Source organism: Helianthus annuus, chromosome 3 (assembly GCF_002127325.2).
Source record: "Helianthus annuus cultivar XRQ/B chromosome 3, HanXRQr2.0-SUNRISE, whole genome shotgun sequence".
Lineage (NCBI taxonomy): Eukaryota > Viridiplantae > Streptophyta > Magnoliopsida > Asterales > Asteraceae > Helianthus > Helianthus annuus.
This window is the reverse complement of record NC_035435.2, coordinates 161,424,796-161,496,502: the sequence shown is the minus strand read 5'-3', so window position 1 is coordinate 161,496,502 and position 71,707 is coordinate 161,424,796. Positions and strand designations below refer to the sequence as shown.

The 71,707-nt window shown below is 37.4% G+C and overlaps 5 protein-coding genes and 3 long non-coding RNA genes across 24 annotated transcripts in view; 4 read left to right on the top strand and 4 right to left on the bottom strand.

Annotated features, from left to right (window-relative positions):
- Positions 1–1,464, top strand: part of LOC110930371 (protein SEH1) — a 4,020-nt gene extending 2,556 nt beyond the window's left edge. The window contains exons 7-9 of one of the 2 annotated variants that reach the window (XR_004888754.1): positions 12–138; positions 944–1,145; positions 1,186–1,295. Coding sequence is in view for 1 of the 2 variants with exons in the window: in XM_022173673.2 (XP_022029365.1) it covers positions 12–138; positions 944–1,075 (259 nt within the window). In the remaining variant the exon portion in view is untranslated. Of the gene's footprint in view, positions 1–11; positions 139–943 lie in introns of both variants that reach the window. The other variant, XM_022173673.2, reaches the window with a different exon arrangement.
- On the bottom strand, positions 1,143–2,633 carry LOC110930372 (probable WRKY transcription factor 53). Its single transcript, XM_022173674.2, has 3 exons — positions 2,136–2,633; positions 1,904–2,032; positions 1,143–1,824 (listed from the first exon to the last, which is right to left on the bottom strand). Exons 1-3 carry the CDS (start codon positions 2,453–2,455, stop codon positions 1,296–1,298), a joined length of 978 nt encoding a protein of 325 aa, XP_022029366.1. The 5' UTR covers positions 2,456–2,633; the 3' UTR covers positions 1,143–1,295.
- A 4,354-nt stretch (positions 2,634–6,987) lies between these two features.
- On the bottom strand, positions 6,988–7,689 carry LOC110932403. The gene has a single exon (XM_022175740.1). The coding sequence runs from the start codon at positions 7,687–7,689 to the stop codon at positions 6,988–6,990; it is 702 nt and encodes a 233-aa protein (XP_022031432.1).
- A 3,482-nt stretch (positions 7,690–11,171) lies between these two features.
- LOC110928194 lies at positions 11,172–12,497 on the top strand. Its single transcript, XR_002586199.2, has 3 exons — positions 11,172–11,329; positions 11,865–11,918; positions 12,274–12,497. It is a non-coding gene; the product is annotated as an uncharacterized LOC110928194 (long non-coding RNA).
- Positions 12,498–18,073: 5,576 nt separating this feature from the next.
- On the top strand, positions 18,074–19,417 carry LOC110928195. The gene is made up of 3 exons (XR_002586200.2): positions 18,074–18,239; positions 18,775–18,828; positions 19,183–19,417. It is a non-coding gene; the product is annotated as an uncharacterized LOC110928195 (long non-coding RNA).
- Positions 19,418–19,973: 556 nt separating this feature from the next.
- LOC110930373 (probable WRKY transcription factor 53) lies at positions 19,974–22,016 on the bottom strand. Its single transcript, XM_022173675.2, has 3 exons — positions 21,748–22,016; positions 21,526–21,654; positions 19,974–20,760 (listed from the first exon to the last, which is right to left on the bottom strand). The coding sequence occupies exons 1-3, from the start codon at positions 22,014–22,016 to the stop codon at positions 20,232–20,234; spliced, it is 927 nt and encodes a 308-aa protein (XP_022029367.1). The 3' UTR covers positions 19,974–20,231.
- A 917-nt stretch (positions 22,017–22,933) lies between these two features.
- Positions 22,934–27,705, top strand: LOC110930374. Of its 12 annotated transcripts, XR_002587771.2 has the most exons (14): positions 22,934–23,093; positions 23,182–23,291; positions 23,387–23,442; positions 23,890–23,959; positions 24,323–24,463; positions 24,661–24,715; positions 24,795–24,874; positions 25,288–25,459; positions 25,598–25,668; positions 25,777–25,834; positions 25,945–26,227; positions 26,765–26,893; positions 26,977–27,033; positions 27,240–27,705. It is a non-coding gene; the product is annotated as an uncharacterized LOC110930374 (long non-coding RNA). The 12 variants fall into 12 exon arrangements; XR_002587773.2 differs by lacking the exon at positions 24,661–24,715; XR_004888752.1 differs by having other exon boundaries at positions 24,800–25,459; positions 26,037–26,227.
- A 16,266-nt stretch (positions 27,706–43,971) lies between these two features.
- On the bottom strand, positions 43,972–68,173 carry LOC110930375. 5 transcript variants are annotated; one of them, XM_022173676.2, is made up of 5 exons: positions 68,005–68,173; positions 67,417–67,470; positions 64,921–66,061; positions 46,439–46,492; positions 45,033–45,083 (listed from the first exon to the last, which is right to left on the bottom strand). In XM_022173676.2, the coding sequence occupies exons 3-5, from the start codon at positions 66,059–66,061 to the stop codon at positions 45,034–45,036; spliced, it is 1,245 nt and encodes a 414-aa protein (XP_022029368.1). In that variant the 5' UTR covers positions 67,417–67,470; positions 68,005–68,173; the 3' UTR covers position 45,033. The 5 variants fall into 5 exon arrangements, 3 of the variants coding, with proteins under 3 accessions (XP_035843558.1, XP_022029368.1, XP_022029369.1); XM_022173677.2 differs by lacking the exon at positions 45,033–45,083 and adding an exon at positions 45,885–46,174 and having other exon boundaries at positions 68,005–68,168; XM_035987665.1 differs by lacking the exons at positions 64,921–66,061; positions 67,417–67,470; positions 68,005–68,173 and adding an exon at positions 47,027–47,194 and having other exon boundaries at positions 43,972–45,083.
- Between the last annotated feature and the right edge of the window lie 3,534 nt (positions 68,174–71,707).

Here is a 71,707-nt window from a genome sequence, read left to right as displayed (position 1 = left end):
AACAAGTTTAGGCCATATGAGTTGACAGCCGTTGCAACGTCCAATGGATTATCAATATGGAAAATGGCATCAAACCCTGACCATAATGGAAGGCTTTCAGTTGAGAAAGTTGTCACGTTTCCTTGCCATGACAATGAGGTATATGTCCTCTTAGAATTTAATGTATAATATTTGTATGAGTTCTCCATCTTTAATGCAAATATCATAAACCTGCCCATGCTTACCGCCACCTACGGCCCAGTTTACTACTTCTACTGAATAAGTCAAGTAGTAGCTAATTTTTTTTTTTTTTTTTTTTTTTAAATAGGTTTCATTTATTATATAGTCACGAAAAAGGGCAATTACAAAGCAATAGCTAATTTTCTTTTCAAATAACTAGAGGTGAATTTCTGACACGACCCGAAATCACGACATGAACCTAACATGAAATTCGCGGGTTTGGGTTTAGTCTAAACGGGCTTAGGTCAGTTTCAGGTTGAACCCGTGATCCCGGTCGGGTTGGTGGGTTGACCCGTTTAACCCTTTTATATTACATTATATTTTTTTACAATATGTTTTATGTCATAAATTAAATTGGGTGTGTATTTTATGCCATAAATATAACTTAAAAAAAGAAATTGACATAAGATTTTATAATTTAAATGTACTTGTATTATATACATTTGTGTTTTTTTTGTAGTAAATTTTTGTTTCAGTATATTAATTTGCGGATTTCCGGGTTCATATGTTTGACACGATTTTCGGGTTCGGATTCGTCTAAAATTTTCGGGTTCGGGTCAGGTTGAACCCGCCAACCCACGAACACGACCCGTTTAGCACCCCTGCAATTAACCCACTAAACTTACTAATTTGTAGTGGACAAATCTCTGAATCAGTTTAGTCTGAAATTTCTGTAATTTGGTTTTAGATTTGGCATCGATTCAATTTTTTTTATGTCGAGTAGGTGTGGCAGATGGAGTGGGATATGAGCGGAATGACACTGGCAACTTCAGCGACTGACGGAAGGGTGAGATTGTGGCAGTCAAACCTTAACGGAATTTGGCATGAACAAGCGGTAATTGAACCTGCCACATAAGCATGCTTTAATGTATTCATCACTAATGTTATTAAAAAAATCTCATTATTTTTCAACATGGAAAAAATGGGTTTGGATGCTTCTGTTGTACGGAGACAATTTATTGACGCTAGTAAGCATCTCTATCTGCAACTATTGGCAGTTCAAAAATTAATGCTACATTATTCATGTCCGTTTTTTTTCTCGTTGGTGTTTCCCGTGACTATAATGTTCCTATAAATCAGATTAAAAAACCCGAATTGTTAAACGGGCTAAAATCCTGTGGATCAGCGGGAAAAGCCAATGGAGAATTTGTAGCTGAAGCAGTGGTTGAGATCCTTCCCGACAGATTTGGGTCGTCGTAATGCTGAAAGTCATTTCCCCATTCTGTGAAGTAGTTTGACCCCGAAGGCGATCCTTGCAAAAAATTAAAATCATGGTAGTTTTCGATGGTTTCAAATGATGCCGGAGGGAAGGAAAATGCACATGGCGATGTAGCATCCAAATCCGAGGTGTTAACTCTGAGGTTTTCTTTGAGGTTTGATAGCATCTCTCCGGATTTTGGTGGTAGCGGTCTTTGGTAGTTATGTTGTTTGACCTCGTGTTTTTCGGGTGACTCTGGCTGTTGTACCGAAGGTTTAGTGGTAGGGTTGCACGTGTGCTGCCCTTTGTATGAGATATCGAACACGGTGGGGTCCTCATCGGTTCTTTGCACTTGTTTTCTTGCCATGCAGTTTTGGGCATGTCGATAAGTGCATCTGTAATAGCTTCTGCAAGATTAAGCAAAACCGTTATGAATTTGAATTCCGTGACGAATAGGGCCAAAAATCAATCTTGTGGTCATCTTACCTTGGAAATTTAGCTCCCAATATGGTTTTCTGTCCGTACTTCCTCCAACCGTAACCGTCGTCAGTATTTCCCTCCAACCCGTTGTCAGTCGAGATTCGAATCTGGTCCTGCCACGTTGGCATTGTCTTCCTATAACAAACACCAATCAAGAAAAAAAAAGATTAGAGCTGTGTACTACACAATACACATATTGCATGAATTACACGTGCTAATTTAGAATAAAGATACACACCTCTTCTTAGATGAAACTTTCTCGTCTTGTTGATTATCGAATGGCTGATCGAAATCATGGCTTCGTGGGGTCTCGTTGATGGAAACCGATGACTCGGGTTGGCTGAGCGTTGATGGTGCTAGTGCTAGTGGTGCTGTTTGACCACCGGAGTCGCCCCAGTTGACCATCAAGATAGCTCTATCATATGATGATATGATTTCCTGTATCAAAATCTGTTTTGTCTCAGAGGAGGATTCTGAACTCAAAATGGACTTTAGATGCATGGCTAACTCCACCCCTTGTTTTAGCTCATTGATGATATAAACACAAGGAGGGTCCATATCTTTTATTGTGTACAAGTTGAGATGCAGAGTGTACAAGTTTGAGTGTGTTGGGTTTTGAATAGTGGAAAAGGTAGTTAGTTTTTCATGAGAAAGATGTTGGATGGTGAAGCTGAGGATTGAGAGATGATTTTAAGGTTGAGATGATGTTGAAGTTTGACTGAAGAAACCGCGTATGTGTGTGTTTTTTTCTTTCAGAAATGGACTCATTGTAGCCACTATTGCTGTTGCTGCTGCTGACCAATTCAAATGTATCCAATTTACTTGTTACCACCTTTTAGTTTGGAAACTTTATAAGACAACACCCTCAACTTGTTAATCTATAATTAAGTTATTTGTTTGCAACTTGCATTGCTTAAACACTAAGAGCATTCACAATGATGACCCTAAAAATATGTGAGTGAGTTTGGTTATATTATAAGGAATGATTGTTAGTGTTTTTGAGTGGTTGTGAGTTGAGAAGAGAGAGAACCTTATGAATTTTTTAATATCTTTAGATATGATTGTGAGTGGAGAAGAGACAAAATGTAATGATAAAGGTATAAAAATATTATCTATTTGAAAAGAAGAAAGAAAAAGTAGTTGTTTTTAGGGCAAATATATAGATATGGATAAGAGTAAATTACAAAAATCGTCTTTTACGTATGCCACTTATTGCAAACTATGTCCTTTGTCTTCATTAATTACACAAAACATACTCGATGTTTGCAAACCCTTGCAAGTTATGTCGTTTATCCCTAACTCAGTTAATTTTTGTGGTTAAAGCTGACCAAATGGACCCCACATGAAGGTATTTTTATGGTTAAATCTGAACAAATGGACCTCACATGTGAGTAAAATGACCAAAATACCCTTATGTTGGATCCACTTGGTCAGATTTAACTACAAAAAATTAACTGAGTTAGGCCTAAAGGATGGTTTGTAACCACTTTTTGGGGATGGTTTTCCCTGTTTTTCACATCACCCATTTTTCTATTGTGGAGTTTGGTTTTAGGGAGTGTTTTTGGATTATGGTTTTGTGGAGGAACACCCAAAACCGACTTTGAATGATATAGATTAGTGGTTAAAAATTGAAAATGTGGTGAACTGGTGATAATGTGAAAATGATTTTGGGCTTTCTTGTTGAGTACTTGAGTGGGCATTGAGTACTTTTGAAGAATGTGTTTTTTTATGTGACAGTTGATTAGACAAGATTTTGAATGTTTTCTGCATAGACGGATCTCTCTTATGCAGGTTGGGTTCATTGATTTTAAAATTTTTAGTAGAGATGGTACATAAAAATTTTGAGTGAACCCATACGAATTATTGAAGTGAGCCCATATAAACAAGTTCATTTATGTTATTGTAATCAAACACTTGTTCCCTAATTCTACCTTGCAACTCCATTTCTTGTTTCTTTACTTATTTTAATTGATTCTAAACAACCTTTGTGTTCTATGAATTTAGAATTTGTGACTTGGTTTTGTTAAAATTTGAATTAGAGGGCTAATGTTCCTTATAAAAAATTCTAACATTTAGATTTAACCATCAGAAAAAATTAAATCCATAAAAAATATTGGGTCGTCACTACTTTTACAACCAAATAATAATGAAAAAAAAGGGATCCCCCACTTTCTTCTTCATCACCTAATAATTTGGTGCTGACCATTTCAACTCTTACGTGGTACATGCACAGAAGATTGATTAAATAGGTTTAAGCTCTAACTCAGGTTTATTATTTCAACTTTCAACGCATCTTTTGGTTTTACATCTATCAATATTTAAATATTTAGTTCTTTATATTTATACTAGGTTAGTTCCCCGTGTGTTACACGGGTTAAATAATTTAAACTACATAATAAATATTTCTTGTAAATGCAAAACAAAGACGAAGACGTTTATATACTAGATTGACATGAATGAGTTAATATAAATGTAATGTTATATGATTAATAATAAAAAATAATGTTTTAAAAAATATATGCATTGCATGGTTGAATAATAATTGAATAAAGTATAATGTAATTTGTTAACATATAGAATTGTCATGATATGTATTTAAGAAAATGAAAGGCCACAAGAGGTCAAGACCCAATAACTAATTATTCGAATATTTTGAAGTCATTATCTTCCTCCTCTTTCAAATGCATAACCAGAAGCGAGATAAAGTCGTTGCAGCTTACCAGAAAATTCTCGTATCGGTTCTTTACTCAAAGATACAAACAAAAGTGGTTAAACATGAAAAAGTAATAATAGTTGTCATCGGGGGTGAGTTAAACGTACCCCTTGTCACTTATCATACCCTCTTTTAAAAAAAAATCATTTTAAAAGTTGTCAAATTCCCCCCTAAAAGATCTTAATATTTTAATAGGTTTTGTTAAAATGAAAATAAAAATCTTTGAAAACATGATACAACTTTGATTATAAAATTAGGATATTTCTATATCTAAATATAGAAAATAAATTGCATAACTTTGTCTATAAAATAAAGATTATCATAAATATAGAATTATAAATTACACAATTTCCGAAATAAAAAAGAGTCCATATCAACTCATACATGTTAATTATTATGAGTCCGGTAATAGTTTAATATATAACTAATAAAACAAAAGTGGTTAAACATGGAAAAGTAATTTGAACTAATAAAAAAATTATAAATTTCGAATCATATCAATATGTCATGTTTCATAACCAACTTAAAAGAAAAGAAAATTAAATATAGTTAAGAGAAAAAAAAATAAATCATCACAAATTTTCTCTCTATAACTACCCACGTTCTTTAGTTTTGGGTTTGAGCCAAATTTTAAATAAAACATATTATTAGTAGATAGTATTTTTATTAACTAATTCATATTTTATTTAATATGTTTCTTGATTTTTCTTATTAAAAAATTGTTTCGTTATCAATTAAGAAAAGGTAAAGAAGGCAAATAAATTAAATATACTTGAGATAAAATAATAAATCATCAAATCATGATTTTTTTCTCTATTTTTATCCTTATGGTAACTAACAAACTCACCAAATTAATAAATTGATTTAAGTGGGAAAACACAATTAGAGAGTGTATGAGAAAGTGACATGTGTCCCCAAAGAGGTTTCTTTTATTATATAGATTTGAGTTTGGGATAACGTACGTGCGGCTACTAATATATTTGATATAATATTAAAAAAATGTCTTTTAGTCATCATATAATATTCCATCACTAGGATTTGATATAAAATAAAGTCAGTTATTTCTTATAACAAATAAAGCCATTTTAATATAAAGCATCTTGATAAGAAAAAGTGATCTCATCATACATCATGATATGAGCTTTCTAGAATAATATTTTGGGAGTAAATGCCAAAATAGTCGTGGAATTTAGAGTACTCTTGCCACTTTAATTTAAAAATAAAACTTTTTTATCATGAGGGTGTACGGTGTGAAAAGTGGTAAACCCACTTTACCGATTGGCAAACCAATGCCAACTTGTTTGCCGAACACCATTTGCCGAAAAGGGGGGTAAAATCGGTGAGTGGATGCCGATTCGGGAAGAGGGAGGGATGTGAGAGAGAGGGTATTGTGGGGTGGGGTCCAATCCAATCTCAACCAATCACACCTTTTTCCTTTTTTTTTTTAAAATAGTTTACCACTTCACCAAGTGTCTAAACCATTGCCAACATTTTGAGCATAGTTTACCACTTTGACATGGCACAATCTCATTGGTTGATTTTTTAGTTTGCCACTCCTTACACCCTGAGGTTTCATTTTTGTTTTTCATTTTCATTCAGTTGGGTTTGATTTTTTTTTTGTTAATTTCTCCTTTTTTGTCTTTTCCTTGTTTAAATGAAACATACAATCGTCATTTTATGCCATAATATATTTTAATTAAATGAGGAAAACGACAAAAAAAGGAGAGGTTAATGGAAAATTCTAACCCAGTTTGCTAATTGAATGAAATTGACTACAAAAAAAACCCCCTTAGGGACCCAGATACAAAATGTTTATTTTTGCACTGAAGTGACAAAAGTGGCCTAAACTCATGGACCATTTTAGCATTTTACTCAATATACCGGCCTAAATTCATGTGATAAATCCTTACATTTAACTATCTAATGACATTATCTGTATAAAGATGTTAAAAAAATGTATTATGGGACTATTCAAGACCAAAAAAGAACAAGTCAACATGTACAAACAATATCGACTTATATACTTCTAGAATTCAAATATACCCATAAGTGGTCAAATTTGTTTATCTTTCGAAATTCCAACCTAGACAACCAAAATATTTATTAAAACAAATCAAGAGTCTAAAATAATAAGTTTTTATTATCTTTTCTCTATTTCAATTCTCTTGATAGAGAATCCAAGAGAATGAAAGATTTTAGGCCGTTGTTTAATTAATAAATGTTTAGAAATTAAAGAATGTGGATGATAGTGATATTTTTTTTTTTGAACGGCCGACAAAAATATTTATTCAATGTAGCAAGGAGCTACCACCAAACATACAAAGTATTCACCACCAAAAAACATAAAATCAAACAAACCAGATTACATGAATTCTTATCAACCAACCTTAAATCTACACCAATCTTCCCATGTTAAAGACGCCATTTTTGACCGATTTTTTACCCATAAAAACGCCATTGCTTTCACTTCGTCTAGAGTCTTTGCCAAACTCGGCCCTTTTTGTGTGAAAACCAGCTCGTTTCTTGACTTCCAAATACTCCAAAATGTTACCAAGATGACCGCATACAATGCTTTTAATTTCTTTCTTGGGCCGGCGCTAACCATATGTACCGTGAGAAGATCTTTAATGTCGAAGGCGACAATCGGTGGGATATTACACCAGCTCGCTATATATAGCCATATCGACTGTGCATAGTGGCATGAAGTAAACAAGTGCTCACAAGTCTCCTCATAATTACCACACATAACACACAGCCGGTTATTCACCGGGATGTTCCGGTTCGATAGAGCTACCTTCGTCGGCAACCGTTCCATCTCAGCCCTCCATGCCACGATACTAACCTTTTTCGGAACCCAGTTGATCCACTCGAAAACTCTAGCAGGTCTTGTGCGATTAGCCGAATTCAGCACCTTTTTAATACTTGCAACACTAAAACAACCTGAACCATCAATCTTCCATTGCCATTTGTCAGATCCAGCCGACATATTTAGCCCAGTAATGAGGCCCAAAAGCTGTTGTAGTTGTGAACTTTCATCATTGCCCAACACCGAACAAGCCCAATCCCATTGAAAAGCCATACCTGACCCGTCAGCTTTCATACGATCAAACACCAAACAATCCTTCCTGTTTTCAGCTTTGAACAACTCTGGAAACTTCAAGTAGAACGGTACCGGGTCGGATGTGTATAATATTCAAACTTTGACTTTAGATTCAATAAAGATAAGATTCTGTTTTTGTGCATCCCCTTTGTCTTGAGCGTCTTTTTCTAATTCTCTACACAAACTTTTAAAAAGGATGAATAATTAGTTTTAGGGTTTTAATCTATAAATAACAATTGAAGTCTAGGGACGTGTTTTTTTAGAACCAATATCATGCTGAGTAACTGTGAGAACCGTATAAAAACACGTACATTGTGTATTGATAATTCAACGAGAGATGTAAAGATAGTAGGACAAGCGGTTATACAAGTTCACTATATGATTCTCACCGTTCTCAGCATAACTAATGGTTTTAAAATGGAAGTTCCTCTTGTATTTTTTTTTTTTTTTTGTTGATTAAAGGCTAGTGTTTGATATCCTTATCCAATTTCGTACACACCATTTATTAAAACATAGTAGGTAGAGTTTCGTGATGAATCAGTTTCCAAGAAGCAAAATATGTTGAAATCTTTATCAACTATGCACCTCGTGTTAATAAGCCATTTAAACTATTAAGCTATTAAGGATTTCAAGGAACTAAAAATGCTCGAATTCTACCCTAATTATTTAAAATTCAGTATATAAGAGGAAAGAGTTTATGACTTTGGTTTTCTTATGACGTTTACAACAAGTAAGGATATTAGGGTTGAATGTTTCAAAATCATGATTGGCTAATATCATCAGCTTATGCATTGCATTAGGATATTAGCAAAAAGAAACTTCCATTGCCATCCCTATTTTGCGGGTAAAAATGGCTAAAAAAAAAAAAAACACCTTGAGCCAGACGGGTATAATCGAAACACCCAGGCCAGGTAAATACGAAACCCCATAGGCATGGGATTGGAAAATAATAATATTTTGCAGAGTAAACTGCTAAAATCGTCCCTATGGTTTGACTCAAATTGCTAGATCAGTCCAAAATCAACTTTTTTTTGCTAAAACAGTCCCTGAGCCTAGTTTCTATTGCTATTTCAGTCCAATAAATTAACACCGTTAGAACCTCCGTTAATGAATGGGTAAAACTGCTAAATTCGTCCCTGAGGTTTGATTCAAGTTGCTAGATCAGTCCAAAATCAAGTTTTTTGAATTTGTTAATTATAAACTTATTTAGGTATATAATTTTTCTAGACTTGCATTAATTTTTTGAATTTGTTAATTATAAACTTATGTAGATTATAAACTTATTTAGGTATATAATTTTTCTAGAGTTGCATTAATTTTTTGAATTTGTTAATTATAAACTTATTTAGATTATAAACTTATTTAGGTATATAAATCATTAATATCACAAGAGAAAAAAATCCTTTTGTTAGTTATTTTGAAAAATTAATTGTTAGTTATTTTAATTATTATTATCATTAAATGTTTACTAATTATATACTTAAGTATTTAAATAAGATAATACTTAATTTAATTTAAATAAAATTAGTTTTAAAAATATAAATGTAGCTTTTTTGAAGAGCGTAATTTAACCAGCCCAGCCTTAAATACTGATTTTATTTTGATGTTGTTGTTGTTGTTACCATGTAAATATCTAGTATTTATTTAAGGATTTAAATAAGACAACGGTTAATTTAAACAATATTTAGTTATGAAAAATACAAACATTATATGTAAATTTATATATTAAGAAATTAACATAATTTTTATTTATTTTTATTTAATTCGTAATATTTAATGTTTAATATTTATCAATTATTTTAATTTAATATTTGTATTATAAAGTTCTTTTACTCATTTTTTCTACTTAATTAAGTGGTTTCTTATTTAATAATACTTATCATTCAGGTGAGGTCGGACAACATGTCGTGCCAGAACAAGTCTCATAAAAAGGATTATTTTGGTTTGAGTCAAAACGGGTTCGGGTCAAACGATGTTTAAGACAGGTCAAATAAAATTGCGCTCTCCAAAAGAGCTACATTCTGTTTATATTTTTTATAACTAAACACAAATTTAAATTATATATTTAGAGTAGACTTGTAATTTATCTTAAATTTTAAGACATTTAAGAAAATATATAATGCATTTGGTACAAGTATTGATGCATTAAGAACCTGTCATTTACCATTTTTTTTCTCTTGTGATATTAATGATTTATTCAACGAACATAAATATAACTGGACCCGCCTTAAATAAGTTTATAATCTTGTGATATTAATGATTTATATACCTAAATAAGTTTATAATCTGCATAAGTTTATAATTAACAAATTCAAAAAATTAATGCAAGTCTAGAAAAATTATATAACTAAATAAGTTTATAATCTACATAAGTTTATAATTAACAAATTCAAAAAATTAATGCAAGTCTAGAAAAATTATATACCTAAATAAGTTTATAATTAACAAATTCAAAAAACTTGATTTTGGACTGATCTAGCAACTTGAATCAAACCTCAGGGACGAATTTAGTAGTTTTACCCATTCATTAACGGAGGTTCTAACGGTGTTAATTTATTGGACTGAAATAGCAATAGAAACTAGGCTCAGGGACTGTTTTAGCAAAAAAAGTTGATTTTGGACTGATCTAGCAATTTGAGTCAAACCTCAGGGATGATTTTAGCAGTTTACTCTATTTTGCAGGCATGTAATTAAATGATACCCGACCAAGTTATCCGAAACATATCCCAACAATGTATATATAATTTTATTTGTTTTTTTCTCATAGCCCTTGTTTACTAATGCTTCATTCTAATAGCTTAGTTACTTAGAGAATTTACTAATGCTTCATTCTAATAGCTTAGTTACTTAGAGAATAAACTTTTCTTTTGAGATATATTTCTGGATAATCCGTAATTTTTATACTTTTATAATTGTATCTTATGAATACGAAGTTATCTTTTGAAATTTATGTCATCATGATAATTGTATAACTTAGATATTCTAAAATTGTAGTGATAATAATATGCATATAATTAATCATGTTTTAACTTATTTTAGCTATTAAGAATATGAAGTTGTAAGAAATTAGAATGGTAAGAAAAAAAATGTATTTGGAAAAATCAACGGGTAATTTTTAAGAAACAAACGGATATACCCATTAGCCGCGAGTATACATGATACCTGATGTGTATTAGGCCGGGCATGGGACATTGTTTTACAACCGGGTATAGGACTGAGATCACTAATACCCGACCTCTTGTCATCCATATTTATGTAAAAGTGTAACATCCCATAATTTATAAAATAGAATGCCTCAACACTTAAAAGTATTATATATGATTAGTTATGGTAATTGTATTAAAAATCTAAAGAAAGTTTATAAAATATGGAATGGGTTATAAAGATCATTAAACCTAACTTGAGGGTTGATTGTGTAACATTAGAAATATGTAAGATAAGAAAAAAATTAAAACCCAGTATGTTCTGGATGGTGTGAGTCGCGACCAGGAGGGAGGAACAAGGGGAAACCCTAATTACATCAATCAACACCAAAATTCAGCAAGATTGTGAAGGATTAGAGTCATAAATCGCATGCTAGTGTCTAAATACTCTCTAATCCAAGTGTTTTGAACATAAGGTAAGAAAAAATCTCATAATTTGATGTTTGTTGATGAACTAGGGTTTATACCAATTCGTGAATTAGTATGAAATTAGATTGCATGTGAGTTAGAATCATCATGTAGAAGGTATATTGTGCATGAATTCGATTTACTAAAGATTTTGGGAAAAACCCACTTGTTCTAGCATGATAGTGAATAGATTGTTGATTAGTTGAGTAAATCTTCAAATAAAATTGTATGAATGATAGAGTATTGGTAGATTATATTGTGTAGAATGAATATTTGAACATGAGTGGTTGATTATGTGAAAGATGATGTATTCTAGTGAATTTATGCATAAGCTACATGTACATAAGGCTTGATTAGTAATACGCATGTTAGGTGTTTGATGAAATGCCTCAATGATAATCTAAGTAGCCTGAATAAATCATTGTGAATGGATTTGTATGATGAAATTAAAGTATTGTCAATTGTTATATGAGTAGCATTGATACTTGAAAGTATGATTAAGAATGTGAGGGCTATGATCTAAATAAGAATGATTATGTGTAGGAACGAAAGAAGAAGGAGCTAGTACCGGATCACAAACAAAGGCCCAAGACCGAGGTAAGTTCGTTACTTACATGTTTAGTTGTGAATTATTGATATTGTTTCCTTGATAAATGATATTCAATTAAGGTAAATGTTTCAAATGAGAACGTGAAAGTAGGAATCCGTATCGGTCCATAGTGATTGGGTCGGTTCGGGTTCGGACGAGAAGGAATTTAATGGAAGTTTTCTCCTTGATCCGTACTAAACGGGTTATTGGAAGTGAATGAAATAGTTGTGTTTATTTGACTAGAATGAATTGGGATGTAGTAAGAACGATCGGTAAGATATCTTGTAAATTCGGGAATATGTATTGTGGTAGGATGAGAACGTTATATGTACTACACTAATATATTTTGTTGAATGATTGTAGGTAAAGCACCCGTATGATTGTCATTGCGTCGCTCGGATACGAACACACCTTGATCACCCGTGATGCGCTTCCGCAAGCTTTTGTAGTAACCTTAATTGTTAAAGGCTTTCGTTAAAGTTAGTAGTGTTGAAGTTTTATGTCTTAACTAGATGTTTGTGAATACTTAAGTAACTTAGACTTGATGTTTGAAACGGTAGTTTAAATGTTATGGTCTTTCGTATGTTTTTCTGAAGGTGTCATTATTTGAGTACTTTGATATATTATAAACAGGGAGATTGTTCAAATTGCGAACGGGTCATGCCCAAATTTTTATTTTTTTTATTTTGGCGATTTGGTTAAGTGTCGTTTTGTGACGTTTCAAGCATGAATTTAGAAGGGGTGTTTCAAGTTGGTATCAGAGCCTAGGTTTGAGGGATTCGAACACAATGTAGTGCCCGAACTCAAACCGAAAGCTCGCAAGAATGGGTGTGTTCGCTCCGAGACGCAAATAGAGGTAAAACTTTTAAGAAAGCTTTATAGTAATTAATGTTACAAGTTATAAAGTGTTAGCAAGAGTTTCGCATATGGTAATAGTAACTAATGGTGCATTGGAATCCCTAGGGGTTAGTAGAATTGAAACCGTGCACGAAAACGGTTCGGAATGGTCGAAAATATGAAGTTTGGGGTGAATTTTGCTGGGCACTACCGTAGCTTACGGTGGCCACCGTAAGCTACGGTAGGTACTGGGCAAAATGTGGCTGCCGTAAGACAGAAGCAATACACCGTAAAGCATAAATCAGCACCGTAAGCTACGGTGGTCGCCGTAGCTTACGGTGACTATTAAAGTTGCTGAATTTTTTTTATGTTGTTTGTTTGAGTACGGAGTTTGTTTTAATTAGTTCCTAAGGCCCCGTAATCCTTTGCTAAGGTCATTATGCATCAAGAAGGTTGAAAGAAAATGTCTAATAAGAAAGAAGGTATGATTTAATATGAAATGGTCTAGCGATACAACATTATCATCAAGAATGATAACGTGTAAAGTATGAATAGTAAACAGAATGAAATATGTGATAGAATGAATATGTATGTGTCAAGAGGGATGTATAAAAAGAGAATTTTAATATATAGAATGAATGTTTTATGTAGATGACGGACACAAGTAATGTAGATGATGCTGAAATAGCCCGTCAAGAGGCATTCAATAATAAGATGATAGAAGCGGCAGAAAAAGTGATGAATGCCAACCTTCCCAAGTTAGCTCAAGAAGTCGAGAGCCGAGTCTTGGGGGTTGTTGATGAGATGATGACTAGCAAGATTGAGGAGTTAAAAGAAATGCTTGAAGGGTCCAGGACTAAAAGCAAGGAACGAAGGTGTACATATAAGGATTTTATGGCATGTAATCCCTTTTCATACAATGGGGAGGTGGATCCGGTAAAGTGTCAAAGATGGATAGCAAACATTGAAGCCGTATTTGTACGTAGTCGATGTGAGAAAGAAGATCAAGTAATGTTTGCTACGGGTCAACTTCAGCAACAAGCCAAAGATTGGTGGGATACCCAAAGTAAAGAGATAGGGGAAGTGAGACTCCAAACTTTAACATGGCAGGAATTCAAAGAGTTGTTCCTAAAATATCATTGCCCGCAATCGGCAATTGATAGAATACAAGATGAGTTCTTGCATCTTCGCCAACAGAATGAGTCCATTGATGAAATTACCAACATATTCTTCGATAAGTTAAAGTTCTGTGATGATTTCGTCAAGTCGGAAAGGATGAAGATAAATCGGTATTATGGAATGTTGAAGGCCGAGTATAGGGAGTTCATTACCCCTTCGAAGTGTGAAACTTTAAGCGAACTTATCAATTTAGCCCGGGATAGGGAGATAGAACTGAAGCGACAAGTGGAAAAAGGAGAGAAAAGAGTTGCTGAAAAGCCACCAACTACGAATCCATCCAAGAAGCCTAAGCAGCACGACACTAGAACTAAAGGAGGATCTAAAGGTAGTATTCCCCCATGCAAAACTTGTGGTAAGCTTCACACTGGAGAATGTTTGATGGGAAAGAAGGGGTGTTACAACTGTGGTCAGGAGGGACATCCTTATTTTAAGTGCCCTAGTCCTGTGAGGACGTGTTTCAATTGCTTCACTCCTGGTCATGTAAAAGCTGAATGTCCAAAGCTTAAACAACAAGGACAGAAAGATGAAAAGAAGAATGAAAATCAGAAGGCTCGGGGAAGAATGTTTCAGATTACTACCGAGGAAGCCAAGGTTTCACCGAATGTCGTGTCAGGTATTTTCTTAATCAACCAAATACCCGTGAATATGTTATTCGATTCTGGTGCTAGCAAGTCTTTCGTGTCAGACGAACTTATGTGTTATCCTTCCTTTAGAAGGGGACGAATGCCTGTACCCTTAGAAGTAGAAGTAGTGGATAGTAAAAGTTATTTGTTATGTGAAGTTTGTAAGAATTGTAAGATAACCATAGAAAACGAAGAATTTGAAATAGATCTCATTCCTATGACTTTGGGGGAATTTAAAGTAGTTGTAGGGATGGATTGGTTATCCCGCTATCACGCGGAAATTCGATGCGAGGCGAAAGTCATTCATGTATTCTCACCTAGTGGGGCTCGAATAAGTATTCGTGGAGAAAGAAAGCTAGAGACAAAACTATGCACGATTGTCGAAATGGTTAAGCACGCAAGAAATGAAGGAAGGGCCTACTTGGCTTATGTGGTGGATACAAGACAGAAGGTACCCGAAATTGGAGGAGTAGAAGTAGTGAACGAGTATGCGGATGTGTTTCCGGACGAATTACCGGGGTTACCACCTGAACGAGAGGTGGAATTCCGAATCGAATTAAATCCGGGCGCCAAGCCAGTGGCTAAAGCTCCCTATAGGTTAGCTCCCGCTGAGATGCGAGAGCTAATGACACAGATACAGGAATTACTCGATAAGGGTTTCGTACGCCCGAGTGTGTCGCCTTGGGGAGTCCCGGTACTCTTTGTGAAAAAGAAAGACGGCACAATGCGCATGTGTATAGATTATCGAGATTTGAACAAGTTGACCGTGAAGAATAAATACCCTTTACCTCAAATAGATGATCTTTTTGACCAACTGCAAGGAGCAAGTTGGTTTTCAAAAATCGATTTGCGTTCGGGGTATCATCAACTTCGGGTACGGGAAGAAGATGTTGCGAAAACTGCGTTCAGGACCCGATATGGGCATTACGAGTTTTTAGTAATGCCATTCGGACTGACTAACGCCCCGACCGCTTTCATGGATCTGATGAATAGAGTATGTCGGCCCATGCTAGATAAGTCTGTTATAGTGTTTATAGATGATATCCTTGTGTACTCTCGTAGTAGAGCCGAACATGCAAATCATTTGCGTGAAGTGTTAGAGATTCTTCGGAAAGAGAAGTTATATGCTAAGTTTTCCAAATGTGCCTTCTGGCTTAGAGAGGTGCAATTTCTTGGCCACGTCATTAATAAAGATGGTGTCTTGGTAGACCCAACTAAAGTAGAGGCTGTTGTGAACTGGGTTCCTCCTAAGAACCCGAGTGAAGTGAGGAGTTTTCTGGGTTTGGTTGGGTATTACCGAAGGTTTATACAGGATTTTTCCAAAATATCGTTACCTTTAACCAGACTAACCAAGAAGAATGAGAAGTTTGTGTGGGGAGTTGAGCAAGAAAAGGCATTCCAAACCTTGAAGAGTAAGCTGTCTGACGCCCCAATTCTAACCTTACCCGAGGGTTCAGAAGACTTGGTAGTATACACTGATGCTTCACATCAGGGCTTGGGGGCTGTTTTAATGCAACGGGGTAAAGTGATAGCATATGCTTCAAGGCAGCTTAAACCACATGAAAGTAACTACCCAACACACGATTTAGAGTTGGCTGCAGTAGTATTCGCGTTGAAACTGTGGCGACATTATTTGTACGGAACTAAATGTACCATATATTCGGATCACAAAAGTCTCAAGTATTTCTTCGAACAAAAAGACTTGAATATGAGACAATGAAGGTGGTTAGAATTAATTAAGGATTATGATTGTGAAATCCTTTATCATCCGGGGAAGGCCAATGTCGTAGCAGATGCGTTAAGCCGGAAGGAATACCCATCACCCATACAAGTTAAGTCAATGAAGTTGACTGTCACCCCTAAACTTTTGGAGTCGATCAAAGAGGCCCAAATAAAATCCATAAATAGCGATCCGAAGAAGGAAAGAATGAAAGGCCTAATTGGGGAATTAAAAATGAATGCCGATGGCGTCATGACCAGGTATGACCGAATCTGGGTACCTTGGTTATCCGAGGTGAAATCATTATTGCTAGAAGAGGCTCACAAATCTCGTTATACGGTACACCCTGGAGCTACAAAAATGTATCAAGATTTAAAGAAAGGGTATTGGTGGCCTGGAATGAAACGCGACATTGTTAAGTACGTGGCTAAGTGCTTGACATGTTCCCAAGTGAAGGCGGAGCACCAAAAACCGTATGGTAAATTGCAATCTTTAGAGATACTGATTTGGAAGTGGGAAGACATAACCATGGATCTTGTTACAAAGCTTCCCAGAACGAAACGAGGTCACGACGCTATTTGGGTTATAGTCGATCGACTTACAAAGAGTGCTCACTTCTTACCCATACGAGAATCTATTTCATCCGAAAAATTGGCAGAAATTTATATGAATGAAATAATTGCTCGTCACGGAGTACCCGTGTCTATTGTGTCGGATCGTGACACAAGATTCACGTCTCGCTTTTGGCGAAAATTTCACGAAGATGTGGGCACAAACTTGCGACTAAGTACCGCATACCATCCGCAGACGGATGGACAGTCGGAAAGAACTATACAAACGTTGGTAGATATGTTGCGGGCTTGTGTCATAGACCTTGGGGTAATTGGGACAACCATTTACCGTTGGTAGAGTTCGCGTACAACAACAGTTATCAAAGTAGTATCAAAATGGCGCCATATGAAATGTTGTACGGTAGAAAGTGTAGAACACCTGTATGTTGGGGAGAAATCGGGCAACGGGAACTTGCGCCTAAAGATGTTGTGGCGATAACGAATGAAAAGATTGATCAAGTCCGGGCTCGTCTGAAGGCGGCGCAAGACAGGCAAAAATCCTATGCAGATAAAAGAAGGCGCCCTATCGAATTTCAAGAAGGAGATCGAGTGTTTTTAAAGGTCTCGCCGTGGAAGGGTATAATACGGTTCCGCAAACGGGGAAAATTGGGTCCTCGGTACATCGGACCGTTCAGAATAGTGGCTCGTGTTGGTAAAGTGGCATACCGGCTAGAATTACCTCCAGCTCTAGATGGAATCCATAACACGTTTCACGTGTCTCAACTAAGAAGATGCCTCGCGGACGATACAGCGCATGTGTCACTTGATGACATTGAATTGGATGATAAAATGAATTATATTGAAAAGCCGGTAGCTATCAAAGATTCCAAAGTAAAGAATCTACGAAACAAGGCCATTCGGCAAATTTTAGTGCAATGGCAGCATCGGAAAGGATCGGATTTAACCTGGGAATCTGAAGATGAAATGCGAAAACACTACCCGTCTCTTTTTGGTACGTATTAAGGTTTCGGGGACGAAACCTCTTTTAAGGGGGGTAGATTTGTAACATCCCATAATTTATAAAATAGAATGCCTCAACACTTAAAAGTATTATATATGATTACTTATGGTAATTGTATTAAAAATCTAAAGAAAGTTTATAAAATATGGAATGGGTTATAAAGATCATTAAACCTAACTTGAGGGTTGATTGTGTAACATTAGAAATATGTAAGATAAGAAAAAAATTAAAACCCAGTATGTTCTGGATGGTGTGAGTCGCGACCAGGAGGGAGGAACAAGGGGGAAACCCTAATTACATCAATCAACACCAAAATTCAGCAAGATTGTGAAGGATTAGAGTCATAAATCGCATGCTAGTGTCTAAATACTCTCTAATCCAAGTGTTTTGAACATAAGGTAAGAAAAAATCTCATAATTTGATGTTTGTTGATGAACTAGGGTTTATACCAATTCGTGAATTAGTATGAAATTAGATTGCATGTGAGTTAGAATCATCATGTAGAAGGTATATTGTGCATGAATTCGATTTGCTAAAGATTTTGGGAAAAACCCACTTGTTCTAGCATGATAGTGAATAGATTGTTGATTAGTTGAGTAAATCTTCAAATAAAATTGTATGAATGATAGAGTATTGGTAGATTATATTGTGTAGAATGAATATTTGAACATGAGTGGTTGATTATGTGAAAGATGATGTATTCTAGTGAATTTATGCATAAGATACATGTACATAAGGCTTGATTAGTAATACGCATGTTAGGTGTTTGATGAAATGCCTCAATGATAATCTAAGTAGCCTGAATAAATCATTGTGAATGGATTTGTATGATGAAATTAAAGTATTGTCAATTGTTATATGAGTAGCATTGATACTTGAAAGTATGATTAAGAATGTGAGGGCTATGATCTAAATAAGAATGATTATGTGTAGGAACGAAAGAAGAAGGAGCTAGTACCGGATCACAAACAAAGGCCCAAGACCGAGGTAAGTTCGTTACTTACATGTTTAGTTGTGAATTATTGATATTGTTTCCTTGATAAATGATATTCAATTAAGGTAAATGTTTCAAATGAGAACGTGAAAGTAGGAATCCGTATCGGTCCATAGTGATTGGGTCGGTTCGGGTTCGGACGAGAAGGAATTTAATGGAAGTTTTCTCCTTGATCCGTACTAAACGGGTTATTGGAAGTGAATGAAATAGTTGTGTTTATTTGACTAGAATGATTGGGATGTAGTAAGAACGATCGGTAAGATATCTTGTAAATTCGGGAATATGTATTGTGGTAGGATGAGAACGTTATATGTACTACACTAATATATTTTGTTGAATGATTGTAGGTAAAGCACCCGTATGATTGTCATTGCGTCGCTCGGATACGAACACACCTTGATCACCCGTGATGCGCTTCCGCAAGCTTTTGTAGTAACCTTAATTGTTAAAGGCTTTCGTTAAAGTTAGTAGTGTTGAAGTTTTATGTCTTAACTAGATGTTTGTGAATACTTAAGTAACTTAGACTTGATGTTTGAAACGGTAGTTTAAATGTTATGGTCTTTCGTATGTTGTTTTTCTGAAGGTGTCATTATTTGAGTACTTTGATATATTATAAACAGGGAGATTGTTCAAATTGCGAACGGGTCATGCCCAAATTTTTTTTTTTTTTTATTTTGACGATTTGGTTAAGTGTCGTTTTGTGACGTTTCAAGCATGAATTTAGAAGGGGTGTTTCAAAAAGATACCTCTCTTTCAGTTATTGTTATTGTTGAACCCTATATGGAAAACCGAGCAGAAACACAAAAGGATAATTAGATACACAAATTTGATAAATTGGTCGATTTCGAATCCAATACATCAAGTTTTCTTTTATAGGGTAATTCTAAACTTGTCATGTCTCGTCAAATCTTGTAAATTGATATTGACATCCTAGGAAGGAAACTAATTGCCTAACCAAACGCGTAAATTACTAGATTTACATATTCATGCGTATTTACAATCAAAATCTTTAACGCGTAGGCTAAATGGCCTACGGGCTTCGAGACTTCAGACAGAGTAAATATTATTCTCATTTGGGTTGGAGCAACACCTTTAAGCCAAACATGAATCTGTCAACTTTTGGATTAACTCCTTACAAAACTTTAATATAATTTCCTTTCATCAAGTTCATTTTCAATATCCTAGACCTATTGAATTACCCTCTAAACATTAAAAAAAAATTGACATTTTATATAAATAATTTCTAGAAGTTCTTTTTTTATCCTAAATCATACACTTCTATTGGTACAAGCATGGTTCTTGATGCTTTTATTGGTACAAACAAACTTATTTCTATTTAATAATTCTTTTTCATGGTCATCACTTTTCTTGTGAGTGGAATATTCATTCAAATGGATCACATAAAATATCCTGAGTTGTTAAATGGGAAACTTTGGCTAAGATCCTGTGGGTCAACAAATGGAGAATCAGTAGTTGAAGTAGCAGTAATTCTTCCTGACATATTTGAGTCATGATCATGATGTTGGAAATAGCTACCACATTCTGTCAAGTAGTTTGACCCGGATGTGGCTGGTGAGATAAAAGAAGATGAATATGGTTGCAAATCGTTGTGATCGGTTAAAAGATGAGATTGTTGGTAGTTTTCGATGGATCCGAATGACGCTGAAGGGAATGAAAATGTTGGAACCGTTATATCTGATTCTGAGGTGCCAACTCTTGCTAATGGTAGTTGGTGGTTGTTTTGTTCGGTCGGATCATGTTTTTCAGGTGAGTGTGGCGGTGCAACCGGTGGTGTAGTGGTGGGGTTGCAAGAGTGTTGCCCTTTGTAAGTGATCTCAAACACCGTTGGGTCCTCGTTTGTTCGCTGCACTTGTTTTCTTGCCATGCAGTGATGGATGTAACGGTATGTGCATCTATAATAGCTTCTGCAACATTAATCATGTAAAAGTTGTTAAACAAGCGTAACTAGTAAAATCTCACTCATAGCAAGCTATTGGTAGGGTCTGGTTGGGATGGGGGCTAAGAGATTGCCACTGGTGAGACCCCCATAAGGAAAAATTGTCTATAACGCATAAATATTTGAATTCCATGGTCGATAAATGTTGGCAAAATCATAAAAAGTGGTCATTTTGACCGATTAGTTTGACAAAATAGCCTTGACCTTATTTTCGTTTACTAAAATACCATGCACTTGTTTATTTGTTAAGAAATTGTTTCAGACAACCAGAAGCTTCCACATTGCACACCATGTTGTGCTAGGACAACAAATTCTTACTTGGCACATGAGAATGGATCAGTTGCACCAAGATTGAAATCTGTTGCGTCAAGTAACACTTGTCAAACACTAGTTGATTGTAAAAAAATATTAATAAGGCTATTTTGTTAAACTCATAAGATGACCATTTTGATAATTTTTCAAAATTTATGTTCCATATATTAGGGTCCGCACAATCATGTCCTTTCATTTTCTTAAAATATACAAAAGTCAAGTTGGCCCAAACAAACCATGGGCGTCAGGTTGACAGATTGATTAATGAAGTATTTTTGCTTAATATGGGTGAGGAATAGTGGTGATGACTGCATGTATGCTAATGTCTTACTGGTATCTTTCAGTCTGTAACAATTTTGTGGTGATGATTAATGAAGTATTTTTGTTGTTCAAAAAAAAAAAAAAGAAAGATTGTTGTTACCTTGGAAATTTAGAGCCCAAAATGTCTTTTTGTCCGTACTTCCTCCAACTATAACCGTCATCAGTGTTTCCCTCCAATCCATTCTCTGTCGAGATTCTAATTTGGTTTCGCCATGTTGGCATTGCCTTCCTATAACAAAAAGAAAAAAATAAATTAGAGTTTTGTACTACATGTATCGCATGACGAACAAAGTACTAATCTAGAATAACAATTGATAGATACCTCTTCTTAGATACATCGTTATCCTCTTGTTGATTATCAAATGGTTGATTGAAATCCCGGCTATGTGGGCTCTCATCAAGGGAAACCGATGACTCGGGCATTTCGCCCTGGTTGACCATCAACAAAGCTCTATCATATGATGATATGATTTGGTGTATCAAAACATGTTTTGTTTCAGAGGAAGATTCTGAGCTCAAAATGGACTTTAGGTGCATGGCAAACTCCTTCCCTTGTATTAACTCATTGATAATACAAGCACTAGTGTCCATATTTTTATTTTGTACAAGTTAAGATGCAAAATGTACAATTTGAAATTTGAAATGGGCTAAAATTTGAGTAGTGAAAGGTAGTTAGTTATTAGTTAAGAAGGGTGTTTGTGAAGTTGAGGATTTAGAGATGAATTTAAATATGAGAAGTTTGACTAGAGAAACCGTGTCATGTGTTTTTCTTTCTTCCAAAAATGGACTCATCAATACCACTTTTGCTGCTGCTGACCAATTCAAATCTAACTAATTTACCTATTGGTCCCTTTTACTTTTAAAACTTTGTAATAACACCCAAAGCTTATTTTAATCTTATTTTGACCCCATGTGCTATGTGCACACCGCCTCCAGGGCGTTTTTTTGTCCAAAAATGTGTTTAGCGTTTTTTTTAACACGCCTCTTTCACTTGTGTTTGACCAATAAGAACCTTCCAACTAATATTATTTGTTTTATTTTTTTAAAGATAATATTTGGGTAATTATTGTTGGGCATTATGGGGTATTATACCACTACACTCATTTTTAACTTCAAGCCCCATAATTCCCTATATGTCACATGTGATATTATACCACTACACTCATTCATGCCCAAAGTAGAGGCATTAGTTTCAAACTCCACTACACATGGTGTTACATGTAGTTAAAGTTAAAGGTTCAAACTTCAAACTTCAAACCAAGCCCTGAGTTTGCTTGGCCCATGAAAAAAGTTGATGGTCTTTAAGGGGTGTTATGAAAGTGATTATCTTAATGTTTGTGTAACTAGGTTGTGCTTATCTATACTATATATAATATACATATCCAAAGGACTTCTTAAGGTCATTAAAATTTCCTTAACACACCCTTAAAGCATGATGTACAAATCTTTTAAGCACAAAAAAACTTCACTTTCCAGTTATACCCTTTTCCCTAAACTAAACACACGCGGACACACAAACAAACTAGGGTTTCTCTCATCTCTCATTTGGTCCGCCGCTCATCCTCTCAACCTCTGCTCTGCGATGCGATGGCGACTTCATCATGCCTCTCTCTCGGATCTCGCCAGATCTCTCACCAGATCTGTGAGGATTTCACCAGATCGATGAAGGTAACCTCCTTTTCTCTCTCTCTCTCTCTCTCTCTCTCTCTCTCTCAAATCTGGTGTCACTGATTTCCCCATCAAATCCGGTTTTTAGGGTTTTGCCAAACCTAAATTATACTCCCACATCCCAGGAAGCGCCGACGTCAAGAAATAGTCCGATGATATTGATGATGGATTGTTTTGAAGGCTAAACAACTCAAAAAGGTACCGGTTGTAAGATTGCTGATTTTGATAACGCGAGTTTTGTTTTCCTATAGCTTGTTTTATTCATCGATGTTGTCTATGTTTTATGTTTTCAGGCTGTTTAATTTGGTTTTTTTTGTCACCTGAAACCCTAATTCATTCATTGGAGGAGGTAAGTGACCCTTTTCAGCTTTTTTACCGTTCTGGTTGGTTGTTTATTAGTTCTCAGTTTGAGTTAATTTGTTGTATGTTTTATTTGGTTATGGCCTATGGGTCAAAGAATGCAAATCAATGTTAACCCTGGTGAAATTTTAACATAGACAAAGTACAAGTGACAAATTAGATAAAATTGTAATATTTTGGAGTTGGTGAATAATTCTGTAGTAGCTACGGTTCTAGATTATAAATTTCATTGTTCATTTGCTACATTTACTTACTTAAAGTTTAGAAATGACTACACCTCTAACATAGAAAAAGTGAAAAATCATAACTAAAATATATGGGTGATGATGAACTTTAATCAGACTCGAGGAGATTTCAGTCGCGTTCTATTAATGCTGAAAAAATCCTATTTGAAATATTGATTCATCACTTCTGACACGTTCTTTCTTTATCACAGACGGCAGGTGTTGTGTCTGAAGGTGGTAGGGGCCTGAGCATTTGGGATGTTTTCTGCCTCACAAATCCAGGTTTGTCTTCTTCACCATGAGCACATTCAGTAAGGTGTGTTAAATAGTTAGTGTTTGTCGGTTGACGGCTCCAACCCGACACTAACCTGAACACGACATGAACCGGATAATTGTGAGACACGCGAACCCAAACATGGCATGAGGTTCCGTAGGTTGACACGAACATGACCCGTTTAAACTGGTTTTCAATATTTTTTTGTTTGCATTTAGATAGTCAAGTTATAAACTTATAACCATAAATACAAAGGTGTATAAAACAACCCCAACCATTTTTGACCCATTCCAAATTCAAACTCATCCCCCTTACCATGATGTAGAAAATGAGTTGGATTGTGACCAGTCAATTTGGTTTTTTTAATTCAGGTTGAACTGCCCAAGATATTCAAATTATGTGGCTCTCCGGCCTCTCCCTCAGATGTGTCTTTGCTTAAATCTTGGTATCACCAGTCAGATGGTTAAAGCTACCCAAGAATCCATTCAAAACACTAAAGAATTTGATATAAGGTAATTAGAAAAAAAATGCTTTTTTTGGTGACTGAGCTTCTAGGCGCACATGTTCTTTTTTTATTTCGTGTTTTAAGTACCTTATATTAGAGAGTTTTAAGCATTAGTCTTTTTAAAACCTTGGTTTAAAAAGCGGGAAGCGCACAAAAGCAATGAGGTCTAAAATTATTTATGGATTATTGTGAATTTAATGTTAGGTGACTAATGCGATTGAGATGTTGGTCCGTATGTCACACAGAGTTTAAGTAGAGGGTAATATATACTTATCTTTGCTGCAATAGATTTTTAATGTTTAATAATTTGAATTACAATCTCTATATTCTCAATGTAGATCAGATCCACCATCCGATGTGCCTAAAGAAGCTTCTAAAGTGATAAATCCTAGAAGAAGCTTAGAGGAAGGAATATCTGGTCAATAAAGCTCTTTCTCAGATTTTATAGTTGTTTTTAGAGAGCTTGAAAATAAATGTGTTTTGTTTTCATATAGGAAAGAAAATACCTGAATCAATTGTTTGAAAATATTGAAAAGTTGGGGTAAAGTTTGATTCAATTGAAAGGCCGAATCTTGGAATGGAGAATCCTGATGGGAATTTGTAAACTTTGTAGGTATTTTAACAAAAAAAACTTTTTTAAACTAACCCGACCCGAACCCATTCCGACCCGCCACCCAACCCGACCCGAATCAAAGATTCGCTACTTTTTTTGGATGAATCCATGTCGGATCTGTGTAATACTTTCAGAATGTTGAATTTGATTTATATGAAGGTGTTTTGTTGTTCATTGTTTCTTCGAATTTCCATTTGTTGTTTGTTTTTTCTTCGAAGCTCCATGTGCGGATGTTAAGTTGACTGAACAAAATAACGACTCAACGGTAAGATTCTTGAGCAGATCGGTTGCAACTGAGACGAGATCCTTTAGCAGTACATGGCGGTCAAGGTTGGTTCCAACAACCCGATTCCGATTTAGCGGCCGCATGTATATTTTTCGAGAACAAAGGTACGTCTGGGATGACAGCCGTGATGACCCCTGTTCTTAAAGTCAAGCTTTCAACTATTCAGTCGAAGGCGACATCTTTGATTCTGCCCAGATTAGAATTAGTTTATGTACTTTTCATGATATTTACTCTTTTTTTAGGTACTTTTCGTTTTCTGAATGAAACCGTGTTACACGTGGTGGTGTACTTGCAGCAGTGGTCTGCAATCAAGGTGACGTTCCTCTCTTTTTTTAATTCTAAATTTAAATGTGTTTTGTTTACTTTTTTAGGATCGTCTTGATATTATAGCAAAATATACTTGTCGTATTGTGGATGACAGGTCATTGCACCCTATGTTGTTATCCAATGGAAACCTTATTGAGCAAGGAGACCTTGAGGTGAAAATCTTTTGTGTATAGTAAACTTTCGTTGTCGAGATAGGTCGTTGTAGTTCAAGAATCAATTGTCCCTATATAATTTGTATTGACAAGCATTTATTCATTTTCAGGTCGTGTACATGCTTGGACCAAGTTTTATTTGGATGTTTGGAATTCATTTGCTTACTTTTAAGTCAAAACATTGATAACCAATGTGTTCCAGGGAGTCATGAAAGCGGCCGTGAACACTCGAATTCCAACATCCAAGAGCAGGATAGGAGCTAACATAAGCCATCAGTGTCTGAGTTCACCAGTTTCGTCACTAGCGAGTACATACGTCTATTTCATCACCAACGAGTATGTGCATCCATTATATTGAACCTCTCATGGATTATCTGTCTAGATACAAATGAGGTATTTATTGTAGTTACAAGTTGCTTTCTTGTCTCTAATTATGACCGCAAAGAATTTGGGTGTGCGGTTATACTAAACGGGTCGTGTTCGCGGGTTGGCGGGTTCAACCCGACCCGAACCTGAAAATCGTATCATACATATGAACCGGAACACGACCCGAAATTTCATAGGTTGACCCGAACACAACCCGTTTAACCCGAATTTTTTATTTTTTTTTCTGAAATTTATATATTAAAATTACAATTTACTTAAAAACACAAATGTATATAATAATACCATATTTAAATTATAAAATCTATGTTAATTTCTCCTTTTAAGTTATAATCATGGCATAAAATACACACACCCATTTAATTTATAACATAAAATATATTGTAAAAAAATGTAATATAGTATAAATGTGTTAAACGGGTCAACCCGCCAACCCGATCAGGTTGACCCGAACCCGACCCGTTAACGTAAACGGGTTTGCGGGTCCAACCTGAAACTGACCCGAACCCGCTTAGACTAAACCTAAACCCGCGAATTTCGTGTTAGGTTCGTGTCGGGTGATGGTGAAGAGCACATCAGGGAAGAGCCTGATGGTGAAGAGCAAATGCTATGTTTATTCAGCTTCATTTAGTTCTTGCGGTGATTTTCAGCTATCATTTTCATCAGATTCAACAAGTATGCTATATAAAACGCAGCTGCATATTCTATTTGCCTCACTTAATACATGTCTTTACGAATTAATTTATGATATATTGCAGTATGATTAGGCGCAAGCGAGGCGTGATTTTTGTATTAAAAAACGGCTTAAGGCGCAGGTGAGGCACATTCGTAACTATTAACATACGAGTGGATTGTGTGATTCGGTTTAATGATATAAAGAAGTAATGGACGGTTATGTTCTGTACACCATATATTCATGTTTCCGTTTAATGATATAAAGAAGTAATGGACGGTTATGTTCTGTCAGTATTGTTTTGTTTTGGTATTGTAACAACATTTAAAAAAATACTTTATTTTGCAGTGGAGGCTGATCGATAGATGCCCCTTGCCTTTGATGGAATTACCGGAAGATAGGACTCGTATACCAGATTTTGGATCTAGAACGAGCACTTTACTAGCTTTTGTAACAGTTGCAACATCTGATCTATCTTTTGGATCATCCGCAATGCCTTGAGAAGTCAGAAGTAGCTGGGAGAGTGGGTACAGGATAGCATCTATGGCTGCAACACCTGATCAAGCAGCATATAGTTTGGTTAAATTCTTTCTTAAAGCTATGCATTTTATGTTCGCTGATTGGTTTCCCGGACCAATTCTTTATCTCTGGTCTTTCTGAAGACGAGATCATACTCAATCGTGTTTTAAAGCCGTGTACAAACGAATTATTAGGGTGTATCACGGAAAACAACATTTTAGGATCATTATTGTTAAACTACTCTTACCTGGATTCCAAGTGAGCTGATTTATTTTTTATAGTTTTGTAGCTCTTTATTATAGGCTTTCACATAGCGAAGTTTTACAGCGTGGTCTAGATGATGTAGGGGCTCACACAATATCAAGCGGAAACTAGATTATCGTAGGTGTCCTAATTTTATGTAAAGTTACTACGGTCAGAAGGATATATCTGTTCTATGAATGACTAGCATCTGAATTGAGCCATGGTGCCGTGAGGTGAACCAATAAAGTTTCCTTCCTTAAATTGGTTGGTCATTGCCGGTTCAAATAGCCGAACGGATCTGTAGTTGTGCATGAAAAATGGGTACTATAACTTTCTTGATTGTATCTCTCAGCAATTCTAACCGGGGTCATTGGCATTCACTGTGGTCATGTCTTGATCCACTTCAAGGGACATGCTGAGAGGCTGAAGCAATGGGTCACAATGGGGGCGTCAAGGAGGTCTGTGGCGGCGCCGGCGACTTTCGGTTTGCCGATTTTGTCTGGTTGGTTACTTGTGGCAGACTGCGCCGTCTCTGCCACCAGTTTGGCGCTTCTTATGAGGTCACTGTTCGATGATTGGTCTGGGTTGTTGGTCTTTTTGTCGTCGCCACCAGTGACGGCGGATGTGGCGGAGGTTTTGATGCTGCTCATCGGCTATCTCTTCACAAGTCACGCCGGAGGAATAATCAGCTAATGCACTTCATTTCTTGTTTTACTCCCTGATGTTAGCACTCGAAACTTGGTAAATTCAATCTTTGATGAAAAAGTTTTTATTTTGGAATGATTTTTTGTTTAAAAAATGAGTTAGACACGCTGTTTGATGATGTGGTAAGAAAAATGATAATAAACTATACTCATAGCTGTATGAATAATAATATGAATTTATGATCATAGATATTGCAGATTTATTAAAAACTTTGAGCTGATGAAATGTGGTTTAAGTATTAAAAAATTAAACGTCGTTGCCGGGGATCGAACCCGGGTCACAGGCAGGAATACTTGCCACTATACTACGACGACTTGTGTTTTCTTTTTGACTTAGTTACACACTAAGTGTTCATTACTTGATCAGATAATGTATTTCAATCAACCCGTGCATTGGGAATCTAGAGAGAAATAATGAGTACTTAGGGTTTAAGGTATAATATTTGGAAACAGAGTCAGATATGTTGTTTCATGATTGTTGTGACATGAAAATGATATAAAAATATACTCATAGTTATATGAAAATTGATATGAAATTATACTCATAGGTATTGCAGATTTGGAGTTAATAAAATAATACAAAAAGGACAGTTATATGTGCGATTTCATCGTGCTTGTAACAAGGTGGATTAACCTGTTTATTTACAAACAAACCTGAATATGACTTGCTTATTAAACGTGGCAGGCAGGCGAGCCAACGTAAACCTTTACGTTTTGAACCCAATTAGTTTAGACCCAACACAAAGAAACCACAACTGTTTTAACTCAGATATTTCCCAAAATGAACGGTTATGGTCATTGTAGAAGTTTTTGGCTGAATTGTCATTGGTAAGTGAAAAATGGGATGACATCGTGATTTATGCAAGTGTTAACTTCTTGATATTTAAAAAAACTGCTAATATATCACGAATAAGAAAACTAACTTAAGAACTATACAATATATCATGAGACGACTGATGAACTAACGGTAAACGAGTATCTTATTGTAAATCGCCACTCCCGCTGCATCGCGCGGGTAAATGGCTAGTGAATTATGAATACACATTTATATCACTTGTAATTTTGTACTACAAAATACAAATACACATTTAAACATTATAATTTATATCACTTGTAGTCTTATACCATATTTTAATATTTTTAGTTATTTGATTTAGATTATTTTATATCAAAAAAAATTCACTTTCAAATCAGTGCATAAAATCCGCTCTTATTTTTTCTTGGGTGTAAAAAGAATGAAAAATACGAAGTTATCATTATTGTAGTGCAACCTTAACAAAATTTGTAATGGCGATGCATAGTTGCATACCCTAATAAAATAATCTTGAATCCAACATTTCAAAAGTCAGAGGTGTTTATGGTTCAGTTTTAACAGTTTTTATATCATGAAACTATGAGTCAAACAATTAGTACTAAATTTTAATCTATGCAAACCAAATTGTTGAAAACTGAAACGAAACCAAGTTGTTACTACCATTTGAAACTTCTCGGAATATGTACATTCTAATATATTAATTGACACGTGTAACATTATTACATATTATTGCTTTTCTTATATCATTGTGTTGTCTGGTTCGATATAACCTTAGAAAAAAAAAACAATATTTTGAAAGGAAAGGAAAAATGTCTACGAAGCCAAATCGATGAATATTCACTTTGGACGACTCTATGAGTTTGAATTGAAGCATGAACAACCTACAAAAAATGCCAAATGGCACCCATGTTCAGTTTTCGTGTATTTAATGTTATTGAACTGTTTGGAAAAAAGACTTTTTTAAATCCACTTTTGTATCATCATCAAATATCGATTTATCTCGTAACAACGAAGGAGGTGGACGAGAGCAAACGTAGCAACTAGGGTTATTTACGTAAGTTATAAATGCTCCTAACACTTTTTAAACTTTCCTTTTGTCATATTAAAGGATTCAGAACTCCATTAAAAAGGATTTGAATAGAAATAACTACCAAACCAAACATGTGAAAGGAATGGAATTCGATAACTAATTCTTCTAAAATCCCATGAAATCTACCAACCGAACCCTAGTTGCAATTTTTAACACTTTCATCTTGTAGTTGTTTTGTGGTTGGCCCGGTTTGGGTCGGCTTGTTGTGAATGAAGTTTACTTTAAAAAAAAAAAAAAAAAGAACTTTCATTTTCAGCCCTTAAAGTAATGAAATTGTGCTATTGAGCAAGTAAAATTCGATAATAATGCAAAAGTGGTTGCTGACCAATTCAATATCCCAAAAGAAGTTATTCACCACTCTGGTGTTGACCAGTTTAATTATAGTTTGAACCTCCACTTCACGTCAAACTCTAATTTATTGGTCCGATCTTTTCACAACTCATTAACAATATTTTTGAGAAAATTTTATACCAAAAACCATTTTCATTTTTTTAATGGCAAAGCTTGCTCTATTATTCACTAATATTCTAAAATTTTCACGTTTGCCTAGAATTGAACATGAGACCTCTCCCTTAAGAGACATATGTCTCTACCAGGTGGGCTACGTAAAACAAGTACTGTTCTGGGCCACTTGACCATATGACGTTTCTTGGGTCCGCCCCTGGTTCACATCCACGACCTCACGTCAGGGGCGGATGTATGTAGAAGTTAGGGGTACCCTCAACTTTGTCGGCGGAGTGTAAAATTAGTGCATTTTTTTCCTTCTTCATTATATGTATTGGGATACACCTTAACAGATATTTGGATACCCCGATGTCCCAAAAAGTTTTTTGGGCTATGCTTAAACTTTTCTTCTAGATTCGTCACTGCTCCACGTTATGTTCTTTCATTTCGACATGCCTTGTGTAGTTGGGTTTCGTCTATAGTGTTGGCTAGGGCAGTTCATTTTTATCCAAAACCCGAAACCCGACCCGAATTCAAAGCCACCCGAACCCGAATTAGCGAATATCTGAAAAACCCGAACCCGAGAAGCCCAAACCCGACCAACCCGAACTTTAAATGGTTCGGTTATCGGGTCACTTTTTCCCTACCAAAAATCCGAACAACCCGACCCGAAATTCGAAAAACCCGAAAAAAAACTGAACATTTATTGTTTTTTTTATTATAGAAGTGTTTTGTTTGGAGTCTTTAATATATGAAATATTAAGTTTTGGGACTTTTAAATATTATAATAACATATTGTCAAATAATGTTTGAACTTTGATGATATTTTTAAAGTAACAATATGAATTTTGATGATATCTTCTAAAAAAACATTAATTTTTCATTTTACATCTAAACCTGGAAACCGAACAACCCGACCCAAACTAACCCGAACATGAATAACCCAAAACCGACTAACCCGAACTTTAAATGGATCGGGTATCGGGTCAATTTTTCCTAGACAAAAACCCGAACAACCCGACCCGAAAAACCCGAAACCCGAAGAAAAAACCCGATGAACACCGCTAGTGTTGGCATTAGGCACACCTTATTGATATTTGCAGTATGATTTGGTTCGTTTAGACTTACTTACTTTCCTTTATCATGCTTTAGTTCAAAATGCGTGTTTCTTTTTTGTCACGGTTGGTGAACATTTTGAAGTGACAAGTGGGATACTTAATATTAATTTTATTATATGATTATAAATTAGTAATAAGCTGACTTGGTCTTGATCCCACATATGATTTGGACTATAACTGTATAGTGTGACATGTAAATCCACCTAAATAAGTAGCACGTTTCTCTTGTCGCACGTTGACTTCTCACATCGAATATACAGTTCACATTGCAAAAAAAAATAATAATAAAAGTTAATTTCATTTTTTTTAACAAGTTAAAAAGGAAGAAAGGCGCCCAAACAAAATCATCAATCTCCTGAAAGTAAACAAACAAGTAGATTTTGGTGGAATTTATATATTCTAACCATAGTATTCAAATTGAACTTAAGGGGAATTTTAATCAAAACTACGTGGTTTTGATGGGTTTTTCGTACAAATTTAGGCGTCTAACAGCATCGTATTCACTTTCTCCTAATTTGAATTCGGATATTGTGGTTTTATATATTTCTCATTAAAATGCCAAAACACCACATTACAAGCAAATGACAGGTAAACGGGCAATAAACTACGCCGCAACCCCTTTTGAATTGCAAAACCAATTCTACTAAAGAGAAATCAACTCTTAGACGAATCGATATTGTGGTTGAAAGTATGAAAATCACAGACTTGAATTTGTTTTGAAAGCTGAATTAAACTTTGGTTCGAATGCTAACCCCCATTAGAAAACTCAAAAACCGGATTTGATTTGGTTTTTTCATGTTTGATTCTACTAATTAAGACTTTTAGGCCATAGGGTGTGGCATCGCGCCACCCCGCCATGTCACCCGTTATAGCGCTCCGGGGCGCCATCAACCACACCACCACCGTTAAACAAGGGGCGCTATCGAAGCCCCACCAGCATGTTGACGGACGAATTTTGGGTGGATCGAGGCATTTGGTCAACATAATTGTTAAAGGGGGCGTTAGTGGGGCTTTATCCCACACCATTATTGTTAAAGGGGACGTCATTTTTATCTCAAAATCTACGTAACACTTACGTGGCATGATAAAACTCTTAGAGGCTTTATAACACACCATGTATCTTTAAAGGAGTCTGTTGAAGATTACACTCCAATAAAATGCTCTTGATAAAATAAATAAGAAAATACAAAAGACTCAATGTCCAGTTTCTTCTAGAGGCAAATAAAAAACCACACAAGTGGTCAATGGCTCAAGCGTTATTTGTTTAGGACACTTGAAATTCAACTTAATATATTTGAGAATATCAATTATTAAATACAAATGAGCATAGGGATTTTTTTTTTCAAAAAACAATTAACTAAAAATATGAAATGTCCATCTTTGGCATCACTAGCCTTCCTTCAACCTTTTTTAAATAAAACATTTATAATAGATATAAACCATTAGAAAGTAAATAAAAAAACTGGATTTAATTAATATTAAAAATTACAATATTAAAAAAAATATGAAAAAACAACTACGTACGTTTACTAAAAAATGAGATGATCTTTATCTATTCTCCATGCCGTCATATAGGTAAATGATATGCCATTTATCAAACACTATTGATCGTTAGCCGTATTTAAAAGATCGACTTCACTCGTATCAATTCTCCTTTGACTATAGAGGTTGTTGTATATGACATTAAACCTTGTCAACTTCCATCTCAAATCCATCCACTTCGAGTTAAGTTGATAGTGCGTACGCTATTCTTCGTGATTCATTGCGGTGTGGAAACAATTTCAAGCGCATTTTCGAGAAGCACTAGAAATTTACAAGTTAGCTAATAACATTAATAATATAATATTACATGAAAACAGAAAAAGAAATAACTAAACATTATATAGCAATATATCAATAATAAAATAGTAACGACATCAACATACCCAGAAATATCGCCACACATGTGCTAGAGCTGCTTCCTCGATCATAGTCCACCCTGAATGCAATCCCTTTTTTATTAATCGAGAACTATAATAATACTTGAAGTTTAAAGTGATGTGTGAAAAATTGGATTTTAAATTGATATTTATACGAGAGAATATGGTATTTTTTATTTGTTTTTAAACAAATTACCCGTTGGCTTCAACGACTATTTTTTTCCCATTTTACCATTCGGTAGGCACTCCCCGAACTCACCAATCTTTCACAACATTGCAAGGAGGCGAGGCAGTGGCACAACGAGGAGGTGAGGCGGTGATTCATAATGACGATGTTTAGCCAACTGAGCCATCCCCTCCTGCATCAAAGGCGTTCCCACCTCCCTTATGGAGTCTAGTCAAATGATATCCTGAGTTGTTACTTTTTACGGCAAACTAACACATCCTATAACTACTCTCGTAAATTACATCATTTGTCCACAACAATGAGACTTGAAATTAATTTCACCACATGCAACCTACAACATTTGTCTAGTTTCAACCCAACTTGGCCAGAAAGAACCAAAATATCCCATTTGAGTTGTTAGTCATCCATCCCACTCATTAATTATTCTCCTTGCACCGGTGATTTGAAAAACCAACGTCACAATTTCTTTAACCATACGTTTGCTAGTGAGCCAACTCAAGATTCTTCTTGGCGTATTTGACCAAGTGATATGTAGTCCAGTCAAAGCTTTCATTTTCTACCTAACCACTTCTAATGGCTCCACTGAACAAAGCCCATTCAAAAAAAAGAACAAAGCCCATAATTGGTGCCGTACATTTACAAGAAAAGAAGCAAATCTTCATGATATGTTGAAGATTGGTAGCATGGATAAAACAATAAGCAGCTACCATACAACTCTCTCTACTTTTTTTTTGAACAGCAAAAGACATTTTATACCCAGCAAAATTACATTCAATGTTTACAAGACTCTAAACACAAAATGTAAACCCCACATATGCCCTATAGTACCTGATTTACATTACTCAAAGCCCGAAAAATTTACCCAATTATTCCACTCTAAATTGAATTGTTTCGCCCGGTTCTTTAACCATAGAAAGGACATAGCTTGCAACTCTCCAAATATCTTATCAATATTTGGACGGCACCCTGAGAAAACCAGCTCGTTTCGCGTCTTCCAGATCACCCAACATGCTACCAAAATAATCATCCGAACCAACTCCTTCTTATGATTTGATACGGCCAAGTTCCTTCCCGTTTGAAACAAATCTCTCATATTAAACGCGTAGATTTGGGGAATATTACACCATACGCTAACCTTTTGCCATAGGACGGCTGCCACATAACAAGAGATGAAAAGGTGCTCCGCATCCTCTTCGGCCTCCCCACATAATCTGCACAATGTAGAACCGTGAAATATGTTACGTTTGTTCAAACCTTTAAGAGTTGGAAGCCTATCTTGAAACCCTCGCCAACCGAAGATATTAACTTTTTTTGGAACCCACTTTATCCACTCGAACGGACAGTATGGAACCGAGTGTCTTGCCAGGAGATTACGGCACGATGCGATGGAAAAAACACCCTCTTTGTCGGGATCCCATGTCCACTTATCCTTACCTGCCATAGTTATTGATACGCTAATGAGATTATTAAGCTGATGTAGCTGATCTAATTCCGAGTCTGAAGTCGGGACTCTCTTCCACTCCCACCCGGTTAAACGCAAAGCAACGGAGGCATTTTTCTTCTGTTCTAGACGAAATAAATCTGAGAATTTGTCCTTTAAAACACAATTCCCAATCCAAAAATCGACCCAAAACCTTATTGAGTTGCCGTCATTTACTTTTCCTTTGATTAGAAGCCCTGGTGCTATATTTAACTCATTTAACTCCTTTTCTACTTTACAGATCCCACTCCAAGTGCCTGCTAAACCGGTTCGAACTGGAAGATATGACCATGAGACCGAATTATGATGAAAAGCTGAGATCACCCTATGCCACAAACTGCCTTCCTCATGTTTGAACCTCCACCACCATTTCATCAACAGACTGATGTTCATATCTCTTAACGAGCCCAAACCCAAGCCCCCTTTATCGGTAGGCCCTATTGTTTTTTCCCAACATATCCATGCCGTTTTTGACTTTGACTCATCACCCCCCCAGAAAAACCGCCTCCTAATAGCTTCCAAAGTTTCGAGGATGCATTTCGGAGCTTTAAAAACGGAGAAGAAATACAACGGGAGGCTATCTAAAACAGATTTAATTAGCGTCAATCTACCACCGAAAGAAAGGACCTTAGATTTCCATTTGGACAATCTAGTTTTGAAAATATCCACCACTCCCTTCCAATGCTTCGACTGATTCATGTTTACACCTACCAAAAGACCAAGGTATCTGCAAGGAAATTTACCGACAGGGCACCTTATTGAGTTTGCCGCATTCTCTACTACCATCTCATCCACCCCTACCCCATATAGGCTTGACTTATTATGATTTATTTTCAAACCGGATATGAGATGGAAACACCTCATAAGGCGACATATATTGAGGATGTTGTTTTCGCCCCATTCCCCAATAAAGACCACATCGTCAGCGTACATTAGATGAGTAAGATTTGGACCATTATTAGGTAATTGCAACCCATTATAGCTCCCTAACTCTTTAGCCTTTGAAATAAAACCCGTTAGGGCTTCCATAGCAATGATAAAAATAAAAGGGGATAGAGGATCCCCTTGACGGACACCACGATAACATTGGAACTCAAGTGTCGGAGAACCGTTCACTAATACCGATGTTCTAGAGGATTTTAATATGCCTTGTATCCAGGTCCTCCATTTAGGAGGAAAGCCCATCTGTTGAAAAACCGAGTCAATAAAGACCCAGCTAATGGAATCATAAGCTTTCTCTATATCAATCTTGAATAAAAAGGCTTGGCGTTTAGCCTTTTTTGCCCAAGAGATTGTTTCATTAAGTATCAAAGGCCCATCGAGTATATTCCGGCTAGCCAAGAAACCTGACTGGAATTCTGAGACAACGGATGCGACCACCTTCTTTACTCTACTGGCGAGCACTTTTGAGATAACTTTAGAGATAATCCCAATAAGACTAATCGGCCGGAAATCTTGGAAATAAAGCGGATCCAGATTCTTAGGAATTAAAGCCAAGAAAGAAGAACCACAGCCTCTACTAATCTCCCCATCCTCATGAAACTTATTCATGACATTTTGCAAATCATCCTTAAAAAGTTCCCAGAAATGTTTGATGAAACGAAAGTTGAAACCGTCCGGTCCTGGGGCCCGATCACTGCCACACTCCCAAACTGCGTCTTTTATTTCTTGTATGCTGAACGGAGCTACCAATGAGCTGGCTTCCTCTGCCGATAGTGTTTTAAGGTTAGGACACACGAAATGTGGGCGCGGTTTCATGGGTTCCCGAAATTTAAATGCAAAGAACTTTCTTGCCTCCAATTTTATCTTTGTGGGGTCCGTAACCCATTCATCGTTCACCAAAATTCCATTCAATCTTTTGTCTGCATTATTTTGGTTGATAATCCCATGGAAGAAAGCTGAGTTCTCATCGCCCTCTGCTGCCCATTTCACCCTTGCTTTTTGTTTTAAGTCGCATGCCTTATTAGTTTTTATCTCTTCCACCTGCTTCCTACATTCTACCCATCGCGCTTTCTCCTCTTCCGACAAAGCTCTTTGTTCCATTATGATATCTAAAGCATTAATTTTCGACTCCAAATCAATTTGAAGTGTATTGACCTTATCCCTTTCCACCCTTAGCCATATTTTTAGTGCGCTTTTGATGTTTCTTAATTTCCTGGCCAAAACAATATCAGGCGGGCCAGAACCATTTTCCACGGAAGCCGCTGACACTACGGTCGACTCAAAACCTGCCCTGCCAATCCAAGAGTTATAAAAACGAAAAGGTATATGACCAAAATTACTAACCCCAGTGTCGAGCATGATTGGGTTGTGATCAGATTCACAACGTGGAAGAGCAGTGACAGAAGCTTCTGGCCATTTATCCCAAAAATTTTGGCAAACCAAAAATCGGTCAATTTTGCTAAGTTTGTCACCTGATCCCGAGACTCGCGTATATTTTCTTCCTCCCATCTGGTATTCCAACAAACCATTATCTTCAATGAAAGTGTTAAACGCCTCGGCACATCCATGATTAAATTCCGTGTTATATCTTTCTTCTGGATACCTTACTGCGTTAAAATCCCCCATTAGGACCCGTTTACCATTCAAAACAGCCAATGTCTGTGAGATCGCCAACCACAGTTCCCGCTTTTGGGTTAAGCTTTGGGGGGCATACACATTGATGAAATGTATCTCTTCCCCATTTGCTAAATTCCCAGAGATTACTAAAAAATTTTGCTTTCTGATTATGTTTGACTTTTGTAAGAAAGCTGGATCCCATAAGCAGAGTAAACCCCCTGACTTACCATCTGAATTTACCCATTCATATTCAACAGGTCCTCGGCCCCAAACTTTCTTAACCAGAATTTTCGACCCATCGCTGGCCATTGTTTCTTGTATTGCTGCGAAATTCGCCTTGTATTTCTTGATTAGATCGCCTAACGCCAAAATTTTCCGGTCCTCCCTTATTCCCCTGATGTTGTATGAAATCAGCTTCATTGACCTACCTGTTGTTCCCTTTCCTCTCCTATTAGGGCTTCCATGTCTTTACCAAAACCATTAAGATTGATCCCCACCGATTCACCCAACTGTAAAGTCTCCCGGACTTCCTTATCCAAACTATCTTGTGGGATTTGTTGGTTTATAATTCCAGAACTTTCAGCTTCGTGGTTCCGAGGCATAAAGCAATTAGGGAAATTGACCTCGGAGTTGATATTTGCCCTTGAGTTACGGTGTTGCCTAGCCACTCGTTGACTGAACGAAATTGGATATCGGGAACTGGCTGAGGGAAGCAAAACTTCAGAAAAGAGGTTGGGGATCTGGGGGTTCCTTGGAATCGGAGGAGAGTTCAAGTCAAGGGTAAAATCATTACCCAGTTCTCTCCTGGCCCGTTTTCTAGATTGGGCGCATAGCCCATTTTGATGTGACCCAGGCCCATCACTATATGGATTTCTATTAGGCTCCTGATTTAAACAAATATTATCTTTACCCACTAACGGCTGTGACCCATCAACACTTGAGTTTAATGCATTGAAAGCATTTTGGGCAGTGAAAACATTATTCTCCTGGGGATCCGTGCCAAACCTACCGTTTCCCATGCATGTTGTGTCACCCAATGGCGGCTGATTTCCTTCCTTCTCGAGAACCTGCTCATTTTCTCGATGAGCCGATACGTCATCCTCCAGACCCTTAGACTTCTCACCTGTAGGTATTCTGTCGGCTACCATCGGCGTGACCAGAGATTCCGAGCGGCGTAGATCCCCGGTGAATTCACCTTCCTCAACATCGACTTCTACAGTTTCCAGAGGTATCTGGTCAACCTTCTGGAAATCCGGCATACGCTTGTCACTTATGACCACATTTTCATTAACAGACTTGGAAACACAGGGATCCTGAGAAGTTGATTGATCCTCGTCCCTCTCCCAATCGTCCAGGAAATCCAGAAACCAATCCCTTTGTTCTTCGACTACCCAGCACCTGAAAGACTTGTCTTTCCATTTAATAGTTATCTTATCGTTAATCAGAAAACCCTCCTCCTTAAGAACACCAATACAGTCATACGTCCAATTCCCATCATTCCAAGATACCTGTGAAGGGTGAACCACCTTACCAAATTTATTCCCCACCATGTCGAAAACTGCCCTATCCCACAGGTGAGGCGGGACGCCATAGATACGTAACCATGCAATCCTTTCGAAAGGGAGTGATTGCCCGGTCCAATCGTCTAAAAAAGAGAACCATTTTCTCCACTGAGTTTGGTTTTCAAGGAATTCCTTTTTACTATATGATCCTTTGAAATGAATTAGTAAGTATAAGCCACCCAAATACTTTAACTCAAAGTCCCGAATCCCCGCTTCTTTGGTAATGTAGCGAAAATTCCGAAGAGTGGTAAAATCTACCACCCTCCCAACCAGGCCAGAACCCAGGATCGACCCGGCAGGTCGAAAATTATTTGGAATGTTGATATCTACGTCTCCCCAGTAATCAGAGGACTTACCTGAAAGAACAGAAGCGAAAGATTTCCCGTTGAACAAGCTGGAGTTCTTATCAAAGTGGTATTTAGGTTGTCGTTTAGTATCCCCCGGGTTCTTTGAAGGAGGTGGGGGAAGAGCACCCTTCTCAAATCTAGCCTGTTTGATAAACACTGATTTCCCAAGGATGGTAACATTTTTTAGTGTGCTCACCAGATATTCAACCGCATGTTCACCCATGAAATCAACAAACCCAAAGATCCTACCCGCCTTGTCCTTTTTTGGAGCCACAAAAGTTCTTGTAACCTCCCCATATTCCTTGTACGCTAACTCCAAATCTTTGGCTGTACATCCATTAGGCAAATTGGCGACAAAGAAAGTATTGATTTTGTGCTCCAAGTCTTCTTCCCCACGATTGTTTCCGTTGAGCGAAGTTGCCCTTCCTTCCATGCCGTATCGATGGAAAAACCAAGGGGCGAAATGGGCAAAACAGCAGCCGTTTAGAATGGAAGGTAAAGCCCAGATCTGCAAACAATATGCAAATCCGAGAACCTCACACGCTAACCAGGAGACGATGTTGCCGTCGAGCACCCTTGGCAGACTGAAAAAATGCTAATCGGAAGATGATGACTCACTTTGTCGACAACTCTCTCTACTTACAAAAAAAAAAAAAAAAAAAAAAAAAAAAAAAAAAAAACAAATAAATAAATAAATAAATAAAAAACCATTAGCATATATATGTAACATCCGGTCTCTCCTACGGACCAGTATTGTCCGTTTTAGCTACCCAAGTGGTAACTTGCAACTCATTCATCTTGGATCGGTTCCACCCGAAAACGGTTAAATGTGAAGCTCTCATCTCATTCTTAGCTAATGTATGTTTGATTGCCTATAAACATAAATTTATAAAGTTTTAGCATTTTTTTTTTTTTTGTCAAATCCGGCTAGTTTCCTATCGGTGTGCCTAAGCCCTAAAGAATATTAAATGATAAATTTATGTTTTTTTTTCTTATTTTAACTTTTTTTTTTCCAATAAGGTAAGAGTTTCAAACCAAAAATAGGGATAGATTAACGAAGGAATGTCGGATTCATGAGTGAATGCAAAGGGCCATACTATACATGCACCCAAGCTTTCTAATCTGCAAACGGCCGTTCGACGTATACAAAAACAGCCGTCTACTTTCACTATACGCCATCCCGCCATTACTATTATCCAGTGTTGGATCCAACCATGTTTTGTGGGCTCACAATCTCACATTAACCCATTCGGTTTGCAAAAATGGAAAAAATTAGTTGTAACCTTGTATGATTTAAAAAAAATAGTGAGAATCTATCGAAACGAACTCACTAAAAAAAGTTCTTGGATCCGCCAATATTATCACTTACTCATCACCATAGCCCGATCTTTTTTGTTTGTTTTTGTTTTCGGAACCTAGGTGTGCGCTGTGAGCCTTTGATGTGTCAACACATTTTCGAGCCAAAATGGCACAAATATGCGCTTTGCACAATTGCACGTAACAGACTAAACAGAGGAAGGCTTAATTGGGCCTAACATGACCTATGAAAGCTTGCTGAAGCCCATTAAAGATATGGGACTTTTTGTATTTATATTTACTTTTTGTTATATATTTATTAATTATTAATTAAAGGCTTTTAAATATGGAACTTTTTGTATTTATATTTATTTTTTGTTTTATATTTATTAATTAAAGGCTTTTAAATGAAAATAATAGAAAAATAAACAATAATGGAAAGTGACAAAAATGCCCTTTAGTTAACTTTGTTTTTTGGATGGAGTTAGGCAATGTGATCAAAGTGGGAAAAAAATGGAAAACTCAGAGATCCAGAGGAGAAAAAAAAACTATTTGAACTAAAATGACAATTTGGAACAAACCTCAGGGACTAAAATAGCAATTTACTCTAACGAGAAACAGGGGCGTGAATTCATGATAAACTACGAAAACAAGAGGTGAGTTTAAGTTTAGTCCAAAGAGGTTTGTTTTAATTTCGGGTTTGGTGTCATGAAAACTTATATTTAAGTGGGTTTGTTTTCGGGCAAACCTAACAGACTCATGAGTATGAATAGTATAACTTCATTTCGAGATTTATTTTACTCACGATTAAAGTGGTTTTGTATTTTATATTTACTACTCAAAAGTTAAAATATGATTAGATTTTATTGCTCATACACATTTTTTAGAAAAATATTTTTTTTTTTTTTGTCTTTATATAAGGTTATACGAATCATGTTTGTTTGTTTCAATCTATGAAGAGGTGACTCGTGTTCAAGGTTGTGCAATTCGAGCCAAATTTCTAGTCAGTGTCATGATGTGTTCAGGTTTGTTTGCATGATATAATTTTTAGGTTTGTTTCATGTTGATTCATTTAAAATCTGGCCCAACAACTCACAAACACTATCCATTTATCAGCCATAATTCTAATCACATGTCCAAGGTCAATTTATCACCCAACTAGGCGTCTCTGAGAATTTACGTACCCTGTTTGAGTTTGAAAAATGTGTCCTTCCGTAATGTTTTATTATTATTTAAAAAAATCAAATTAGTATTGGGCTCAATGAACCTAATGTCAAGTGAGTTAAATTCTAAACCATAAAATGATTTGTAAATGAGCCTATATTGGAATTGACATGTGTTTACTATTTTAAAAAATAACATATATGTATTGATTTTTTTTAAATCGCGTGCCCCTCGAAATCTCGGGCCTTGTACAGAGGTCCTCCCTGCACACCATCATAGCTGCCACTAACAACATGTATAGGAACAGACTATGGAAACATTTCAAGGAAAGTTACCAAAATAGTCAAAATTGACCAAAATTTTTCGAGAATATATAGTGAAATTTAGCCAACACCAAAATAGCCAATCTCATTTCCTCCAATCAAAAGCCACCACATCAACTCCGATGACTGAGACGGCTACAAATTTACCCTAAAACTTTTGGCAGAGACGGCTAGGAAAACACAGGCTCACCCCCTGCTTTTTGACGAAACCACCGGCTCAACACCCGCTATTGGATGTGGCCAAGCTAAGACTACGTTAGAACATACTAAAAAACATTGTCTATTTCTAAAAATTGTTATTCAAACATGTCTATATTGATAATTTTAGTACGTTTAAAACGTCTCACCAACTCTTCACTATTTCTTTGATTCACTCAAATAACAAATAACCTATTTTTGTTTGAATGTACTTTCAACTCCGATGAAAATTGAATACATCTAAGGAAATAGATTTTTTCATAAATCATATAACTTTTATTTGAATTAACTTTCAAATAAAATGTGTCTTGGTCCACTCAAGTTTTCTTGTGGATTCGATATAATCCAGCACACCACATTCTTATCTATCCATTTCATTATTGAATAACTTTTTTCATAGCTTCCTTCCAAAAACAATAAATCATCATCCATATAATTTTGGATCCACTTTTTGTTGTTTTCTTCCTCCCATGATATTTTCAACGGCTCTCAAATTCTAGTCCATACATAAGGCTTGTTATATTTATGTGACATTGCTAAATGTTAATTTTGTTAAATGTCGACGCGTCCTTTTTACTGTTAAGTTTTTTGTAATCTTTCTTTGTTTTCTGTTGACTTATCGTTTTGTCCTTATACTGTTTTGGATACTAGATAACTTTTTCTAACTTCTTTTACGCATTTTGGTTTAAGCGTGTTTACTGATCGTTTTGGTGACTAAATAAGCTTTATTGTATTTTGATACCTTGTTTTAAGGCTATGTGATATGGTGATGGTCCAGGGCCGTCTCCGAAAATCCTTAAAAAAATTTAGGCGGTGAGCGAGTTGAGAAATACGGGCCCTTATTGGACCAATTTAAAAGGGTTTAAACTTTAGTTAGGTTTAAACTTTAATTAAACTATTGGGCCAATTTTATATAATTTCAAACTTTACTAACCGGTATTGATGAGTAAAAGAGTAAAGAGTTTAATTTAAAATAAGTTTTAGTGTTTTTGAGTTTAAAATAATATAATGTTATGTTAAAAAAATTAAAAAAAATCTATAATATAAGATTAAATAAAATAACTTTTAATAATAATATTTATGAGACCTATAATACAGAGGATTTATGTGAAACATAACTTTAGCTACTGCAAATTGTTGTGTCAATTTTGATTATATCTAGAGAAAAAAGAAATTTAAAAAAAATCAATTTTGAGCTTTGGGCAATCAGCTTTCACATGGCCCGATTCATTACAATTGTAGCACACCCTCTTGGGATTCGGACAGTTATAGTACGGATGCCCTTCTTGCCCGCAATTGTAACACCCCTTCCTTCCCAATAAGCATTCACCAGAATGGGGTTTTCCACATGTTTTGCATCGTGGGAACCCGCCTTTGGAAGCTTCCTTCTTTCCTTGATCTTGCGTTTTGGGTTTCTTGGATGAGCCTTGAGTTGACCCCTTCTCAACTTGCCTTTTCTCCCCACGTTCATCTTGCCTCTTTATCTCGATTTCTCTATCCCTTGCTAAATCAATGATCTCGTCCAAGGTTTCACATTTTGAAGGAGTTATGAACTCCCGAATTTCAGCTTTGAGCATGCCATGATAACGAATAATCTTCTTCCTTTCTGTCCCAACTATCTCTTCACAAAACTTCAGCTGATCGAGGAAAGTGTTCGTGATTTCATTAACTGATTCATCCCTTTGTCGCAATCGGAGAAAATCTTCTTGAATCCGATCCACAGCTGATTGTGGACAATGGTACTTGATAAAAGGCTGTTTGAATTCTTGCCAAGTCAAGGTTTGAACTCGATTTTCTCCAATCTCCTTACTATACGAGTCCCACCAATCCTTAGCCCTTCGCATGAGTTGCCCCGTGGCAAACATGACTTGGTCTTCCTTGTCGCAATGGCTTCGAATGAACACCCCTTCCATGTTGGCTATCCATCTTTGGCATTCGATGGGATCAATTTCCCCATTAAAAGTCGTAGGCTTACATGCCATGAAATCCTTGTAGGTGCACCGTCTTGCTTCCTTCTTGCCTTGAATCCCAGTTATCATCTCTTTCAATTCCTCTACTTTGCTAGTGACCATATTCTCCACTGTACTTAATACTTGACCCTCCACTTCTTGTGCTAGCCTTGAAACATTTGCATCAATTGCCTTCGTTACTTCATCGGAAATCATCTTGTTTAACTCATCTCGAGTTATACGTTCGGTAGTATGCGTATTTCCTCCACTTGCCATCTACAAATAAACATTCGTGTCAAGTATTATCACATTCGTTCTCCTCATCGTTCTATATACTATTCATTCTTAATAACTCATTCTCATAAGTCATAAACTTCTTAAATCTTTCCTTACAACATTCTAAGACATTAGTTACTTCATTCTTTTATATACATGACTTCCGTTCTTTTACACATTCGTCATTAAAACATGTTAATTATCTTAAATTCTTAGCTTCATAAACAATTTGAGGTGTTCTTTAGGTTAAACGAAGATTTAAGACTGAATTAAAGGTCCTTGCATAACAAACAAACAATTCAGGAAAAGCAGACAGGGAGGGGCCGTCGCCGACGGCAAAGGTGTGCGTCGCCGACGGTCCTTAGAAAGTTGCGTCGCTGACTTTAGCCCGTAGGCAGGAACTTAAGCCGTCGGGTGAAGGGGTACCGTCGCCGACGGTATAGGGGTCCGTCGCCGACGGCCTTTCTGATGTGCAGGCGCTGTAAAACCAAAATTCTCATTCCCAGCCCCTATTTCCAACCCGAAATGGTCCCGGGCAGCCCCGAAACCTTCCATAGAGCACCTTAACGTTCCCAACCATGTTATACTAGCAACTAAACCATAACCCAATCCCATTTCTATCTATAAACATAAAATCTTTAAATCACTTACTTGCGTGGCGCTTTGGGTCGAACACACTTTCACAAGAGCTTTCGGTTTGAGTTCGAGCACTACAGCCTACTCGAATCTCTCAAACCTAGGCTCTGATACCAACTTGAAAGGGGCCAAAACTTAAAAGACGCTAACGAGCTTCATTCGACAAAAATACCGAACGGGTCAAATAATTCATAAGCAAAAATTCTGCATTTAACCATAGCATGACTAACTAGAAGATGTTAAATTAACTTACAACCCAACATTCATAAACAACTAACATTGTCTTCGACCACGAGTTCGACATCTAACAACAAACAAGTTTTGTTACTTACAAAAAGACCCATTTTACCAAAAAGTACATTTAACAAAAGTTTTGACCAAAGCTAATATCCTTGCGGAAGCGTGCTTCATGAGTGTGTTCGATCCGAGTGACGCCATTTAACAAGTAGATTTACCTACATACAAGCAAACCGTTAGACATTCTCATTACAAAATTCATACGACATCAATTACAAGTATGGACCTCAAGTAAGCCTTTTAAACCTTCTTTCGGACATAAGCTCCTCTAAACTTCTCATTCTACCCTTTTAACTCATACGACCCTTATAATTTACATATACGGCTCACATCAACTTATCACAATTAAAACAATTCCAACCATTGAACAATAGGATATAACCACATTACATGCTAATAATACAATGTAAGCAAGAACTTACCTTTGCCGTCCTTCGCTTGCGACCCGGATTGACTTGAACTTTCTTCTTTTATTCCTACATTCCGAATTCACGTACTTTAATCTCATGTCATATTTGAAATTCGTTCTTAAAATATGCATTATCATTCAAGGTTGTCTAGGTCCTAATCAATGTAATAATGCATCAATATGAGATTTATTTCTTTCAAGCATTTTAACAAACACTTGGCGTGCGTACTACCTATCAAGCATAGAGTACAAGTATTATGAGCATAACTTAACCATTTCATATCAACTTCATCAAGAACATCAAATTCTAATAATTTTCTATGCAACTTTCATTCATAAATTGTTTCTAACTAACAACCCGTTGATATGAACACTACCAATTCTAGTCATCATACCAATTAACATAGAACTTTTATAATTCTTCCTATCATCACATTTGCAAGTGGGTTTTATATAAATCTTTAACTAAATCAGAAATTAAACATGATTTGGCCCTCTATAAGGTAATTCCAACATACATTCATAATCAATTTCAAAGAAAGCTTCATACTAAATCAAAACCCATTCATGAAAAATTACCAAATCATGGAATTCGACTTACCATTCGTTTGTCTAGCTTAGATGATCGTTTTTATGCAAACATGCATTGATTTGGACCAAGAATTCTGCTTCAATTTGCTGAATTTGTAGAACTTGAGGGCTTGGGGTTTGTTTCCCCTTGGTTCAGTCGACACACACACACACTGAAGTGTGTGTGGTGTGTGTTAGTATTTGATTTTTAAGAAAATCACTTTCCCCTTTTCCTTATTTGGTCCCTCAAGTTTCTACAATTCGTCTTTAATTAACTAAACCCTCTCTTTTAGGTTATTCTTTCAAATTACATTCTAACTAGGTTTATATTTTTATTTAACTATATAATATACATGCTTGTAGGTTTTTGGGGTGTTACAAGTCCACCCCCCTTAAAAGAGGTTTCGTCCTCGAAACCCGGCTAACGTACCAAATAAAAACGGGTAGAACTTCTTCATCTCATCCTCCGACTCCCAAGTGAGATCCGATCCCTTTCTGTGTTGCCATTGGACTAAGACTTGCTTGATTTCCTTGTTACGAAGCGTCTTTACTTTGGAATCTTTTATAGCTACCGGTCTTTCTATATAATTCATTTTCTCATCGATCTCAATGTCTTCAATTGGTACATGGGCCGTTTCATCCGCTAGGCATTTTCGTAATTTCGACACGTGAAAGGTACTATGAATCCCTTCCAAAGAAGATGGTAGATTCAACCGGTAGGCCACCTTTCCAACTCGAGCTATAATCTCGAACGGTCCGATATATCGGGGACCCAGCTTTCCTCGCTTACGAAATCGAATTATACCTTTCCACGGAGACACCTTCAAAAATACTCGGTCCCCCACTTGGAACTCAATAGGGCGACTTCTTCTATCCGCATAGGACTTTTGTCGGTCTTGCGCCGCTTTTAACCGAGCCCGTACGACGTCGACCTTTTCGTTGGTTATCGCCACCACATCATTCGGTGCGAGTTCCCTTTGCCCTACTTCTCCCCAACAAACCGGGGTTCTACACCTTCTTCCATACAGCATTTCATACGGCGCCATTTGTATACTACTTTGGTAGCTATTATTATATGAAAATTCTACTAGCGGCAAATGTTCATCCCAATTTCCCCCGAAATCTATCACGCATGCTCTCAACATGTCTATGAGAGTTTGAATCGTTCGTTCGGATTGGCCATCCGTTTGCGGGTGGTATGCGGTACTTAGATGCAATTGAGTACCCATTCCTTCATGAAACTTCCGCCAGTAGCGGGAGGTGAATCGCGTATCCCGGTCTGAGACGATAGACACCGGCACACCATGGCGGGAAACGATTTCATTCACATAAACTTCCGCTAACCTTTCCGAGGAATAGGTCTCTCGAATGGGTAGAAAATGGGCGCTTTTGGTAAGGCGGTCAACAACGACCCATATTGCATCATGTCCTTTCTTGGTTCTTGGAAGTTTGGTCACAAGATCCATAGCCACATTCTCCCATTTCCACACCGGAATTTCTAAGGGTTGTAATTTCCCGTAAGGTTTTTGATGTTCCGCCTTAACTTGAGAACATGTCAAGCATTTAGATACATACTTGACAATGTCGCGTTTCATTCCCGGCCACCAAAAATTTTCTTTCAAATCTCGGTACATTTTAGTGGCTCCCGGATGAACTGAGTAACGGGACTTGTGTGCTTCTTCCAATAATAAGGTTTTTGCTTCACAGTATCGCGGTATCCAAACTCGCCCAAACCTTGCTCTTAATCCGCTCGCGTTTGCTTCAAGTTCACTTTCAAACCCTTTCGTTCTTTCACCTTTCGGATCGTCCTTATTCAAGGATTCGTCTTGCTCCTTTCGTATCGTTTCAAGAAGGTTTGGTGTAACTATCATTCTCATCGATTTCACTCGAATGGGTGGTGGGTATTCCTTCCGGCTTAGCGCATCCGCTACAACATTAGCTTTTCCCGGATGGTAAAGAATGTCGCAGTCGTAATCTTTGATCAACTCTAGCCACCTTCGTTGTCTCATATTGAGATCTTTCTGCTCGAAGAAGTATCTAAGGCTTTTGTGGTCCGAATAAATGGTGCATTTCGTTCCATACAAATAATGCCTCCAGATTTTTAAGGCAAACACTACCGCCGCCAGTTCGAGATCGTGGGTTGGATAGTTAATTTCATGTTGCTTTAGTTGTCTTGAAGCATAGGCAATGACCTTGCCTCGTTGCATCAAGACACAACCCAACCCTTGATGAGATGCGTCTGCATAAACCACTAAGTCTTCCGTTCCTTCTGGCAGCACTAGAACGGGGGAACTTGACAATTTCTCCTTTAACATTCGAAAAGCTTTCTGCTGATCATCATTCCATTCGAACCTTTCTTCTTTCTTTGTTAGTTTAGTTAAAGGGAGGGCTATTTTGGAGAAGTCTTGGATAAATCTCCGATAATAGCCGGCTAGACCTAAGAAACTTCTTACTTCACCTACATTCTTCGGGGGTACCCATTTCATCACGGCTTCTACCTTAGAGGGATCCACTAAAATCCCCTTTTTGTTAATTACATGTCCTAAAAACTGCACTTCCCTAAGCCAAAACGCACACTTAGAAAACTTAGCATATAATCTTTCCTTTCGAAGCGTCTCGAGTACCTGACGTAAATGACTTGCATGTTCAGACTCGCTACGAGAGTATACTAAAATATCATCAATAAACACTATGACAAACCGGTCTAGCATATTTCGGCATACCCTATTCATTAGATCCATAAAAGCGGCCGGAGCGTTAGTTAACCCGAATGACATTACCAGGAATTCGTAATGTCCGTAGCGAGTTCTGAACGCAGTCTTAGTGTCACACCCCCATTTCCACGTGTCACCGGTGGGCCCGGTGTGGGGTACAGTGACGTAGTTGGCATCGTCATAGACAATCAACACAATATAATAATGCACAGCGGAAGCAGAATAGAAACATTTCAACTTTTAAACAAGTGTAATAATAAATATCACAGTAGTTGAAATGGATCCACAGGCGGATCAAATAAAAAAAATAGAAATAAATAGTTCAACAGATAAATGTCGTCCGAGTTTGCGAGACTATTGTGGACGCTCTCTAGGAAACAGCCAGCCTATTTCCGTATAGTACCTGCACTTAATCTTTTGGGAAAAATACGTCAGTTTACACTGGTAAATACAAATCGACTGACTCATTTTGAAAATGATTGAAAATTGATTTAAATGCACTAGGCATGAATATTTTTATTAACTTGGGGTAATTATATAATATAAACTTGTGAACGATTTACATGCACTTATATCTCTGGTGGCCCGGGATCTACTGTCCGGGCTAGAGATTTAATTGACACACCACATTAAAGAGTTATACACGACGGGTGTACGCCTACACCCCGTGCTCTGGTCGTGGCCATCTCGTAAGATAATGCCAAGGATATCCGGGACATGGTCAATAACCCCCCAAAGCCTTTAAGTAAGACAAGACTGTTTAAACGAAATCACACAAGCTATTCAAGACTGTACACCCATAGGGCGCAGGACTTGTGCGCCCGATCAAGCGGTATTTTAAATACCGTACCCCAAGCCCGTATAGGGAAAATAAGTCAAAATGTATTTACCTGAGCAAGTATGAGTCACAAATGATAAGTGTTGATAGCTTTTACCGGGCTTCCTAATCTGGAACAAGGTTTATAATTAACCTATTAGATTCCTAACGGCCTTTTATTTAAGCCTAAGCTTTGACCGGTTAGTTTTAGGAATGATACGGTTTACGCACGATTAAGCGAAAGACCGGATAGAATGTGATTTAGACCCGACAAGTTTGAATACTTGTATAATATGGGTATACTAAATACATTCTGGATTTTGAAATAAAAATGATATCGTTTGACCCGTTTTGGTCAATTTACGCAAACTAGTTACGTAAACCGAACCGAACGCGAAAAGGGCGATACGGGTAGCCAAATGATTCAAATGCAAGTTCCCTGAGATAATATGCTTAAAATATGATATTATATCAGTAAGTTATGTTCTATATTGCCCGGGATAATTTTAAACTCAATTTATGCCTTAGAAGGGCATTTTGGTCATTTAAAAGATAATAAAAGGGTAAAATTAGAAATCTGAGTTTCGGGTCTGGTCCATACAGTAAATATACTTAATATAACATATTATATCAGTAGGGTATGACCCATATACCAAATATATCATTTTAAAACCAAACTATGCACCGTAGGGGCAATTTAGTAATTTCACAAGGGCTAAAAATGCCAAAACTGGAAATCTGAGTTCATATACTTATACTTACTGTTTTTATATGAAAATAAGCTAAACACATCAGTAGGTATAGGTCTTATATGTTTAAAACAAGTATAACGCTTACTATGTGCTTAAAACGCTAAATATGCGATTTAAGGGCGTTTTCGGGTTTTCAAATTAAATCTGAGATTTTTATATTTCCAGAAGTCTTATAATAATTTATTCATCATATAAAATCAGTAGAAAAGGTTTCGGGTCAAAAGGATGTGTAAAACTCATTTTATGGCTAAAACGGTCAAAACCGACATAAGCCGAAATGACTAGGAGAACTAGGATCCGTTCAGCCAAAAATTAATTAAAAATCATCAAAATTCCCAGAATATTATATTACTTCTGTTGGTAAAAAGTTTTGTACCAAAACGTGGCCAGAAACGGGTTCTATGCGAAAAGGACCGTTTATGTAAATTTATAATATAGTTTTACGCTAATGGCCATAACTCACAATCTGGACCACCAACTGATCCGAAACTTTCGGTGCAAGTTTATATAATAAAAATAAAGATTTCTATCCTTTCACTTTTCCAAAAATCCCGTTTTAAATCAATAAGGGCAAAATAGTCAACTTTATGCATAAACCGGAAACAAGCATTCGAATAGGCTAAGCATAGACTTAATCAAAGAAAATTCCAGAAAGTTTAACTAAAATAAAAATAGTCAAAAATACTTTCCAATACAGATCTCGAACATGCATGTATGAATCCGAATCGATAGTCTACGAAATAATCGTTTTACAAGACTTTCGGTTCCGATTCGTGGCTATACTATAGATTGTCGAGTTGATGATGATTAAAACACATTTATATATATATTACAAGTTATTTTCAATGATCAATCAGGTTTCATGTCATCTATATCATTAATCATGTCATTTTTCACAAAAATCACTTCTGTTGACTTTTTAGAAATAGGTTTGACTCGACATTAAGCATGCATGTAGTGGGAATCAGTTAGTAACCTTTAGAGGGTTTGTTTCCCACATAAATACCAATCTATAACAAGTTTCAATTCGAGAAATTACTGAAAGAAATCCGTTTAATCAGAAAGTCAAAGGTTATGAACACCCAGTTTGACTTTTAGCAATAAACACTATAAAAACGGATTAAAGAACGAATTGAAGGCTTACAATGGTCCTAAAGATGTTTAGTGGACACTAGAAGTCGGCCTTGATGATCAGATTATCTCCAGAGAAGCTTTGAGAGCTCTTGCAAGTCTTGGTGTTCTTGTTCACAATGGTAAATGATCAAAAATGGGATGAATTCGGATTTAAAGCAGAGATTCTGAGGTTTACTGTTGATGTAGGCATGCATGGCATGTTATTGGTGCAAGAGGAGGCGAAAATGAGCTGTATTGCACTTGAATTCGGACCCAAACTAACCATTTTCGAAATTCTGCACGCTGGGCAACCCACGCGGCCCGCTTGGGCCTTCCCAGGCGGGTCGCCTGACCCTTGGTTCAGCCAAACAACTTTCAATTGTTGACAGCTTTGACCCCTGAACTTGTACGCGATGTTTCGGCTATTTTTCTCGACCCGTAAACCCCCAAACTTGGTTTTTAAGGACCTTAGGACTTTTACCAACATGGTAATGCCCTCGGATAACTTTGCGCTCAACCGAAAAGCCCTGAAATTCGACGTTGACGCTTTTAGTCCTTTAAGTACGGTTTTGGCCATAACTTTCTCATACGTTGACGAAACTTCATGAAATTTTAACCACATATTCTAGTGAGTATATTTTAGCTATACAAATCTTCGGGTCTGCCAAAAGTTCACTCAGAGGTATAAATTGAACATGTTGACACTTTTGGCCCCTATAGTTTACAATACTTCACTTTTGTGCAATTTCCGCGTCGTATGATCCATGAACCATCCGTTTAAGGTTATAAACATTATGTGGGGTTATCATAGAGCCTATTTATCCATTGTTGACACTTTGGACCCTTACGTTCCATAGTTTTCACTGTTTGTCACTTTTAGTCCCTCTAAAGTATGTTTTCACATAACGGAACCTTATGACACGTGTCAAGACATTATTGGACGAATTTTTTCGAGGTGTTACATCCTCACCCCCTTAAAAGAAATCTCGACCCCGAGATTTATTCAAACAAATGGGGATATTTTTCTTTCATCGTGGATTCCACTTCCCACGTGTATTCGGGACCTCTACGGGCATCCCATTTGACCTTTACAATAGGCACATGCTTCCTTCGAAGTTTCTTTACCTGTCGATCCTCAATCGACAAAGGTTTTTCAACAAACTTTAGACTTTCGTCTATGTGTATATCTGTATGCGGTATAACCAGTGAATCGTCAGCGAAACACTTCTTCAGATTACAGATGTGAAACACATTATGAATAGCACTTAGCTCTTCAGGCAAGTTTAACTTGTAAGCGACTGACCCGACACGTTCGATAATCTCGAAAGGTCCTATATATCTCGGGCTTAGATTGCCTTTCTTTCCAAATCTCATCACACCTTTCCAAGGTGATACCTTAAGCAACACTTTTTCACCTACATCGAAGTGAAAGTCTTTGCGCTTAGGATCCGCATAACTTTTCTGCCTATCCCTGGCAGCTTTCAAACGATCACGGATCTGAACGATCTTGTCTGTCGTCTCAAAGACGATATCTGGTCCAGACAACTGGACATCTCCAACTTCTGCCCAACAAATGGGCGATCTACACTTTCTACCGTATAGGGCCTCAAAAGGCGCAGCCTTTATGCTGGAATGGTAGCTATTGTTGTAGGAGAATTCAATCAGTGGTAGGTGCTTATCCCAACTACCACCCAAGTCGATCGCACATGCACGAAGCATGTCTTCCAAAGTTTGAATAGTACGCTCACTCTGACCATCAGTCTGAGGATGGTAAGCCGTACTAAAATTCAAACGAGTGCCCAACGACTGTTGGAAACTTTTCCAAAAATGTGACGTATATCTAGTATCTCTATCAGAGATAATAGATATAGGTATACCATGTAGCGCTACTATCTTATCGACGTATAATTGGGCTAACATATCTGAGCTATACGTCTCTTTGATGGGTAGAAAATGAGCTGACTTAGTCAGTCTGTCAACTATGACCCATATGGTATCATTTCCCTTTTTCGTCTTTGGCAACTTGGTGATAAAATCCATTGTCACCATTTCCCATTTCCATTTGGGAATTTCAGGTTGTTGAAGCAATCCTGACGGCTTCTGATGCTCAGCCTTGACTTACGCACAAGTCAAACATTTGGCCACATACTCGGCCACGGACTTTTTCAAACCAATCCACCAGTAGTTTGATTTCAAATCCTGGTACATCTTATCAGCTCCAGGATGAACGGAATATTTAGAGCTGTGGGCTTCCTGGAGGATAACATCCCGAAGTCCTCCATATACTGGAACCCATATTCGTCCGTTTAGTCGTAGCATTCCATCCTTGTCGTGGGATAACTGCTCCTCAGTTACTCCCAACTTTTCTGCAGGATAGTTAGCTTCCAGCACAGCTTCCTTCTGTGCAGCTAACACCCTTTCATTCAAGTTATTTCTTATCTCAATGCGCTTGGCATTGATTCTGATTGGCTTCACCCTTTCCTTTCTACTTAAGGCGTCGGCAACCACATTTGCCTTGCCTGGATGGTATCTTATCTCACAGTCATAATCATTGAGAGTTTCCATCCATCGTCTTTGACGCATGTTCAATTCCTTCTGATTGAACAGATGCTGAAGACTCTTGTGATCCGAATAAATTATGCACTTGGTTCCATACAAGTAATGTCTCCATAGCTTCAAAGCAAATACAACTGCACCCAATTCCAAATCGTGGGTGGTGTAGTTCTTCTCGTGCACCTTTAGCTGGCGAGAAGCATAGGCAATGACTTTGCCTTTCTGCATGAGTACACACCCCATGCCCGTATGTGATGCATCACAATACACCACAAATTCATCTATACCATCGGGCAATGTCAACACTGGCGCATTGCTCAGCTTCTGCTTCAGAATGTCAAAGGATTCCTGCTGCTTAGGGCCCCAATCAAACTTAATCTTCTTACGGGTCAACGAAGTTAGGGGCGCAGCAATCCTTGAGAAGTTCTCGATGAATCTCCTATAATATCCTGCCAATCCGAGGAAACTGCGAATCTCAGTAGGAGTCTTCGGCTCCTGCCAGTTCATGACTGCTTCTACTTTAGCGGGATCTACTTGGATACCACGCTCACTTACAACATGTCCAAGGAATTGGACTTCTCGAAGCCAGAATTCACACTTCGAAAATTTGGCATAAAGCTTCTCTTGATACAGAAGTTTGAGAATACAACGAAGGTGTTTCTCATGGTCAGCTTGGCTCTTCGAGTAGATAAGAATGTCATCAATAAAGACGATAACGAACTTATCTAAATAAGGTTTGCAGACGCGATTCATGAGATCCATGAACGCGGCTGGTGCGTTAGTGAGTCCAAACGGCATCACTAGGAACTCGTAATGTCCATAACGAGTCCTAAACGCGGTCTTGTGTACGTCTTCCTCCTTGACCTTCAACTGATGATAACCTGACCTCAGGTCAATCTTGGAGAAATAACTTGCTCCTTGCAACTGATCGAATAGATCGTCGATCCTGGGTAACGGATACCGATTCTTGATAGTGACCTTGTTAAGCTCACGATAATCGATGCACAGACGCATCGAACCATCCTTCTTTTTAACGAACAAGATTGGCGCTCCCCAAGGAGACGAGCTAGGTCTAATAAAACCTTTGGCTAAAAGCTCATCCAACTGCGTCCTCAACTCCTTCATCTCCGTTGGTGCCAATCTGTATGGTGCTCTTGCTACAGGTGCTGCACCTGGTATGATATCTATCCGAAACTCTACTTGTCTATCCGGTGGCAAACCGGGTAGTTCTTCAGGGAAAACTTCAGGATATTCCGAAATAACAGGAATATCTTCAATCTTCGGCTTCGGCTCATCAATGGTAACTTGTGCCATATAAATGACACATCCTTTCTGCAGGCATCTGGATGCTTTGAGCATGGACACTTGCTCAGGCAATCCATGCTGGGTATCTCCTTGAATAGTAAGTGACTCACCAGACGGAGTCTTAACTATTACTTGCTTTCTATTGCACAGAATCTGGGCCTGGTTACTCGACAACCAATCCATGCCTATCACTATGTCGAATCCAGCTAACTTAAAGGGAAGCAAGGATAACGGGAAGGAATGATTCCTAATGGATATAACGCATCCATCTAGAACAGTCGAGGCGGTTTCTAAGGTTCCATCGGCTAATTCCACCTCATATATCACACTTAAGGTTTTAACAGGAAGGTTTAATAGTTTACAAAACTTATTATCTACAAACGACTTATCAGCTCCAGAATCAAACAAGACTCTAGCAAAAACATCATTTACAAGAAACGTACCGGTAATGACGTTATCATCAAGGACTGCTTCCTTTGCGTCCATTTTGAAGACTCTCGCATTAGTCTTCTTTCCTTCCTCAGCCTTCTTTGCAAACTTTGGGCAGTTGGGCCGAATGTGACCTTTTTCATTGCAACCAAAACACGTTGCATCCTTCATTTTCTTGCAATCCACAGCCTTATGGTCTGTGGACTTGCAGATTCCACATCGTTTCTCAGAAGACTGGGATTTTGTTTCAAACCGACACCTCCCAAAGTGGTGCCTCCTGCAGATCTTGCATCTGGGTTTCTCACCCGACTGATGATCATTTTTCCTAGACCCCGACCCTTTCCTGTGGTCGTTGTTCCCTCTATGTCGCTTTTCAGATCTTCGTGAGGTGTCATCCTCACGTTTCCGTTTGTTCTCCTCAGAGCTCTTCATGGCTCTCAATCTAACCACGTCTTGAGTGAGGGAGAGGGATAGATCGGCTACGGATCTAAATGTTGTAGGTCTTGAAGCTTTAACACTCGCCTTTATCTCCGGTGCTAGACCCCCAATAAATCGAGCAATCCTACGCGGCTCCGGGGTCACCAGATAAGGCACTAAACGAGACAACGTGTTGAACGTAGTAAGATACGCTTGACAATCGAGGTTCTTCATAACTAAGGACACAAAATCCGATTCAATTCGCTCGACCTCGTGCTGCGGACAGAAGTTCTCTTTAATCAGGGCCACAAACTGTTCCCATGACAAACCGTACAGTGTGGCCTTACCGGCAGCTTGTAGGAGTGATTTCCACCATGCTAACGCATCTCCTTTGAATGACTGGGACACGTACTTCACGACGTCCCTATCAGCACACCCGCTGATATCAACTACAGTGTCCATCTCGTCAATCCACGTCATGCAGTCGACGGCTCCTTTTTCCCCAGTGAAATCTCTGGGCTTGCAGGATACAAAATACTTGTACGTACAGGACCTGCTGTACGTGTCATGCTTCAGCTCAATCTCCTGCTTTGGGACGCTGCTGTGGTTGGAGGAATGATTATCATCCTCAACTTTCTTTGGCTCACTCTTTTTAGATGGAGGCTTACTATGAGCCCCAGAATGAGTCTTAGCCTTGGCATGCGTCACTGAGCGGGTTCTACTCTGAGTACCACTAGATTCTTTGAACTGCCTATCCATAGCCTTGGCGACAGCATTATCTATCAGTGCTTGCAATTCTGCACCGGTAACGTGAATCTTTGCATTATCTGAGCGTTCCCCAGAATGACTGTTGGTTTCTTCCGATTTGGCCATCGTAGCTTTAAGCTACAATAAAGGACAAGGTCTTATTTAGAACCTAACAGTATTATCGTCCTAGACGATTTATTAACCATGGTATCAAAAACCTTAGCAGTTAATTTAATAAATTTCATTCAGGCTTTTATTAGCAATCAAGGAATGAAAATATATATATTGGCACCATAGGCCTAGTCACAAGGACAATCACTAAATTATAAATTTAGATTTTTATAGGATTATAAATTGTATAATTAAACAAATAATCCTTTACTAGACAGAGAGTCATAAACCACAACTGTCATTATATAACATAGTTATAACCCGTAGGTATCAAGCCATTAATAGACTTGTGTACAGATAAAAATCTGTAGATAATTCTTTACTAGGCAGGGAGTCATAGACCACAACTGCCACTATATGACATAGTCATAACCCGTAGGTATCAAGTCATTAATAGACTTGTATACAGATATAATCTGTAGATAATTTATTAAAAAGGGTGACATGTGTGATTTTACGAATCACGCTTAGTCAAGAATGTTAACATGTTCTCAGATGTTAACAGGGAGTTGAATCTTTTCAACCAGGTTTTACCATCAGGGCCAGGCCTATTAATAAGGCATTCAAGCTAGGTTATACCTTACTAAGATTCTTATAAAATGGCAAATCAAATAAAAATTGATATTTTCCATTATTTTAATATTATTCATGCATATAAATAAAATGATAAATTCAAATTAACCATTTAAATTTCCAATAAAATACCAGTACATATTTGCCCTAAACGGGACTTTGAAATAACAGGGATAACATGAATAACAGGCCCGCGCAGGGGCTAACAAGTAACAACAATAACAAAACAAAATAAAGCAAACCCACGCAGGGGTCATCAGAATAGCATACCCACGCAGGGGTAGAATAAGATAGATATACCCACGCAGGGGTAGAGTACTGGAATAAATGTCCACGCAGGGACATGAGTACATGAAATGAAAATCGAAGGATTCAACGATCCTTCTTGCTCTTACCCTTGAGCAAATCGAATACCTTCTGGAACATGCCACGGTTGTGACGGCGATCATTTTGCATCTCCCGTCGCATGCTATCAATCCCATGCAGGATCTCCTGAACCTGCGGCGGCGACATCATAGGCGCCGGTGGTGGTGGCTGGTAGTGCTGCGGCTGCGGCGGCTGGTAAGGCTGCGGCTGCGGTGGCTGCTGGTAACCCGGAGGGTAACCAAAAGTAGACTGCCCAGCAGTCCAAGTGTCTCCCAATGGACCACTAGGAGGGAGTGAGCTGTAGTTCACAGCTTGCCAATAAGGGTCTCCCGTGTAATCATAACCCTGAGGGAATACCTGCTCGAACGGGTTGAACTGAGCGGCACTAGCATAAGCCGGAATCGGCTCTCCAAAATTCTGCGGCGGCAGAGGCGGGATCGGAACAGAAGTAACCTCCGATACGGGATGCTGAGACTCCCCTGTCTCGGACTCCCCGGGTAGGGACGTGTAGCGGCTGCTACTAACACGTGGAGGGGTGCCTATGCGAATCCCTCCGCGCGTAGACATGCGCGCATTCCTCCTCGGCCTCTGAGGTGGAGGAGGTAAAACTGGCGGCGGCGGTGGTGACGGAGTGATCACGTCACGCCACAGGGCCTCGGATAGGTCCTGCGGTAGAGGCGGCTGCTGCTGGAGCTGCTGCTGCTGCGAGTGGTGCTGCGAGTGCACCGGCGAACCATGGAGCGATTGGAGCATCGGAGTACCATGGAGTGATTGAAGCATCGGAGAGTTGTGGCTAGGGGTGAAGTACCAATCATGCTGCTTAAACCTCTCCTGGAAGCTGTCCCCACCATTATAGGGTGATCCCCTAAATGGCGACCCATCCGATATCTCAATCGGATGGTTAGGCGTACCTGATGGTGGTAGCGACGGGTCCGTATCCTCGTCTACGTCCATCTCGTGCTCTCCCTGAAAATGGTCCTCCGGCCCGAGTGGGTTGTGGCCCACTGGCTCCTCCACATAAGCATTAGGGTTATACAAACCCTGGTAGGCTGGCGCTGGATACTGGTGCGGTGACTGGTGCAAGGGTATGTACGATCCATGCGAACCATGGGGCCCGTTCTCCGAGTGGGGCCCAAACGAGTGGGGTAAAGACGGTGAAGTGCTGGCGGATACCGAGTGTCTAGCAGGCTCGGCGAAAGACCTCCAAAGGTCGTTGGCGGATGTGTTGTGCGTGGCGGATGGTGCTCGCCTATGTGAGGGCCCTGCCTCATGGTCGTGGGTAGTAGCAAATCCTCCTCGACCTCTCATTCTTGGCGGCATAGTGATCCTGTCAAAAATCAAACAAGTTGCACAACAATATATATAAGACAATGCAATAATAAATAAAATGAAATTAAACGAAATGTTGAACATTTCCTAAGTTCTTTGTCTAGACTCGAAAATCGAGGAATGTGCAATTGTGTAACTGAGATTAAACACAAAAGACTAGTGTTTAATTCACTCAGCGTTGGCTCTGATACCAACCTGTCACACCCCCATTTCCACGTGTCACCGGTGGGCCCGGTGTGGGGTACAGTGACGTAGTTGGCATCGTCATAGACAATCAACACAATATAATAATGCACAGCGGAAGCAGAATAGAAACATTTCAACTTTTAAACAAGTGTAATAATAAATATCACAGTAGTTGAAATGGATCCACAGGCGGATCAAATAAAAAAAATAGAAATAAATAGTTCAACAGATAAATGTCGTCCGAGTTTGCGAGACTATTGTGGACGCTCTCTAGGAAACAGCCAGCCTATTTCCGTATAGTACCTGCACTTAATCTTTTGGGAAAAATACGTCAGTTTACACTGGTAAATACAAATCGACTGACTCATTTTGAAAATGATTGAAAATTGATTTAAATGCACTAGGCATGAATATTTTTATTAACTTGGGGTAATTATATAATATAAACTTGTGAACGATTTACATGCACTTATATCTCTGGTGGCCCGGGATCTACTGTCCGGGCTAGAGATTTAATTGACACACCACATTAAAGAGTTATACACGACGGGTGTACGCCTACACCCCGTGCTCTGGTCGTGGCCATCTCGTAAGATAATGCCAAGGATATCCGGGACATGGTCAATAACCCCCCAAAGCCTTTAAGTAAGACAAGACTGTTTAAACGAAATCACACAAGCTATTCAAGACTGTACCCCCATAGGGCGCAGGACTTGTGCGCCCGATCAAGCGGTATTTTAAATACCGTACCCCAAGCCCGTATAGGGAAAATAAGTCAAAATGTATTTACCTGAGCAAGTATGAGTCACAAATGATAAGTGTTGATAGCTTTTACCGGGCTTCCTAATCTGGAACAAGGTTTATAATTAACCTATTAGATTCCTAACGGCCTTTTATTTAAGCCTAAGCTTTGACCGGTTAGTTTTAGGAATGATACGGTTTACGCACGATTAAGCGAAAGACCGGATAGAATGTGATTTAGACCCGACAAGTTTGAATACTTGTATAATATGGGTATACTAAATACATTCTGGATTTTGAAATAAAAATGATATCGTTTGACCCGTTTTGGTCAATTTACGCAAACTAGTTACGTAAACCGAACCGAACGCGAAAAGGGCGATACGGGTAGCCAAATGATTCAAATGCAAGTTCCCTGAGATAATATGCTTAAAATATGATATTATATCAGTAAGTTATGTTCTATATTGCCCGGGATAATTTTAAACTCAATTTATGCCTTAGAAGGGCATTTTGGTCATTTAAAAGATAATAAAAGGGTAAAATTAGAAATCTGAGTTTCGGGTCTGGTCCATACAGTAAATATACTTAATATAACATATTATATCAGTAGGGTATGACCCATATACCAAATATATCATTTTAAAACCAAACTATGCACCGTAGGGGCAATTTAGTAATTTCACAAGGGCTAAAAATGCCAAAACTGGAAATCTGAGTTCATATACTTATACTTACTGTTTTTATATGAAAATAAGCTAAACACATCAGTAGGTATAGGTCTTATATGTTTAAAACAAGTATAACGCTTACTATGTGCTTAAAACGCTAAATATGCGATTTAAGGGCGTTTTCGGGTTTTCAAATTAAATCTGAGATTTTTATATTTCCAGAAGTCTTATAATAATTTATTCATCATATAAAATCAGTAGAAAAGGTTTCGGGTCAAAAGGATGTGTAAAACTCATTTTATGGCTAAAACGGTCAAAACCGACATAAGCCGAAATGACTAGGAGAACTAGGATCCGTTCAGCCAAAAATTAATTAAAAATCATCAAAATTCCCAGAATATTATATTACTTCTGTTGGTAAAAAGTTTTGTACCAAAACGTGGCCAGAAACGGGTTCTATGCGAAAAGGACCGTTTATGTAAATTTATAATATAGTTTTACGCTAATGGCCATAACTCACAATCTGGACCACCAACTGATCCGAAACTTTCGGTGCAAGTTTATATAATAAAAATAAAGATTTCTATCCTTTCACTTTTCCAAAAATCCCGTTTTAAATCAATAAGGGCAAAATAGTCAACTTTATGCATAAACCGGAAACAAGCATTCGAATAGGCTAAGCATAGACTTAATCAAAGAAAATTCCAGAAAGTTTAACTAAAATAAAAATAGTCAAAAATACTTTCCAATACAGATCTCGAACATGCATGTATGAATCCGAATCGATAGTCTACGAAATAATCGTTTTACAAGACTTTCGGTTCCGATTCGTGGCTATACTATAGATTGTCGAGTTGATGATGATTAAAACACATTTATATATATATTACAAGTTATTTTCAATGATCAATCAGGTTGCATGTCATCTATATCATTAATCATGTCATTTTTCACAAAAATCACTTCTGTTGACTTTTTAGAAATAGGTTTGACTCGACATTAAGCATGCATGTAGTGGGAATCAGTTAGTAACCTTTAGAGGGTTTGTTTCCCACATAAATACCAATCTATAACAAGTTTCAATTCGAGAAATTACTGAAAGAAATCCGTTTAATCAGAAAGTCAAAGGTTATGAACACCCAGTTTGACTTTTAGCAATAAACACTATAAAAACGGATTAAAGAACGAATTGAAGGCTTACAATGGTCCTAAAGATGTTTAGTGGACACTAGAAGTCGGCCTTGATGATCAGATTATCTCCAGAGAAGCTTTGAGAGCTCTTGCAAGTCTTGGTGTTCTTGTTCACAATGGTAAATGATCAAAAATGGGATGAATTCGGATTTAAAGCAGAGATTCTGAGGTTTACTGTTGATGTAGGCATGCATGGCATGTTATTGGTGCAAGAGGAGGCGAAAATGAGCTGTATTGCACTTGAATTCGGACCCAAACTAACCATTTTCGAAATTCTGCACGCTGGGCAACCCACGCGGCCCGCTTGGGCCTTCCCAGGCGGGTCGCCTGACCCTTGGTTCAGCCAAACAACTTTCAATTGTTGACAGCTTTGACCCCTGAACTTGTACGCGATGTTTCGGCTATTTTTCTCGACCCGTAAACCCCCAAACTTGGTTTTTAAGGACCTTAGGACTTTTACCAACATGGTAATGCCCTCGGATAACTTTGCGCTCAACCGAAAAGCCCTGAAATTCGACGTTGACGCTTTTAGTCCTTTAAGTACGGTTTTGGCCATAACTTTCTCATACGTTGACGAAACTTCATGAAATTTTAACCACATATTCTAGTGAGTATATTTTAGCTATACAAATCTTCGGGTCTGCCAAAAGTTCACTCAGAGGTATAAATTGAACATGTTGACACTTTTGGCCCCTATAGTTTACAATACTTCACTTTTGTGCAATTTCCGCGTCGTATGATCCATGAACCATCCGTTTAAGGTTATAAACATTATGTGGGGTTATCATAGAGCCTATTTATCCATTGTTGACACTTTGGACCCTTACGTTCCATAGTTTTCACTGTTTGTCACTTTTAGTCCCTCTAAAGTATGTTTTCACATAACGGAACCTTATGACACGTGTCAAGACATTATTGGACGAATTTTTTCGAGGTGTTACACTTAGGTACATCCTCTTCCCTTACTCGTACTTGATGGTAGCCCGATCGCAAGTCGATTTTTGAGAACCAACTCGCCCCTTGTAGTTGATCAAAGAGATCATCTATTCTCGGAAGTGGGTATCGGTTCTTTACCGTGAGTTTGTTAAGTTCACGGTAGTCGATGCACATTCTCATCGACCCATCTTTCTTTTTAACAAACAAAACAGGCGCTCCCCACGGGGATACGCTAGGGCGTATGAAACCCTTGTCAAGAAGTTCTTGTAATTGGATCATTAATTCCCGTACTTCCGCGGGTGCCAACCGGTAAGGGGCTTTGGCTACCGGTTTGGCATTTGGTTCTAATTCGATACGAAACTCGACTTCCCGCTCGGGTGGAAGTCCCGGCAATTCATCCGGAAATACATCCGGGTATTCATTCACTACCTTAGTATCTTCAAGTTTTAAAGCTCCTAATTTGGTATCGACTACATAGGCCAAAAATGCTTTACTTCCATTCCTCACGTACTTAATTGCTTCTAGGATAGTGCAAAATTTTGCTCCTACTTCCCTTTCCCCATGAATCGTTACCCGTTTCCCTTTAAGGGATGTCACATGAATAATTTTGTTTTCGCATAAAATTTCCGCGTGATAACGGGATAACCAATCCATACCTACCACTACTTTAAATTCTCCCAAAACCATGGGAATTAAATCAATATCAAAGTCTTCATCATCTATGGTGATTTTACAACCTCTACATATTTCGTGCAAAAGGTAACTCTTACAATCGGCAATTTCTACTTCGAGAGGTGTACACATTCTTTCTATCGTGAATAAAGGGGAACATACAAGCTCACTAGAAATGAATGACCTACTAGCTCCGGTATCAAATAATATATACGTGGGTATAGAGTTTATCATATAGATACCTGAGACCACATTCGGGTGAGCTCTTGCTTCTTCCGTGGAGATTTGAAACATTCTTCCCTTCGCTTTCGCGGTTTCTTCTTTCTTTCCTTCCTTCTTCGACCCTTGTTTGAGCTTTGGGCAATCAGCTTTCACATGGCCCGATTCATTACAATTGTAGCACACCCTCTTGGGATTCGGACAGTTATAGTACGGATGCCCTTCTTGCCCGCAATTGTAACACCCCTTCCTTCCCAATAAGCATTCACCAGAATGGGGTTTTCCACATGTTTTGCATCGTGGGAACCCGCCTTTGGAAGCTTCCTTCTTTCCTTGATCTTGCGTTTTGGGTTTCTTGGATGAGCCTTGAGTTGACCCCTTCTCAACTTGCCTTTTCTCCCCACGTTCATCTTGCCTCTTTATCTCGATTTCTCTATCCCTTGCTAAATCAATGATCTCATCCAAGGTTTCACATTTTGAAGGAGTTATGAACTCCCGAATTTCAGCTTTGAGCATGCCATGATAACGAATAATCTTCTTCCTTTCTGTCCCAACTATCTCTTCACAAAACTTCAGCTGATCGAGGAAAGTGTTCGTGATTTCATTAACTGATTCATCCCTTTGTCGCAATCGGAGAAAATCTTCTTGAATCCGATCCACAGCTGATTGTGGACAATGGTACTTGATAAAAGGCTGTTTGAATTCTTGCCAAGTCAAGGTTTGAACTCGATTTTCTCCAATCTCCTTACTATACGAGTCCCACCAATCCTTAGCCCTTCGCATGAGTTGCCCCGTGGCAAACATGACTTGGTCTTCCTTGTCGCAATGGCTTCGAATGAACACCCCTTCCATGTTGGCTATCCATCTTTGGCATTCGATGGGATCAATTTCCCCATTAAAAGTCGTAGGCTTACATGCCATGAAATCCTTGTAGGTGCACCGTCTTGCTTCCTTCTTGCCTTGAATCCCAGTTATCATCTCTTTCAATTCCTCTACTTTGCTAGTGACCATATTCTCCACTGTACTTAATACTTGACCCTCCACTTCTTGTGCTAGCCTTGAAACATTTGCATCAATTGCCTTCGTTACTTCATCGGAAATCATCTTGTTTAACTCATCTCGAGTTATACGTTCGGTAGTATGCGTATTTCCTCCACTTGCCATCTACAAATAAACATTCGTGTCAAGTATTATCACATTCGTTCTCCTCATCGTTCTATATACTATTCATTCTTAATAACTCATTCTCATAAGTCATAAACTTCTTAAATCTTTCCTTACAACATTCTAAGACATTAGTTACTTCATTCTTTTATATACATGACTTCCGTTCTTTTACACATTCGTCATTAAAACATGTTAATTATCTTAAATTCTTAGCTTCATAAACAATTTGAGGTGTTCTTTAGGTTAAACGAAGATTTAAGACTGAATTAAAGGTCCTTGCATAACAAACAAACAATTCAGGAAAAGCAGACAGGGAGGGGCCGTCGCCGACGGCAAAGGTGTGCGTCGCCGACGGTCCTTAGAAAGTTGCGTCGCTGACTTTAGCCCGTAGGCAGGAACTTAAGCCGTCGGGTGAAGGGGTACCGTCGCCGACGGTATAGGGGTCCGTCGCCGACGGCCTTTCTGATGTGCAGGCGCTGTAAAACCAAAATTCTCATTCCCAGCCCCTATTTCCAACCCGAAATGGTCCCGGGCAGCCCCGAAACCTTCCATAGAGCACCTTAACGTTCCCAACCATGTTATACTAGCAACTAAACCATAACCCAATCCCATTTCTATCTATAAACATAAAATCTTTAAATCACTTACTTGCGTGGCGCTTTGGGTCGAACACACTTTCACAAGAGCTTTCGGTTTGAGTTCGAGCACTACAGCCTACTCGAATCTCTCAAACCTAGGCTCTGATACCAACTTGAAAGGGGCCAAAACTTAAAAGACGCTAACGAGCTTCATTCGACAAAAATACCGAACGGGTCAAATAATTCATAAGCAAAAATTCTGCATTTAACCATAGCATGACTAACTAGAAGATGTTAAATTAACTTACAACCCAACATTCATAAACAACTAACATTGTCTTCGACCACGAGTTCGACATCTAACAACAAACAAGTTTTGTTACTTACAAAAAGACCCATTTTACCAAAAAGTACATTTAACAAAAGTTTTGACCAAAGCTAATATCCTTGCGGAAGCGTGCTTCATGAGTGTGTTCGATCCGAGTGACGCCATTTAACAAGTAGATTTACCTACATACAAGCAAACCGTTAGACATTCTCATTACAAAATTCATACGACATCAATTACAAGTATGGACCTCAAGTAAGCCTTTTAAACCTTCTTTCGGACATAAGCTCCTCTAAACTTCTCATTCTACCCTTTTAACTCATACGACCCTTATAATTTACATATACGGCTCACATCAACTTATCACAATTAAAACAATTCCAACCATTGAACAATAGGATATAACCACATTACATGCTAATAATACAATGTAAGCAAGAACTTACCTTTGCCGTCCTTCGCTTGCGACCCGGATTGACTTGAACTTTCTTCTTTTATTCCTACATTCCGAATTCACGTACTTTAATCTCATGTCATATTTGAAATTCGTTCTTAAAATATGCATTATCATTCAAGGTTGTCTAGGTCCTAATCAATGTAATAATGCATCAATATGAGATTTATTTCTTTCAAGCATTTTAACAAACACTTGGCGTGCGTACTACCTATCAAGCATAGAGTACAAGTATTATGAGCATAACTTAACCATTTCATATCAACTTCATCAAGAACATCAAATTCTAATAATTTTCTATGCAACTTTCATTCATAAATTGTTTCTAACTAACAACCCGTTGATATGAACACTACCAATTCTAGTCATCATACCAATTAACATAGAACTTTTATAATTCTTCCTATCATCACATTTGCAAGTGGGTTTTATATAAATCTTTAACTAAATCAGAAATTAAACATGATTTGGCCCTCTATAAGGTAATTCCAACATACATTCATAATCAATTTCAAAGAAAGCTTCATACTAAATCAAAACCCATTCATGAAAAATTACCAAATCATGGAATTCGACTTACCATTCGTTTGTCTAGCTTAGATGATCGTTTTTATGCAAACATGCATTGATTTGGACCAAGAATTCTGCTTCAATTTGCTGAATTTGTAGAACTTGAGGGCTTGGGGTTTGTTTCCCCTTGGTTCAGTCGACACACACACACACTGAAGTGTGTGTGGTGTGTGTTAGTATTTGATTTTTAAGAAAATCACTTTCCCCTTTTCCTTATTTGGTCCCTCAAGTTTCTACAATTCGTCTTTAATTAACTAAACCCTCTCTTTTAGGTTATTCTTTCAAATTACATTCTAACTAGGTTTATATTTTTATTTAACTATATAATATACATGCTTGTAGGTTTTTGGGGTGTTACAAAAACCATGTGTATTGCACAGATTAAATAAATGTAATTTTATATACTAAATACTAAAAACGTCATATCTTTAAAAAAAAACCGTATATAATTGGGTTGAATAAATCTACCAAATAATAAAAAATTACATCCTTAAAAACCCCGTATATTACACGTGTTAAATAGATATAAAAAAGAGTTATATCTTTAAAAACCATGTGTATTACAAAAATTTAATAAATGTATTTTTGTATATTAAATACTAAAAACGTCGTATCTTTAAAAAAACCGTGTATAGTCGGGTTGAAAAATCTACCAAATAATAAAAAAATTATATCCTAAATAAATGTAATTTTGTATATTAAATACTAAAAACGTCGTATCTTTAAAAAACACGTGTATAGTCGGGTTGAAAAATCTACCAAATAATAAAAAAAAATTATATCCTTAAAAACCTCGCGTTTTACTCGAGTTGAATAAACATAATTTTGTATACCAAATAATAAAAAAAGGTATGTTTTTAAATAATTAGGATAACATTTAATATTAATTTATTATTTATATATTTAATATAAGATAAGTAGATAAGAGAGGTTTTTGTTTTAAAAATATATTAAATTAACAATTTAGATTTGAGGATAATATTTTATTAAAGTATGATATGATTTAATATTAATTTATTATCTAACTTATAATAAAAGACTCCAAATAATGCCATATGGCATTCTCTCCTTCAACCTCATAAATTTTATTTATAATTATTTAATAAATTTCTTTTAATATTAATATTAATAACTAATATATAGATATCATTTATTTTTATCCTTATCTTTATCTAAAATTAATAAATAACTTCAATTTTACAATTTAGACAATTTGTTTTGTTACTTTTAACCCAAAGTTTATCATCTTTCCCAATTTAATTCCACCTTTTTTTATTTTCAATTTTGGTTCACTATACTTATCATCTTTCCCAAGTTTTTTGTTTCGTTCTAAATTTTGTGAGTTAATGCACCGCAACGTGCGTGTGGGGTTCAACATTTTGTTCGTATATTTTTTCCCGTTTGACTGGCCCGTCGCATCACATCTATTTTTCTCCGTTCAATAAGTTCGACCAACGCGCGGGTCCTGGATTGACTTAGTTATTTTTTTTTTTATGTTTTACGTTTTGGTTTAATTTCTCTGCAACGAACGTTCGTGATTCAAAGATTTTACGTCTGCTTTTCGTTCGGCGTTATGTTTTTCGTTTTTATTTAATTTGTTTTTACGAGCTTTTCCGGTGTTGGTGGTCGTTGACAGTGATATAGCATTGGTACTGCTTGACACAGTTTTACAACAACCGCTGCAACACAGGGGCTTAATACTAGTTTATTTATTTAGATAAATATAAATTTGAGAATACCTTCAATGAATGACACGTGTTCAAAAGTTGGTTTCTTTTATTATAGTAGTTAGATATATATATAAAACAAGAAATCTTTTTGGGCCCTAAAAGGTTTTGGGCCCTGTTCGGTGGCCCATCCTGCGCTTGCTTTGGGCCGGGCTTGTGATGGTCCTTCATTGTAGGATGATCCGTCACGTAGGCGCCACATCATAGTCTCTTAGAGGATGATCTGCCATGATAAAACACTGGAAATGGGAGGATGATCCTACCCCACCAAATTTACTTAATTTTTTTTTTAATTCATCTACTTTTTTTAACATTTATTAAATAAGATAGAAAGATAAATTCATTAATTATACCCTTATAAAGAAGCAAATTTTTGGTGCATATCAAGTTGTACATTATGATTTGCACATTATTCAAAAAAAACTTGACTTTTTAGTTTTAACCCAAAGGTTTTTACCTTTTACAATTTTAACCCTATATAATTTGTTTTTTTAACTTTAACCCAAAACTTTTCATTATTTGCAATTTAACTTCACAACTTTTGTTACTTATACTTTTCATCTTTCGCAAATTTCCGTTTTACGTATAGTTCTAATTTTTTCGAGTTAATACGACGTAACGTACATGTGTGGTTCAACGTATTTGCCTCTATTTTTCCATGTTTGAAAGGTTTCGCAACACGCATATCCTAGGTCGAGTTAGTGTTGGTGGTCGATGACGGTTGTGTGACATTAGTACTATTTGACACCGTTTTACGCCCCGCTGCAACACGATATGTACTTTGTGGGTTTTTCAAAGAAAAATTGGTTATGCATATGGTTGTCATAACGTTGGCTTTAGAGGTTTTCCAAAAAAAAATGATTTTTTTTACTTTTCACCCAAAAGTATTTCATAAATTACTTTTAACCCAAAACTATTTGTTTTTTACTTTTAACCCAAAACTTTTTATCTTTTGCAATTTATTCTCATAAGTTTTTTACTTTCAACTTTGTTCCTTTATTGGTTTCATTTTCCGCAAATTTTTCGCTTTATGCTTGGTTCTAAATTTTGTGACATAACACATCGCAACGTGTGTCTTTGGCTTAACGCTTTTACGTTTCATTCTAAATTTTGCGAGTTAACACGATGCAACATGCGTGTGTGGGTGAACGTTTTACATCGTCTATTTATTCCCCGTTTGACAGGGTTAACATAATGTGCGGGTCCTAGACCGATTTAGTTATAATTAAAGAATCCCCGCCGCATTGCGGCGGGTCATAACCCTAGTTAATATTAAAAAACAAAACATTACATAAGTTAAAAAAAACATAAACTTAAAAAAATTCCTAACTTTCATACTTTTTCATGATTTCTCTTGCATTTTTTTTTAAAGTGGCGCGTTTTTATTCAGGATAACTTTCAACATCGGTCGTCATTATGTCCCATTCTTTGAGTTCGTTTTTCTTTGTCCACCCGAACCTTTCCTTCCGCTACTCGAACCTTTTCTCCGGACACGCGTACATTTTCTCCCGCTACGCGTACCCTTTCTTCCGCCACGCGTTCCTCCGTGTAAGCTTTGAATTGGGCCATAAACGCCTCCAGTTTTTTTTTCTTTTTAGCCGCCTCCTTTTTTGATTTGTCCCGGCCCTGGGGACGTTCCTCCTCTCGTACGGCGTACTCTTCTTTGTCAAATTCGGCGTCATCGTTTAAATTAATTTGACATCTTGCGTCCGAGCCGCCGGTACTAAAACTACCGGTCTCCGAGGTTTTTATCGTTTTGCCATCTCAACCTCATTCGGAACCGGCGCCCACTTTTGGGCTGTTCGTAGAACTTCCCAAACTCGAATGTGTGGGAAAGCGATTCTATGGTTCGCTACCTTCCAAAACATGTAATCATCATCCATATAATTTTGAATCCACCTTTTGTTGTTTTCTTCCTCCAATGATATTTTCAACGGCTCTCAAATTCTAGTCCATACAAAAGGATTGTTATGTTTATGTGACATC

Bases quoted from the DNA above. Each gene is read 5' to 3' on its own strand.
- LOC110930373 (XM_022173675.2), bottom strand. From the start codon at position 22,016: ATGGACACTAGTGCTTGTATTATCAATGAGTTAATACAAGGGAAGGAG. The intron at 21,655-21,747 runs GTATCTATCAAT...TTTTTGTTATAG, and splicing joins AACGATGTATCTAAGAAGAG to GAAGGCAATGCCAACATGGC. The intron at 20,761-21,525 runs GTAACAACAATC...TTAATGTTGCAG, and splicing joins TTGGGCTCTAAATTTCCAAG to AAGCTATTATAGATGCACAT.
- LOC110930375 (XM_022173676.2), bottom strand. From the start codon at position 66,061: ATGGCAAGTGGAGGAAATACGCATACTACCGAACGTATAACTCGAGAT. The intron at 46,493-64,920 runs GTATCTATATGA...TTCGGAATGTAG, and splicing joins TCACCCGAATGTGGTCTCAG to GAATAAAAGAAGAAAGTTCA. The intron at 45,084-46,438 runs GTAAGTTCTTGC...GTTTATTTGTAG, and splicing joins GCAAGCGAAGGACGGCAAAG to ATGGCAAGTGGAGGAAATAC.
- LOC110930372 (XM_022173674.2), bottom strand. From the start codon at position 2,455: ATGGACCCTCCTTGTGTTTATATCATCAATGAGCTAAAACAAGGGGTG. The intron at 2,033-2,135 runs GTGTGTATCTTT...TGTTTGTTATAG, and splicing joins AAAGTTTCATCTAAGAAGAG to GAAGACAATGCCAACGTGGC. The intron at 1,825-1,903 runs GTAAGATGACCA...TTAATCTTGCAG, and splicing joins TTGGGAGCTAAATTTCCAAG to AAGCTATTACAGATGCACTT.
- LOC110932403 (XM_022175740.1), bottom strand. From the start codon at position 7,689: ATGGCTTTTCAATGGGATTGGGCTTGTTCGGTGTTGGGCAATGATGAA.